The sequence below is a fragment of the Cucumis sativus genome, chromosome 1 (genome assembly GCF_000004075.3).
Source record: "Cucumis sativus cultivar 9930 chromosome 1, Cucumber_9930_V3, whole genome shotgun sequence".
NCBI classification, from domain to species: Eukaryota; Viridiplantae; Streptophyta; class Magnoliopsida; order Cucurbitales; family Cucurbitaceae; genus Cucumis; species Cucumis sativus.
In genome coordinates, this window is record NC_026655.2 from 27,974,273 (window position 1) to 28,028,850 (window position 54,578).

A 54,578-nucleotide genomic window follows, 5' to 3' on the forward strand; every position below is an offset into this window, starting at 1 on the left:
ATTTTAATATTACTTTTGAAGTGTTATATTACAATATATATTAAATTTAGTTCATTTTACCTAAATTCTGTTATTGTAGTAGTGGTTGTGTCCCTTGCACAACCTCATGGTTGTTAGTTCAAAGTAGTTTTTCTTTCAAATATCTCAATATTTAGTTTTCTTATTAAATACACATTTTTTCATTTATTATTTCTTAATCAAAATTATACATATCTATTTTTTAAAATTTTTTATTTTTTAAAAAAACACATATATTAACAAAAATATGTTAGAAAAAATACATTAAACAAAATTCTACTCCATTTTTATTTAATAAACAATACTTTTTATTATCTAATCTAACTCTTACCTTTTAAAATTTGTATTTTATCTATGTTTAGCTACCTATTTTTATCCTACATATTTTTTTTATTCTTTAAAGAATAATAACAGTAATAATGGCTAATGTTTTAATTTTTAAAAAAGTAAACATTTTGTAATAATATAAAATCTTATAATAATCAATTTTTTAATATAAAAAACTTTTATAAAAAATTTGAAAATAAAACCTATCATTTCAAGAGGAAAAACAAATCAATTTATATTAGACAAAATCTCATTTTAATATTGAATAATAATATTGAGTTTGTCTTCATTTATAACTTGAGTCATGACAGCTATTAACTTTGTTTTATGAGCTAAAAATTGATGAGTTTTTTTTGTAGATTTGGCTTCATATTCTGAGAATATATAAAAACCATTTTTTTCACTATATTCTTTTAGGCGATTGTTGTATTGAACTTTTTCTACCATATAATTCGATGTGTGCGAAAAAAGTGAAAGATATCATTGGTTTATGTGATTAAGTAATTCCAATAGAAAATGCAGGCGATATGAAAATAATTTGAAGAACGTAGAATTTGATCAAGAGCATTTGGAAAAATATTGTTGAAGAATAACTTGAAACTTTTTAAAATTGGATATGGTATAATAGACTCATTTAGGCCAAAAGTATCTCACCAATCATTAAACCATAATGAAAATTTTTGAATACAAGTTTTGTCAAAGATAATGAACAAAAAATGATTAAAATTATTTAGCCAAAATAAACTATTTTTTGAAATGAAAATTTGATATAACTATTTTTTGGACTATTTTGAATATGAAATTTGGGTTATAGGATCACGATAAGAGAAGTTTGAGTTTTATTGTGGTAAGATAAGAAGTATGGTATTGAATTGTTCTTGATGGGAAAGTTTCGAATTTTTTGGGAATTTGATTTGGTAATGGCTTGAGCATTTGTAGTAGAAGGAGCATATGATTCCTCACTTTTGATTGTAGAGGGATTGATTATTACAGAACGGATAAAAGATCCAAAAATTTGAAATTTGTTGGATAATGGTAATTGTTGAGGCTTTTTCCGCTTCTAATCCTCAATTGATTGCGAGAATCCCACTTGAGTAAATTGATATACTCGTGAGTAAGAAGCTTTAGTTTGAGGGAGAGTAGCTTGTTGTTTTTTCTCATTCTCCTCTTCTTTTTTTATTCTCTCTTTTCATTGCTTTCTATTTTTCATTTTCGCTCTCTTTTTCTCTTTTGCCTTGTGGGAATTCTCTAGTGAGATAATCAATAAGAGAGTTGGTACTTGCTTTTATAATCTCTATTTTGAAATCAAAACAAGAAAGTATTGTTTGCCTAATGACAAAATTTTGTCTAAAAACTAAGTTTTTATCATATTCTGTAAAACATATGTTGTGGCTTTACAATCAACACATATTAAAAAGTTTTTATTTATTAAATCATTTTGAAATTTGTTTGTGCATCAAACAATTGATAGAAATTTCATTTTCAGCAGTTGAATAATTTTGTTGAGCTTCTAGTTAGATATCTAACTAATTGCTCTTGAGCATCGATGGACTGTTTGAGAATGCCACCATATCCTGTGTTCCATGCATCTACAACGAGTGATGCGTGTGGATTTATAATGTATAAACAAGGAAGACTTTTGACAAGGCCTTTAATGGTTTTAATAATGCATGTGTTCATGAGTCCATGGAGGATGTGTCTTTCTAAGTCGTTGGTATAATGGTTCACATGTTTGTCTCAGATTTGAAATAAAATTTAAACATCCTATACATTTTTGTAATTGATTTTTATTAGTAATATTGTCGGGAAATTTGTTAGCAAATTCAATTAATATTTGAATTGGTTTTATTTTTCCTTGGAAGATGTCATAGCCTAAAAATATAACATTTTGCTGAAATGATTTTATTTTTGATAGAAAAACGATCAAATCATTTTGTTTAATTATCTTATGAATTTTTCTAAAATGTTTAAAGAGTTGTTTTATGGGTTGATAAAATATCAAGACATCATCAATGTAAACAATTGTAAATTATTGGTATGAATTAAAAATGTCATTCATTATATTTTATAATTCAAATGGAGCATTTTTTAGACCAAATGACGTCACATTCCATTAATATTGTCTGAATGGAACATTAAATGTTGTTTTATATTTGTCATTTAAAAAAATTGAATTTGCCAAAATCTAGATTTCTTATCAAAATTTGAGAAAACTAAGACATTTAGTATTCGATTTATTATTATATAATTATGTATAATTTAGATCATATTTAAAGAATAAATATAAATATATATGATATAATGATTAAGGAAGATAAATGAGGTGGCTGATAACTAATGAAAAAATTCTTTAAGATTTTTGGAAATGTTAAGAATTTATGAATATAATTTATTTTTTTAAAATTAAATAAAGGTTAAAATTGGTCAAAAATACCATGATTTTCTAGTTTATATAATAATTAAAAATCTAAAACATTGATGAAATATCACGATAATTTAGGTATTCTCTAAATTTAAAAATAGAGAAAATAGAAAACCCAATTTATTTTCATTTATCTCTCTTCGGGTTCTTTTATCAATTGCGTCTCACAACTCGATTATGAGTATGGAGGATAGTAGGTAAATCTTAGTGGTAGTTCGAACAAAAAATCGAAGCTTCAAATTATTTACAGCTTTGGGTTTCTTGTTAATTAAGTGCAATTGAAGTAGAATTTCAATTCGATTTCGGTCGTATCTAATTTCTATTAAATATGTACGTTAAATAAACCAAATTTCTTACTATAAAAAAAAATATGTATGTGTTGTCTCCCATTGAAGGCTCAAAACTAAAATGAATAATACATAGTTAAATTTGAAATTAACTAAAAACCAAGACTATTTTTTTTCTTCATATTTGTATCATTGTGAATTTCTTAAAATTTTTAAATAATATTAATTGATGGATAATGTTGGTCATTTACCTCACCTTTTGTGTAAATTTGAAAATGGAAAATACTAATTTTAAGCTTAATTTGGCCGATATATATTTTGGCTATATTTGATCCAATTTTCTATCTGAAAAATTGTAACTATATAACCAAATCAAATTATAATTGGTCAAAATTTATCTTTTAATTTTAATTTTTTTATACAGCAATTTACAATAACAAAAAATACATAATTCATAATAATTGATATATTGTAAATGTAGTTATATAGATATCCATAACCAATCTTCCTGTAACTTTTCATGGTGTAACTTCATCCGATTGAATTATATAGTGTAACCCATACCATGACATGTTCTATAAACAGAGTATGTGGTGTATTTATAAGACACGCTACAATTGAGTTAAATTGTTATCTATTTTTTTGTGTTGTTTTATTTTTCTTATTTAGTTTTTTTTGTTCTTATTCTCTAACATCTTATATATTTTCACAATCAAACTAAAAAATTCAAATCCTATTAGGTAAAAAGATGTTTACAATTACCCATACTAATTAAGTAATTAATATATCTTAAAATTAAATAAGCCATAGGTGATCACACAGTAATGTCCAATAGGCAAAAATCACATTGTATTGCATCTAAATCTAGTGTCTACTACGTTGAGCCTGTTCATCGTCGCATTCTAGGGTTCGTAAGAAGTCGCTAATTTCAGTCCCAAAACCCTTCTAATCCCCTCCCCCACCTTTTTTTTTTAATCTATGAAATACAAGCCTCTTCTTTCATCGAACCCATCGTTCACACTCTTCCACTTCTCTCCTTGAACTTCTCTGCTTCTGCCGTCCCGTGTCATTCGAACCCACTTCCCCATTTCCTCTCTACAACCTTACCTTCATTCTTCAATTCAGCAATGAGCAGCTGGAAGAGTCTTCTTCTCCGAATTGGTGACAAGTCCCCGGAATATGCCACCTCCTCCGACTTCAAAGATCACATTGTCCGTCACTTTCTCTCACCCTTCTCCCATTTATACTCCAGTATTCGACTACTTGTCGTTGATTTCTATCTGGGTTTTACAGGAAACCTGCTTTGGTGCGGTTCGGCGGGAGCTGGATCACTATGGAGATGAAGTTCTACCTGTAATCATTTCCTCTACACATTCGTACTTTATTTGGGTGTTGTTTATATTTTGAGTTCTTGTTTGATTGAAACTGTACTGGTTGAATCATATATTAGTAGTATGTGCGAACTGAGTCTTTTTTGCTGGTTACTTTACTTTTTTAGGTGCATCCCTTTGTGGCAAGCGTGAGTTATGTCTAACTTACTCTATTCTTATGGTTTTTACGCTCTTTTTTGTTCATCGTGTTACAGTTCCTTCTGCAATGTGTTGAACAATTGCCTCACAAGACTCCTCTGTACGGGACATTGGTAAACTACATTACGCACTTTAGACCTCAGTGGATGTCTTTTCTTTTCATATATGAATTGCATCGAACAGATTATATTGCTAGGTAGCTTTCTCAGTTATTTGTTACATGTATGGTATATTTTTAAGGCTTATTTAATGAAATTTCTGAATGTTTTCCATAAGAAGAACATATTTAAGATTAACGCAATACCTTTCATTGTTCTATTGTCTTTTATGTTTTTGTGTATTGTTTTGTGCTGCGATTGGAGATTGTCTTTAGAGTTACGTACGATGGACAATTCTCTTTCTTCATTTGTTTTATATTTTAATTTTTTGTTCGACAAAATGGTGTGTTTCGAATAGCGAAAAATAACCTTATCAAAGTTGTATTTACTCGATGCTTGGAGCCCTTTTCTCCCCTTTTCCTAGATTGGTTTCTTACCTTGGATCTGTTTGATCCATGCCCCTATTTTAATTAAATACTCTCTTTGTTTATTATTTCATTTTCTTTATTGAAGTTCTTATTCTTTCATTTTTCTTAAAACAAGAAAGAATTAGTTTGACTTCTTTTTGTTGGGCTATCCTTTTGTATGTCTCTTGTTTCTTTTTGTGTATCCTTAATATCTTCTTTCATTCTTTATGAAAGTGTGGTTTTTATCTTAAAAGAAGTAAGAATTAGTTTGACTTCTGTTGTGGGGCTATCTTTTGTATGCTCTTGTTTCCTTTATAATCTCATTCCAATTGATAAATGATCTTTCCTGTTTAATATTTAGCAGATTTAACATTACTTTAAAAAATTTTCTGGCAGTACACTTATAATTTCTCAACGATAGTTTTAGTTTGCTTTAGCATATGTCTCTCTTATTGTATACAGATTGGACTAATGAATTTGGAAAATGAAGACTTCGTGAAGAAAGTTGTGGAAAAAACTCATGAAAGTTTTCAGGTTAGTGATTCTGCAGATAATCTGGTTTAGGCATTTTCATTTCATTGTGGTATTTTGGACCTCCTGCTCAATCTCTTCCTTTCAAATTCCTCCTATCAATGTCCACAATCACACACCTATGAGAATTCAATTGTATTGTCTCTCGACCATTGGTTTCTTGATTGCTTCAAGGGAAGAGGCGACAAAAAAGACATTGTCATTGTGTTAGTGGAGAAAGGCACCTTTTTATTTGCTCATTCTTATGTCTCTTGTGTGACCCTAGAATCCTAGATCTTTCTTGGAAGGTTTAGTCTAATGTCCTAGTTTGGAGAGTCCTTGCCTGTTCCATTTAGAGTTTGCCAGGAGCTTTTTTTGTTTGAAGGTAAATTTTAGACCAAGTGTTGAATGTTGATTGTTAATGAAGCCATTAAGGATTATAGGCAAAGAAGGGAGGAAAAATGATATTTACAATTAATAGGCTCTTGAGCCTTCAATTTGTGTCTAATGGGTTTTTAAACTTTCAAATTTGTGTTTAAATTCTTACCCTATTCAAATTCTTTTATAATCTATGGAGATCTGAAATATAAAATCAGAATGTTAGGTCAAGTATCTAGTGTCATTAAAAAAGATTATTACATAGGGCACAATTGAAAGTTTTGGGATCTATTGGATATTTTTAGATTTTTTTTTCTTTGGATAAGAAACTATTTAAATTTCAATTATTTCATCAGAGAATTTTGTTGATCTCACTTTTAGTTCTTTTTCAGGATGCCTTAAACTCTGGAGATTGCCACAAGATCCGAGTTTTGTTACGGTTTCTAACTGCATTGGTATACTTGATTTTGCTATTAACAATTTATGATTGAGATTATCATTTTTTAAAATTGGAAAACCTTAAATATTAGCCTTTTGTTTTTGTTATCTCGAGAAAATATTCTGACCTAAGCAATTTTGTGTTTGACGTAGATGAGCAGTAAAGTTCTACTATCCACATCTCTCGTAGTTGTTTTTGAAACATTACTCTCTTCAGCTGCCACAACAGTGGATGATGAGAAGGGAAATCCTGCATGGCAGGCACGTGCTGACTTTTACATAACTTGCATTCTTTCTTGTTTTCCCTGGGGAGGCGCTGAACTGGTTGAGGTACTGTTGTTTCATCTCTGGATAATTTCTTTACTTGGTGGGTCATCTTTCTCAACATTGTTCTTTCCTCTCATTCTTGTTATGAATTTGAGTTATATCCTAGATTAGAAAATTGGGAGTGGGTGTCTTTTGAACACTACCCTCTCATTCTTGTTACTAGCTGGAATAATATCCAAGCTTAAAACATTGGGCCTTGTTTTGATGTACTTTAATGGGTTCAGCTACTTTTTATGGCTTGCTTGGGTTGTGTGCGATCTTATGGGCTTTGTGGGGTGAGTTGAATGGTAAGGTTTTTGGAGGGGTGGAAAGTGACCTTAGTGAGGTTTGGTCTCTTGTTCACTTTCATGTTTCTTTGTGGGTTACGATTTCAAAGACGTTTTGTAACTATTCTATAGGCATTATGTTGCATAGCTAAAACCCCTTTTGTAGAGGCTAAGCGAGGTTCTTTTTTTTGGACTTGTTTTCTTTTCCATGTATTCTTTCTTTTTTCTCAATAGAACTCTTAATTGCTCATCTGTGTTGCAACATAAACTCCAAGTCCACTATTTTTTTTTTTGATAAAAACAACAACTTTCATTGAGAAAGAATGAAAGAATACAAGGGCATGCACAAAAAAAAAACCGACCCAACAAAGCACCCCACCTATAAAACTGGGTTCCAACTAATTAAAATGTTTCCTAAGGAATGGTTACAAAATGTTTTTGAAACCAAAGCCCAAAGGGACACATGAATCTTAATCAAACCTAAACCTCACTATGGCCCCTCTCTCTACCACGGGACAGCCGAGTTTACCAATTTATCATCCACAATCTTCCCTCTCTGTCAAACAAATAGTGAACAACAATTGTTTTTTGATAGTCCTTTCTCTGTTGGTGGAGCACTTTCTTTCAATGTAAGTTGTTATAAAAAAAAAAACTAAATGAATTTTTTTTCTTGATGTATAGTTATTAAAAGATATATATGTATATGTGTGTATATATATACACACATCTCAGTGGAAGTTGGTTTCATCATATATGTTTATAATGATGTATACCGTCTTTCTGTTCCCTATTATTCTTCTTTTTTCGCTTGTTTGGACTTCTTTATTTAGCTCATTGTATAATTCTCTTGTCCATTGAGCTCTTATTATTATTAATAAAGAAGCTTGTCTCCATTTCAAAAAAATAATGATGTATACCGTCTTTGAAACGACAACGGTTGAAGGTTTGGTGAAATCTCTGGGTTAAACCAAGTGGTCATTGTTAGACTTGGGGACTCTTCGATTTGAGATATTGAAGTCTTATTTGATAATGTTCTCACTCGTGTGTTTTGCATTTGATTCAGTTACTTCTTCTTTCATGGTTTTCTTGTAGAAAACATTTCCAATTTTCCTCCATTTTTTTTTTTCATTTTTCACTTTTTTTGGGATAAAGATCTTCTCCATTTCCCTCTCATTTTCAGAGTGTCAATGGGTCACAGATAACTAGTCTAATTTACCTTCTCATTAAGAATTTTCTTTGGATTTTTTTGTCAGTTTGGTGTCTTTGCAAATTTTGATAGAATTATTTAAATTCTTCTTCTTTTTTGCACTCCAACTTTGGTTCTCGAACTAGTTGATTGCTCTAAAAGAATTATTTATAGTCTACTATTTTTAGCATATTACAACACACTATGCATCTTATGAGAGAAAGCCCGTGTTGGCCAAATAGCCTTTACCATTGGTAACTTGTTTTTACATGCAGCAAGTTCCTGAAGAGCTTGAGCGGGTTATGGTTGGAGTAGAAGCATACTTAAGCATTCGAAGACAGACCTTGGACACTGGCTTATCCTTTTTTGAGGATGATGGTGAAGTTGAGAAAACTCTTAACGAGAAGGTAAATTTGACTAGTCATTATTTGTTATCATCATGCTAAGCTTACTACCAAAGAAAATTTGACACTAGTGGAATCCTTTTTCATAGCCAGGTTGGACTCCTTTTTTGTCAGGGTTTGTTTATTTGTCTGCTCTTGTATATTCTTTCATTTCTCCCAATAAAGCACAATTTCTTACAACGAACAAAAGAGATTATTCTAAGTTTTCGACTTATTTCATTGTATTTGATTTTGAAAAAGAACATGACTTTTCATTGATATAACGAAAAGAGTCTAAATTTTGAGTAGGCAAACTAATTATATTTGAAAACCGGTGGACTTTGGAAACTGTCAAAAAAATGTCTAAGCAACAGTAAATTTTGAGAAAAAACTTCCACCATGTCTGCTTTCCTGTCGGTATCTTCCTCGTCCTGCCCCATGAGGGTCCAGTGTAGATAAACTAGGGGCTTATATATATATACACAAAATAATTTATTTATTTAAAATTTAAATTAAAAAAATTGTCATGACATTAGCAGTATTTATTACATAACTCCTCTTTTGGTGTTTGTTTCAGGATTTTTTAGAAGATTTATGGGGTCGTATACAAATGTTAGCTACTGGTGGATGGAAAGTGGATAGTGGTGATTTTCTTTAACTTTGGGCCCAATTTAGTTATTTGCTCTGGTCCTTTCATATTGCACAATAATCCTATCTTAATAGAGGAAAAAGGGAAATTGTTCGGTATGTTGAAGTGGTCAAAGTCTGACATGATGGATTGGTATGATAAAATTGTGAGAACGGCATTTACATCAAGAATCCATATAGTTTCTTTCATATTTGATATTCCTATGAAATGCTTTGGTACTTCTCGGTCCCTTTTGTGGTGCATTTGGAAAGAAAGGAATAGTAGAATTTTTGAAGATAGCTATAATTCTTTTGATTCTTTTTGGAATGTGTTGCAACACACAGCTTCTTGGTGGAGTACGAATTACACCAAACACTTTTGTAATTATAGTCTTTCAACTTATTTCAACAATTGGAAGGCTATCATTTCTTAGTTTCTTAGTTTCTTCCGGGAAGGGCCCTCTTGTCCCTTGCCCTTAGGTTGTTCCTTTTTGTTATATGAATACACTTGTTTCTTATAAAAAAAAGAAAACAGTTCACCTTTTTGATATGTCTTATATATGTATAGAAAAGATAATCTATAACAGTTCAATATTTTCTTTTAATGAAACCTAGTTAGCCTAAACCTAGTTAGCTAGTTTGTTTATGTCTCCTCAGATTTCAAAGATATTAGAGGCAGAGAAGTGGGAATGTTAGGATTTACAGTTTGGTAGCAACAAATTGAGAAAGGGGAGAGGGTCAATGGGAAAGGGAAATGTTTTAATTTTAAATCATCAATTGATCCAAAAGCTTTTTGTGGTTGAAGGTAAATTTAATAGGATATCATTCAATGTTTAGTTATCTCTTCGGGGACATTTGATAAAATTGGAACAATACAAAGAAGATTAGCATGGCCTTTGCACAAGGATGTCACACAAATCATTCAATGTTTAGTTACTTGGGTCAATACTGTTAAGGTTACTATTAAAAGAAAAAAATGAATGTTATACGAATTGAAGGAATAGAGATACTACATGAGATTTTATGGTCTACTCTGCCTCTTGAGAGTTCAGCTACTCCCACATTTTGGTTTTTAAAGTTCAATGAATGTGGGAGTGGAGGTCAAATCCTTGACCAGAAGTTAACAGGTCCTTATCCACCAAGCTATATTTGGGTTGGAACCTCTAATCGTTCTATTAGCTAGAGGAATTTTTGTTTATGTTGATAATGATAACAATTGGGTTCCACATTGTAAAAGATTACTACTGCTTGTTGATGATTATTAACGATTGGCATGTCCTTATAATAATAATAATAATAAAGAACAATTGGCAGGCATTTTTGGTGTGTTTTCCGAAGGGGTTCTCTCTGCCCCTGGCATCTAGGCTTTATTTTCTTTCTCCTTTTGAATATATTCCCGTTGATGTTTCTCATCAAACGGGGAAAAGAAATAGAAACAAAATGAAGCTTGCGAGTTGCTAACCAATTGGAAGTTGGAAGCTTCTCATCTTTTTCTTTTCCCTCGTTCGTTTCGTCCATTATGAAGTAGATTTTGTATTTTTAGTAATTATTCTATCTTCTCTTCATGTGATAGTTCCAAGGCCTCACCTTCTATTTGAAGCTCAGCTAGTTGCTGGGAAGTCTCATGAATTTGGAGCCATCAAATGTCCAGAGCAACCTAATCCTCCTCCAACACTATCTGGCATTACGTATGGTAAACAGAAATATGATGCAGAGTTAAATTATCCTCAAAGGATACGTCGACTTAATATATTTCCATCTAGTAAATTTGAGGTACTATCTATTTTGTGGCATTAATCTATTTTGTGACATTATTCTATTTTGTGACATTAATCTCTTTTGTGACATTAATCTCTTAATCAAAACTTTTGGTCACAATTGCCAGTTCAATATGATCTCTTGCATTGAGTAATCATGAAAGACTTTGGATAATGAACACCAGGATGTAGCATTCGAATGGGCAAACTCAAAATGATCAAGCCAACTTGAAGTCTTATCATGGAAGATCCACTGATTTCTTTCAAACCACAACTCTGCTGATAAAGCCTTCAGGACATCGACCCCAAGAGTTAACTCTCGAATAATGCTTGAATTACATAGAGATATAAAAGAACAACCCCCAAAGGAACCACACGAAGACCAAAAACAGACTTACAGAGTACACCAAAAAACAACAAACTAAACAGAAAAATTAACAAGACAACTCAAATTTCAATTCAAAGCCAATCTAAAGAAACTTCAACGGTTGCAGACCAATTAACCAATGCGTAGCTTCCAAGAACACTTCACAAAGCCTTTGAGGACATCAACCCCGAGAGTTAACTCTCCTCCCAACAAAAATCTTAGGACTTAAAATCAAATTGATTCAAAGAAGCTTGCCATACAGACAACCAAACCAATCTAAAGACCTGAACTGAACTTCATCTAAGTAGGAATGCAAAAGGGACAGTTGAGAGAACAAAATGCAACCGTGCCAAAAGCGAGCCTTCTTCAAATAAAACAGAGCATTTAGGACAGCCCCACAATGATCACTTTGTCCTACTCCTACCATTTCTTGGTCAGCTTCAAACGGAAATAATCTAAGACTTCAAACCAACATATTCAAAGATTATAACAAGGAGAACGGTCAACCCAAAATTAAATCACTCGTCAACTATGAACCTTAAATGTGCTGAAATTTCAGAATGAGGCAAAAGTGAATGGCAAGAAAGAAATCAAATTCTCATCCTCATGAAATGGGGCATTCAAACTCCTCCCAAGTTATCAATTTGCTCAGGTGATTCTTGAACCAATACATCCTCAGGACAAACAGTATCCTCACTGTTTACACCAAAAGGAGAACCAATGTTGGATTAATAACTTTTTTTCTTGCATGAAGTTGATGAAGAGCTAGGAGTACCTCTTAGAAAATGAACCTCCGAGTTAGGATGAAAACAGAGTATTTAAATTTCTGAGAAGATGGAAAGATAAAGGTTGACTTCTTGGTGGAAGATGGCAGTGGAGCCTGCACACATTTCAATTAGGCTTCTAAAAAATCTGGGTTGGTCTCTGAAACAGATGATTTAGGGATAGAACCCCTTTTTCTTGTGAAATGCTTGGGATATGGCTTGAGAAGTCTCAAAAACTTCTGATGCTTGGGAAACAGCCTTAGAAGACTTGAAAACTTGTTTTTGTCATAATTTCTGGAGTTACCAGCTTGCTTTTATGCGGGAGAACAATTCCAGACCGTGGTTTGAGAAAGGATCTCTTTTTTCTAGCAAATTGTTTGGGGAAAGGCTTCACCAAGTGTTCATGCCTTTTGGAAACTGAGGGGATTATCTGAGTTGCATATGTAGAGTTTAGATGCTTCCACCTTTTGGGTGAGGAAAGAAAATGAGGTAGTAGATTTGATTTTTGATTCTCTTTTAGCGATTTCAAGACTGTTAGCTCATAACTCTTGGTCGGACATTGATGAGACTCTAGAGGTTTATTTGCAATCCGAGGTTTCTATTAACCCATTTATGGTTAGATAAAACGGTTTTGCATTTGAAGGACAATTTTTCTGATTTGGATTTTGATGGGAATGAAGACTAATTGATGATTTTCACCTAAAAATTGAGAAATTGCCTCAAGGAGAAAATTTTCATCCAAAATTTATTGGGGGGTATGGTGGCTAGGTTTCTGTGAAGAATTTACCTCTGCCTTGCTGGAAACATATTCTTGTTTTAAAGCAATTGGTCAACATTTTGGAGGTTTGGTTAACATTTCTTCTTAGACACTTTTCTTGATTCTACGTGTTCTATAACTGAAGTTGAGAAAAATATTTGTGGATTCATCCATACTGAAGTTGATATAACAGATCAAAAGTCTGACAGTTTTACTCTTTGTTTTGGGGATGTACTTCCTTATGATCCACCTCGCACTGATCATGAAAATTTTGTCTTCTTTCAAATTTTCAAATGCAGTGGGTCTTAAGAGAATAGCCGAAGCAATGATTGATGAAGGCTTTAGCATCTTTGCTCTTCAAGGGTGTAACTTTGTCATTCCGAAAGGCTTAAGCATCCCTTCTGTGCTCTTCAAGGGTGTAACTTTGTCGTTTCAAACTCTTCTTATGAGAATGTTCATTTTCAAAATTCAGTTAGTTTCTTTTTACGAGTTGACCTTCAGGCTAATCACTCTTCTTCAGAATGTGGTCAGTCTTCACAGCCTTGTATCACTCTACAATTTCTAACTCTATTTTGACTTTTTAGCTTAAACAAATCTTTTTCGATTGGATGAGAATGAATGAAAAAATACTAAGTCGGTCCATATCGAATCTGGAACTTTGATTCTTTCCAGAATTTTTGATACTTTATAATGCATATAAGATTAATCCATGGATCATACTGATCAAATCACTTCTGAAAAATTTGAATGGAAATGGAATTTATAGTAAAAATAAAAAACTCTACCGTTACTTTTATACGGGAAAAATTACTCACTCTGGTTTCTGATAAAGCTCAAAGATTATTTTGGTTCGGTATCATTTCATCACCAAAGCTACCTCAACGTCCTTCATATCCTTTTGTTCCTATACTTTTGCAAAGTTCATTCCTTTAGGATCAAATGTTGTGTTTACCAAAGTAATTTTGTTCTCTTCCATTGCTAAGGTAACTACTTCCACTCAATCTGTTCATGATGAGGATTTCAATATTGCATCCAAGGTTAGTATGAGCAGTGAGTAGATCTAAGAGCCGTTAGCTGATATTAAGACAGATGATGTTCCATTCTTCCTGTTGAAGACTCGTGCAAAAAGCTTTTGGTAATCTATTCTCAATTGATGATACAAAGGTTTCAGAAAATATTTTACACTCAGTAGCATCAACGAATAAGTATCCCCTCAATTTCTTTCAAATTTCATTCCTTACTTGAGGTATGTGGATTATAGATGAAAGATATCAAGCTCCAGACACTACAAATTAAGATTTAACTGAGCATTTGGGATATGCTTAAAAGGTTTTTTTGTTAATTTTCTTTAGTTCTTTGTCATCAGAAGTTATTCAGTTGCAGCATCCTTTGTAGCCTTTCAGTGGGTGCAATATTTTGGGCATTGGGTTCACTTTTTTCACTTCCAGTGGATTTTTGAAGATCGTTTTTGGTCAATGGTTCCCAGTTTGGTTGGGCACTTTAGAGGATTTTCCTTTTTTGTTTTGTTCACTTACAGTATATAAAGTTCCGTGAGGAGTTTCGCTCTGGAAGAATTCTTCAAGCCTTCCAAGATTTATCGCTTTCTTGGATTTTTACTTTGAGTTTGCCTAGAATTTTTCTGCATAAATCTTATCTTTTGTTTTAAAGGACTTGTCGTCTTATCTTGAGCATTAGTTTTTTTTTCCATCATTTCAATGAATAGTTTTGTTTTCTTTTGAAAAAAAGTACCAAGATTTGTTGGGCTTGTTCTTTTAACGCCACTGTATATTAATTTTTTTTTCAACGAAGTTTGGTTCCTCACAAAAAAAAAGACGTTTTTATCTTTCTTTTTCTTTTTCTTTTAGATTTTTAATACATTTTTTGGTTGGTTTATGATTACATGACATATACTATTTTGTACGTGGTCCTCAATTAAATCTGTTTTTCTTGGACCTTTGTTGATGCAGGATGTACAACCTATTGATCGCTTTGTCGTGGAGGAATATCTTTTAGATGTGCTTCTGTTCTTCAATGGCTGGTTCGTTAATTCCTCCAAATCTGATGAGTAAATGCGTGATTAATCAGTTTGGTTCATGGAGGGATATTTTCAAGAACATTTTTTTTATATCTGTAATTTAAGAATGAACAGAAGAGCATGAAATTTCTTCCTTCAGTTGATTGTTGATTATTTAGTTTGGATCATAGAGAAACCACCATGCGTTGGCCTAGTGGTAAAAAGATCAATAACTAACTAAGAGGTCATGGGTTCAATCCATGGTGGCCACCTACCTAAGAATTAATTTTATATGAGTTTCCTTGACACCCAAGTGTTGTAGAATCTGATAGGTTTTATTTTAAAAAACTTTTGGATCATGAAGAGATATTCTAAGAACGTTGTTTTTGATATTATGATCAGTTGGCCTGTAAAGGGAAGTTAAAGTACCATGCATTAGCACACTTTTCAAAGATGAGCTGTCGGTTGTTGTCAAAGTAGCTATCTGTGAAAACAACTTGATGGAAAATAAAATAAAGTCCTATCGAGTTACTGAATTACTGTCAAAATTCTTAATTGTAGATGCGAAAGATTCTTAGGGAAGGGCTCTATTAATTGCTTTTTCATGGTTTAGTTGAGAAGAAACAAACAGTAGGACCATTTAAGATAAATTAGTTTATCTGCAATTCATTTTATTGTCTAAAGAGGTTTAAAATGTTCCTAACTATGGTTTTCACAGATCGTATGCCCTGTTCTCATAGGCTTTATTGCCTCACTTTGATTGTATTCTGCTCTACACTATTCAATTATTCTCTTATTTCTTATATTAAAAACGTCAAAGATAATCACATATTCATTTAATCCCAAGCCTCCTAAGGGAGTGGCAGGTCCCTCAAATTTCTTTACCTCTAAGCGACTCATCTACTTGTAAATTCTTTTACTACTCAATTAGTTCTATTATAAGAACAAAGTGTAGAGTTCTTTTAGTATTTTTATGGAATGACATGTTATTGAAAAATATATAATATTTGCATTTTGATAAGACAACATTTTACAATGGTTTTTCTCTCTTGTTTCTTGCAAAGCTAGTCGAAAGGAATGTGCATCTTTCATGGTTGGCCTTCCTGTGCCTTTTAGATATGAGTATCTTATGGCAGAGACAATTTTCTCGCAGGTATGCGACTATCATTCTCGTGTCTTTTTTCTTTTTTCTGAAAGGGAACAACACTTTTCATTGATAAAATGAAAAGAGACTCATTCTTGTTAATTATGAAAATAATTGTTCCTTTCCTTGTTTTTCAATTTTATGAGAGAACGGAGTGTTCAGAAGGCAAGAGCTTAAAAGGCAAAACTAAAGATCTCTTATTGTATTAAGAGGAAGGGAAAAATTTTGAATTGTGCAGATATATTGCACTGAGAGGAAGAGCCAAAAGTAATTAGATCATGAGTTTCACGGAGGTTTCTTCAAGTGTCTTTGAAGATCTTCTAAGTTTGTCTATTTAAAATTCTTTTGGGGAATAACACAAAAACTATTTCCAAAAACTTGATTTCTTCCTCCTATAACATTCACAAAGTATGTGGATGAAGAAGTTTGTAAGGCTTCTGGGGAAAAATTATTTTAAGGATGAAGTTTGGTTGAGGTATAGCCATATGAGCAAGATCGACCCTAACTCCCATCATTGTCCAAAGCGTTTATTTACTTTTATCAAGATCATTCTTGTGATGTGCTTTTTTATCTTTTTATTTACTGTGCCATTTCTTGGTGACGATTGTCCAATCTCTTCTATACATATTATTGTGCTTCCGTTTTGGTTAATTAGGAATTTAGTAATTGCCATGGATGTTTCATCTTCTTTTGTAAATCTAACACATCAATTAATTTTTTTCTCTTATAAAAAAATGTTTGGGATTCTAAAGTTTCTGGCTGAGTTTGATAGGTAGCTTCAACTGTAGTCTTCTCCCTAAACCCATAAGCAAACTTGAGCTCTTTTAGTTTAGAGTTTTTTTTTTCATTTTTTGTTTTCTCATCTCTCTTTATATTGAGTTTTATGATTTTTTATAAGTGTTAAGACTCATAGTTGCTTCCTCCAAAAAAAAAAAAAAAAATCTATTTGCAGCTACTCCTGCTACCTCAACCTCCATTCAAACCTATTTATTATACGCTGGTCATTATTGACCTTTGCAAGGTACGCGCTTTTGTTATTGTAAATGTGTTTTTGTTTCCTTTTCTTTTCGGTAGTATATGTATGGATGATTCCTTTTTCAATTTGTTCTTCATTTTTACCAAAAAAAAAGTCTTATTCTAAAAATATGACTATGAGGTATATTTAGGCTCTTCCTGGGGCCTTTCCTGCAGTTGTAGCTGGTGCAGTTCGGGCCCTATTTGAGAAAATTGCCGATTTAGACATGGAGTGCCGCATACGATTGATACTTTGGTTTTCACACCATTTGTAAGTTTGAACTTTGCAAACACTAAAGAACTCATTATCATGCGTGCTTGGATTAACTTTCTTGTGCTAGATGTGTTAGGGGCTTATGAATTTTGGAATGATCATATTGTTATAACATTATCTTGTTTCTTTTCCTTCAATTTGGAGTTCAGTTTATTCTCACCTTATTTTAGGCTTGTTGTCTTTTCGAGAATCAGTGGATACTTCTACCTTTCAAAATTTTTAATTATGTAACAAGCCTGAATTAAAAGAACCCAAGCAAATTTTAGAAAACTACTTTCATCCAAAATAACAAGACCAAGATCATAATTGCAAAAAAAAACCTGGTGATGGAGGACTAAAGGAAGACATTAATCCTAACCTCCTCCCAAACCTCCTTGCCAGTTTCTCAACCTCCCTGAAAGTTCTATTGTTCTTTTGCAACTGAATACACCACAAAACAACAAAGAAGCCTGCCTGCGCAAGATTGTGCCCATTCCCTTAAGAGGGAGATTCAAAAGCACCTCATCCAACAACAAACACAAACACCCATCCCTGCCTCGAGCACCACACACTAAACAAGATTCTCCAATGGCCCCAAAAGAATTGAGCAAACTGATAATCTCATAATAAATGACTGAGGTCCTCCTCATGGCTCCTACAAAGAATGCACCACTAAACGAAATGGTGGAAGAATGCCTTTGGACATGATCCAAGGTATCCATTTTCCCATTTAAAACCTGCCACACGAAAACCTTAACCTCATTTTGAATTTTAACTAGCATTAGAGAAGTAGTTTGAATAACCACCCCAGTGTTATGAGGAAGCATCCCTTAAATTTAATTAAAAGCATTTTACAAATCCTAAATTGTTATGGCCAAGTATGACTAGATAGATAGTCATATAAAAGTATAAAAAAATTCAACACCACAGTTGACACTTAAACAAAACTTCTAAAAAGATATCTTTAACATCACTACGAGTGGTATTAATAGAATTAACTTATTCGATAATTTTTTTAATGTCTCAATAATAAAGGTTTGATTCTCATTAGATTGCTGGAGGCAGCTCTTCTCCTTTTAATCTTCATTAAATGTTGTTTTTATTCCATTAATTAATATCCAGATTTAGTGGGTTTTGTCTTAAATTTTTTGTTATTATGAGCAAGTTTTAATTTTTTTTGCTTTGTTTCACTTTATGTACTTTGAGCATTAATCTCATTTCAGTAAATCAATGAAAATCTTGTTTCCGTTTTTTAATAAGGGTAATAGTTCAAATTGTCACAGCTCAAAATATTATTCCTTTAGACATTTGCATTGTAGCGGGCGTAGCGATTTTAAGCCTTGTGTTTTTCCAAAGGCATAAGTCTCAAGGCTAAAAGTTAAGAGTAGACATACATCTCAAGGCTAAAAGTTGAGAGTTTTGCCTCGAGACGAGTCTCAATCTATAAGCCTCAATGACTTCAGTTTGTTTTGAGGTTCTATGGTGTTGGCCAAAATCCTCTCAGGGTTTTGACTGAAAGCCAAAGCTAGAGTGCTTAGGATAAATCTGGCAAGGCCTATTCGTTGGATTCTTTGGCAAGAGAAATTCTGGAGTGTTATAAGATAAGTTGAGCTCTCCTTTCTTTTTGCAACCATGTACAGTTTACGACCTCTACTTGGAGTGCCCAACATAGGTTGTTTTGTAACTACTCGATGGTCACCATCAACTTAGATTGGAAGGCCTTTATGAAATCCTTCCTTTGGGAGGCCGGAGTTGGATGCCTTATCCCCTTGTACCTTGGTCTGTTTTTTTTTTTTTTTGTTTTGAAACGGAGACAAGCTTATTTATTAATAGAAAATTCAAAGTACAATAGAATTATACAATGAGAATAATAGTGACACCTAAAAATAGAGGATCGGGAGGTCACCAAGACATCTCAATTAGGTTGACACCCTCTTAGCGCCATCATCATATCCCATAGAAACAACAAGAGAACATATAGGTACCAAATAAACCAGAAGGCAAACAACCATAGAAAAACAAAGAAATCAAAACAGAGATTAAAAATAGAACCCAGGGGAAATAACAGTGTCAAAACAGGCCACCAACTACCAAAAGAAAAGTATGGAGGAGATAAAATTCCTAAAGGCCCCCAAACATGTAAAATCCTATAGTTAACAAAACTTGAAATGATTTCCTCTAAAAGAAGTGAAAAATGTAAAGATGCAGAGTCTTGAGTATTCTGTGGATTGCATAAGATTATCCCCCATTAAAGTGGTTGGTGGATGAAAGCTGTCCAGTTTAGACATATACATATATCCTGAATAGAATAATCTTTGAATTCTGCATTCAAAGAGCACCAGGCGGCTGTGTTCCTTTTTGTCGTGTCCAAAGTGTCCACCCAGCTCCTTTCCTTGTGAAAATGCACTGATTGGTCTCAGACCATATTTCTGCCAATAGAGCTTTTGCCATGTTTACCCAAATTAGTCTCAGCTTCTTTGGCAACAAAGGGCCCCTCAACAACTGGAAAACATTGGAGCTTAAAGATCCATCGAAAGCCCAAACCACGTTAAAAATAGGGAAAATACTTCTCCAGCAATTGAAGGAATAGGGGCATAAAATAAATAAATGTAGTAAATCCTTTAAGCATAGAGGGCACATCGAAGGCAGCAAACACTTGTAGGGGATTTTTCTTTGCACGATCAAGGAGTAGTTTAGGAGACTGAATGTCATAGTCCAAATTAATATGTTGACTCTCCTTGGTCTGGTGGTCTTCCAAAGAGTTTTATATATATCTTTGTCCAGCAGGTTAATGACCATCCTCTACTATCTTCCAATTTTGTTTCTCTTAGAAGAGAGGAGGAGCAGCAAAGATTGGAAGTCCAGGATTTCATCATTTTTCAGAGGTCTACGAAACACTATAGACATTGAATCTGGGTGCACCTTGGTCTGTATTTTGGATATTTTATTTCTAGCTTTAGTTGGGATATGTTGTTTTGGTGTTAAGGGAGTGTCATCCTGGTTGAAATGTCCGGGTGCATCTTTTGATTCCCTCACTTACTACTCTCTAGGCTTTTTTATTACGCTCATTGTATAACTCTCTTGTACTTAAGTTATTATTAATAAAGTAGTTTGTCTCTGTTTTTTAAGAAAAGAATCTGTGGCCATGTCCCAATGAAAAGCAACTGAACTGTTAGGAAGCATGGCTAGATTTTATTTTATGGCTATTTCTATTTTTATTTTTATTATTAATAAACCAGAAATATCAATGAACCCGGTTATTGAAATTGCTTAGGATACCCTTTTTTAGTTTAGCTTCTAGAATCTACCTCTTAGATCAAAATCCCTCTTACTAACTGGAATAAAAAAATTAGTAGATCTGTTCCGCCCACAGTGGGAATGGGCCTAGGGTTTCACTTATAATCGATAATCTGATATCGAGTCGATTTCATGATTATAAGTTCATTCCATACCAGGCCAGACTGGAATAGGGCTAGTCCGCCCAAAATGCCAAGCTTAAAAGGGGCCAATACCTCAACCTTCATCCATATTCTTGAGATTGACCCAAAGCCTTCTTCGAATATTCCCAGAATTGCTCTGAGTATGCCAATCAAAAGCTTCACTGCCATGAATACTTCTTATCACTTGTCTCCACAGTGCGGTATCCTTCTTTGTGTATCTCCACCCCCATTTAGCAAGGGGAGCTGTATTTTGAGTGTTGATACCATCCAATCCCAGTCCCCCATCAAGCTGAGAAGGTGTGACCGTTCTGCACCAGATGGTTTATTTTGCTACCAGTGTGCCCCTCCCAAAAGAAATTTCTCATTAGCTTTCCTAGAGTAGAAGCTGGATTTTCTGGAATGGCAAATATAGACAAGTAATATGTTGGAAGGCTGGCCAAGACCAAATTACATAAGGTATGTCTTCCACCTCTTGAGATGTTGAACCTTTTCCATCTATCCAATTTTTTGTGTACCCTGTCAATCACTGATTTCCAAAAGTCTTTCTGCCTTGGATAGCCTCCCAAAGGAAGACCTAAATACAGAAAAGGAAGCTTTTCCGCTTTGCATCCTAATTTTCCTGCCATTTGGAGTAATTCTTCATCCCCCACATTAACTCCACTGAGTGTAGACTTGTCCCAATTAACTCTCTTGCCAGAGCACCATTCAAACTAATTAATAGCTTCCTTTAACTTGATGGTCTGTTTTGTGTGGAGTTTTGCCCCTTGCATAACATTATGTTGTTTTTCATCATCTCTCTCTCACACACACACCCACTCTCACACAAAAGACTGGTTATAAGATTGAGGAAATTGTGGTGGACTTTTTGTTTTGAGACATGGAGAGATTTCTGGAGGCTTGTCCTTTGCTATCTTTTGAGTTGTGTGGATAGGGAGAAATATCAAAACGTTTTAGAGGGGCTAGAATGAGGCATACATTGAAAAGAACCTAAAACTTGACGACCTCATCATATATTTTCTATACCTGACAACCACATTTAAAGCTTGTTGATTGAAATTCACAAAAGTTAAAATTGCTGTTTCAACCATTAAACAAGGAACAAGTGTTCAACCTCAAATATGAAGCTTTGCTAGTAAAAACCCATCTTTTTGTCACTAAATGTGAGATTTTTTTTTCCCATTTCTTTCTTGCTTCGTTCTCATGCAATGCATTAATTCTACTACTTTGACATGCCATTTTTATAGAATTCAATTAAATATTTGATAGTTCTGTCCGTGGGTTCTGCTTGCCTGTCCATCTAATGGTGAAATACTTAGTTTGAGTCTCAGACTTCCCATAAGCATCTTGACATGGCATGGAATGATGGAAGTTTTGTGTCTTGAATCTTGAACACTTGTGAGAAATTCACTACATGATTCATTGTCCATAATTTGTACTTTGAGCATTAATCTCATTTCACTTCAGCATTGAAGAGGCTTAAACATTTTTCTGAAGCGATCTACTTCACCATTGTATGCTCAATATGTACGGTACTGTTGTGGATGGTTGCATCATACTGAAATTATGATCTCCTTTTAAAGTTGGAGTTTGCGGATATTTACACTATTTCTGCCACTATTTTGGCAGATCAAACTTTCAATTTATATGGCCATGGGAAGAATGGGCTTACGTACTAGAACTTCCAAAATGGGCCCCACAAAGAGTGTTTGTGAAGGAGGTTCTGGATCGAGAGGTCCGTCTATCATATTGGGATAAAGTGAAGCAGGTATTTATCATGCTAGAAACTGCTGACATTTTTTACAGATACTTCTATTATTCAGATATCTGTACTGCCATGTTTGTAAAATTAATAGTCCTTCATAGACAATTAGGAATATATGATTTATTGGAGAACATGAGAAGAATAGTGAATGACAGAGAAACCACCAAATTGTGACTATAGTCCTGTGGGATGTTCCAACCTAATATTTATACATGCCTGAGAAATCAGAATTATGGAGTAAATATGAGCTAATCCTTACTGAGTTTTTACTTTGTTTCTGACTTTTCAAATATATTGTGCTTGTCCGTATGTAGAGCATTGAGAATGCACCTGGTTTAGAAGAGTTGCTACCTCCCAAGGGTGGACCAAGCTTCAAATTTTCCACAGAAGATGATGGAGAAAAAAGTGAACAACATGCACTTTCTGCTGAATTATACAATATGGTGAAAGGACGAGCTCCAGCACGTGAACTAATTTCATGGTTGGATGAAAGTGTCATTCCAAAGCATGGTTTAGATGTTTCTCTCGTTGTGGTCGTGCAAACTCTTCTGGATATTGGGTCAAAGAGTTTCACTCATTTGATAACAGTCTTGGAGAGATATGGACAAGTTATTTCAAGAATATGCCATGATCAGGATAAGCAGGTCTTGCTTATATCTGAAGTGGGTTCTTACTGGAAGAATAATACTCAAATGACGGCAATAGCAATTGATAGAATGATGGGTTATAGGTTAATTTCCAATTTGTCCATCGTTAAATGGATCTTTTCTCCAGAAAATCTTCAGCTATATCATACATCAGATCGTCCATGGGAGGTACATTTTACATTTTTTTGGCTACTTAACGGAAGAGACATTGTTATTTCTTTTGAATTTGACATCAATCACATGATCTACTTTAGGTGTTTCCTTCTTGATTTCTGGCCTAAGTGATAGTAGCTATTGCATTATGATATCACTTTTGTGATTAACTTTTTTAGAACTCAAGGATACAGATGTACAACCTATAGAATAGAACAGATCCTGTTCAAGTAATTTCATCATATTTGTGATTAATCACATTGTTTAGATATAACTTGAAGGTAAAAAGGAAAAATAAAGTCATGGGAATTTCATCCTGCCTTATAAACAAAGTTGAAAAATAATTCACAATGTTTTAACAGATATATCTGGTTAAAAGAAAATTACTGTCAGTTGTGGTCATCTCTTTGTGAGGAGCATGATTGGAAGGAATCTACACTGTTTACCGTTTCTTGGAATAATCTCTGTGTGTGCTTTTTTCCTTCAATAAACAAATTACGAATGAGCAGGGATATGCGTGTCTTAATATATTCATCTCTTTCAAATTTAATTATTTTTTTCCATTTTATACTTCTTCATAGATTGATGTGTTATGGCTTATTTATTATACTTCCTATAATTTATTTTCTTTGTTTCCTAAAGCTCATTCTCATTTCACGTTGGAAAATAATCCATTGGTAACTTGTGTTTCCAGGTTTGCTGCCTGTGCCACTTGTTTCTATTTAACCCATGTTTTTCCCTTTTTGAATTATTTTCTCTAAATTTTTGTTTCAATTCCTTCAATCTTCAATACAAGTTTGAAGGTTTTCTTGGATTCCGTGACATAAATATCCACTGTATTTTTTGAGACTTTTAAAGTACAAAACCTGTTATGGACATGATTATACATTCTTACCGAAGTATATCTACTTTGTTCATGGGCAGTTGCACCTAAATTTTACCGATAATTTTATTAAACAACTTCAAGTTCCTCCTCGCATGGAAATAAGTTGCAACTAATTTTTCTCTTATCATCTCATGTACAGATATTAAGGAATGCATTGTGCAAGACATATAATCGTATTTCTGATCTTAGAAAAGAAATATCCTCCCTGAAGAAAGATGTTGTTGCAGCTGAAGAAGCTGCTGCTAGGACACAGGAAGAATTGAGTGCTGCTGAATCAAAGCTCTCACTTGTGGATGGTGAACCTGTTTTGGGAGAGAATCCTGTGAGATTAAAGCGATTGAAATCTTATGCTGGAAGAGCAAAAGAGCAGGAGATATCAATACGGGACTCTTTAGAAGCCAAAGAAGCTCTTCTTGCTCGAGCTCTCGAGGAGAATGAGGTATTAATTACAAAAGTAGAAATAATTGCTTCTCTTTTATTAAACTCTGTTGGTATTCTCGATTTTCTGTTGCTTCTACCGTTGAGTTATCACCTTTAACAGATTACGTCTTTGCGATTTTTAACTAATCTTTTCCACTTGCAGATATTATTTCTATCTTTGTACAAAAGCTTTTCCAGTATATTGACAGAACGCCTTCCAGCTAGCGCGCAAACTCTGCAAGATTTGAAGTCTACTAATCCTGCTGATGCAAATGCTATGGACGTTGAAGAACCATCAGCCATGGAGATGGACAATGTAGAGTCAAGACCTGAAAAAAGGTTTTCTACGTCAAGAGGACATGATCCAATGTTTTTTTGCCCAATTTTCAATCCATGATCGTTTCTATTTCCTTTAATCTCAATTATAAATTTACCGCGTTCTCTTTTTTTTTTTTTTTTTTTTTTTTTTTTATGCAGTCATTTGAATGGTAGAACAGAGCATGCCTACACTGTATGTGAAAATGAACAATGGTGTTTAACCACCTTGGGATATGTCAAGGCCTTCTCGAGGCAATATGCTTCCGAGGTATTTTTCGTTTCTTACTGTGCCGTGCTTCAGGACTGCCAATCATGAAAACTAAAAATGATTCAAAAGAAATTTATGATTGATATCTGAAACGATCAGAATAACATGCAGCAACCTGAACACTGTTTCTTACTCGAACCATTTTCATTGTGTGATGTTCTCAGATATGGCCACACATTGAGAAGTTGGATGCGGAAGTCTTGTTATCAGAAGATTCACACTCACTTTTCAGGAAAGCAGTCTACAGTGGCCTTCGTCGATCTTTGGACTCAACCTAACGACACAATCATATCTATTACAGTATCCAACATTTTCTATTTTTTCCCTTCAATCCTTCTTCCTTTTTCTTTTTGTAGATTAGGTGGATAGATCACTCAGTTATGTTATGTAACATTTGGATAAACGAAACATACATATTAGGCTGGCCAATCGCCGTAGATGCCAGTTTAATTGTACTTGTTGAGTTATGTTCATGGATGCCTGTATCATAATATCTATATCCTAATTGTTCTTGTTCTACAACTATATATTAAGTTATCCTCCAAGCAAAGAGTCATCAAGTGGTAAAATTGTTAGCAACCTTCGGAGTTATTTATGGGATCGTGTAGATTTTGACAGTGATGGAACGATGGAAGGCTGCATAGCAGTGGGTTGTCCTGTGGACTCAAACTTAATCGTTACCAACTAAAATTTGAGGCTAAATTGCACTTAAAAGCATTTTTTTTTTAAAAAGAGAATAGTAAGATTTTCTATTAAGTTTAGTTCTGCTGGTTACAACGAAGAAAGTGAGATTTTTGGCACATGTATCTAATGATTCACATATTTAGGTGAGACGTGTTTATGAAGCCTAAGTATTAATGAGCACGAACATTAATTAGGCTATGTTTATCCTACTGGAAACATAATAAACTGGTTTCATTTGACTACATTTGACGTTGTTTACCAATGTTATGCAATCAAAGTGAGAGTAAGGTTCACTTTGAAGTGTTTGATCAAATCCTTTAGTTGGATCCAAGAGAGGGTGCTCAATTGATCAAACCTTTAGTTGGATCCAAGAAAGGGTGCTCAATTAGTTTGTTGTCGACAATTATGTGAGAATGTTGTTAGTCATATATATGAATAAATGGTAGTGATAAAGGCAAGAAGACAGATAATGTTTTCTAAATATTCAAGTAAACAAGACAAAATAATTAAATTACAATTACGTATGAAGTCCAGTATCAATAATCCATTTATTGAATCTTATTATTATTACATTAGTTTCATTATGGATCGGTTAATATGACCTTAATGGTTAAAAGTTTAATAATCTTTAAACTAATCAAAAACTTAGGTTTCAATCTCCACCTTTACATGTATTATATTAAAAAAAAAATAAAAAAAATTAAGGTTCTAAATTAAACTCCGACGTAATATTCTACAAATAACCTAACTTTGGATATGGATTTAAAGTACACAAGTTAATTGATAAGTTAAACTTGGAGGGTTAAATTATTATTCTCATAAAAGTAAAAAACAAAAGGTGTTCTATAATCCATTTTAAACGGTAGATATATGATTCAAATTAAAGACAAAAAGAATCAATATGGATAATTGTGTAAGAAGAATCCCTTTTTCTTTGAGTGCCCAAAATATGCGAAAAAGGGTTCATAACATAGAGACAATTTATGACCAATATTAGACCAAATAATGTTAAGAAGAAATTGAGTAAAACATAATTGAATTAACAAAAAAGAACTCTGCATTCAAAAGAAAACTCAAAATGTGTAAAAGATAATTATGTTGTTGAGTAATCATGAACATTCCCTATGAAAGTTAGGGATCATAAATATAAATATGTTGTGATCTTTGTGTTTATTATTGGTTGAACATTCCTGATAAATACATAAAATTTTCAATTTGATTTTATTGGAATGGACAACCAATCTACATAACCTAAACATTGTAAGACAAAATGTATCTTTTTCTTTTTGGCAGTGTGATATTCATAATTACAATGTACATTAGACATTTTGGTTTCAAAAGAAAATGATTCATAAGAAAAAACAAATCCATGCGAATAAGTTTGTGGATATTCGAAAGACTTTTTATCTATATATATATATATATTTCAAAATTTCAAGAAACCATACTATCACTACTACAAATTTGTTCTTATTTGATGTGCGAAGCATGCCAAAAAATGTCTACATTGATGATCTTTGCCCATCAAGTACGCAAAAATCAAGAAAACCCAACCATAAAAAAAAATTAATTTTCTTGATGGTCAAAACATGTCATCAAAAACTTTTTCTCGATGGTATTGGCCATCAAGAAATAAGACTTCGATATTTTTTGCATCAAGAAAACTGAAAAGCCCTTCAAGAAAATTGTTTTCTTGATGGCAAAAATGAAAACCTATTTTTCTAATTTAGATTTCCTTTTTCTCTCCATCTTCGTGACCTTAATTTCCTCCTAAATGATTCTTGTACTAAAAATTGTAACATTGAAATAGACCTCTTGTTCATAGGTACATATAGATGTCAGTTGAGCTAAGCTCATGTTGGCTAGTTTTTACGTCTTCTACAAATTTTAAAAACCACAAATTACAAACTTTCAATTCAACCCAAATTTTAATTTAACTCATTAAAGTTGAACACAAAAACTAATTTAATTTTGATAAAGTCACTTATTTTAATCTAATTATAATTATAATATATAACTTTTAAAAAAGTAATATTGTATTATTGATGAATAGAAAGTAATAATTGAAAAAAAAAATAGTAAAAAGTTAAGAATATTAATGATGCATATCGAGCCTGTTAAGGAGGGTTCAAATTTTGTGTTTCGTAAAAAATAGATTTTTTTTTTATGGACAATGTCCATCAAGATATCATTTTTCTTGATGAGTCTTGTGCATGATCTTATCATAAACACAAAATTATAACTTTTTTCTTGATGAACATATCATTTTTCTTGATGGACCTGCCTATGATATTTTGTTGGTCTTGTCCATCAAGAAACCCTAGACCCATCAAGAAAATTCTAAATCCATTAAGAAAGCAAAAACAAATATATTATTTTTCTTCCAATGATGACCATTGAAAAAAAAAATCATTTTTTGATGGGTCTGTCTATCAAGAAAACCTAATTAACTTAATAGACATTGTTAGTCAACTAATATATTATCCTTAATATTTATTGTTCATTGTGAAATAGTTTTCTTTACGTTTGTGGACCATCAGCCAACCGAAAGAAACTTTTCCTATCAAGAAAATAAAAAATCTACATTTTTTTACGTTTTTTTCGTATTTTTTCAACAAAATAAGGAGACTTTTCTTGATGTATATAACCATCAAGATAAACATTATATCAAGAAAAATAATATGCGTCAATAAATACCAACTTTGTAGTAGTGTATTTTTTCTCTTTTGACATATTCCAATTATAAAGATTGAGAAGCTAAATGTTTGTGTTGGGATATCTTTATCAAGTGATTTTGAAAGGGTTAATATCACTTTTGTTATTTTCAAAATGATTAAAAAACACTTTATTCTTTAAAAAGTAATGTCAAAGTAAAGATAATTTAGCAATAATTGACATGCTCACTTTGGTTTCAACTAGTATAGTATTTATATCGTCAACCTTTAAATCAAATGTTTGATTCCCTCTCTTAATATTTTTTCAACAAAGAAACCATTTATCAGAAAAACTTTAGTACAATATGGATTGGACTTAAAAGCTTTGAATCATTAAACAAAATTAGCAAAGATAAGCATATAACACCATCTTGCCCAGAAAAAAAATGTGTCTAACAATCATCCCGTGAAAGAAGAATTTAAGAAGGAAGAAAGAAGAAAGAAGAAAGAAGAAAGAAGAAAGAAGAAAGAAGAAGAAACTTAAACTGAAAGAGGTCCACAAACAACTCAACTGATAAAAGGTTAGTCAGTTTGTCAACTGTAAAGAATGTATAAAGACTTAAGAACACTACTATCTCATTTCCCTTTACTAAAAGAAGAATAATAAACAATGCTACTTTGTTGACTTGAGTTTAGTTCCATTGGTTATAACAAACAAAATGATACCCATGTCTATGAATTTCAATTATTAGCAAACATGGACACAACTAAGTGGTTAAAAGTTTAAATTCATAACTTTACCTCCATGTATCATTAGTCTCGGTAGAAAAATAGTTTGAAAGATTGTAAGCTCAAACACTTTTCTTTACTTTATATATGTTACTCACTATCTTCAATATTTCAAATGTAGTTTGATTAAGACAAATTATATTCAATACCCATTTCTAGTGCATACAATTAGATATGAATTTAATGGGGAAGAGAGTAGTCAACAAAAATAATCTCACTGAAGAAAAATTCAAGCTTTCAATGAGATAGAAACAAAGTTTCCTTCACGTTAGATCTCCTAAAACAAAAGGTTAACATATCATACATTTTAAGTATGGTTATGTAAGATTACACCAAAATGATTCCATCCACATCCATTAATAGATTTTTTTGGTAAAATTATCCAATAATTGACTTACTATGTGAGTCATTTCTATGAATTTCAATCATTAGCAAGCAAGCATGAAAATAAGTAAGTGGTTAAAAGTTAAAACTAGTTTACATAACCAAAAGATCAAATCTTCATAGATTCACCTCCACATGTCATTAGTCTAAATAGAAAGTTCAAGCTCTTACTTGCGTTACCAACTATCTTTGATATTTTAAATAATATTTAGCAAAACAAATGACATAAAATATCATTTTTAGTGCATACAATTGGATAGGAGCTAAAAAAAAAGATATAAACTCAAATAAGCAAGGGAGCAAGGGAGTAGTCAACAAAAAGACATCCCAAGGAAGAAAAATTCATGGAAACAGTTTTTTCCCCATTCATGAAACATATCACAATACATTTTAAATATGGTTTTGTAAGATCACAGCAAAAAGATGGATCTTGTAAATAACATAACATCGAAGTTGGTTTGGATTGACAAATCTTGACTGCACACTGGCGATTTTGATCTGACCCACCTTCTCTCTTCACGCATCCGTTTTGGTTTAGATTGGTTGGTTGCTTTATTCCCCTTCTTGGGTCCAATAACAAAATTGCAAAGTTCTTTGGAATCGAAAGGAATATAAATTTTTTTATTTTGATTTTGTGTCAGTTCACGTTGCTCTTTGGTTCTTTCTTTCTTGCTTTCCTTCTTTCTTTCTTTGAGAGCACTTGTTGAGGGCACGACCCACTTTCCTTCAAAAGACTTTATATTTGTTCAACTGACACAAAACCCATTTCTGTATGCATGTTTTGAGCATTTTTAGCGAGGAAAATTCCCTTCTTTCCTCTTTTCTCTCGTACCAAAAAGCCAATTTTCTGTAATTCTTGGTTGTTTGAAGTGGGTTTTCCCACTAGATCACAGGTCCAGCTCTTCATTGGGTGTTCTGTCACACCCATGATGGAGTTTGTGGGCAGAGCTGTGAAGAAAGAGTTCAAAGGCCGTGGAATTCATTCGGGTGTTGTGAAATCATTCGATAGCTCTTCGGGATTCTTCGAGGTTGAGTTCGAAGGTGGTGATTCTGAAGAATTGGATTTGTCTGAGGTGTCTTTGCTTTTGGAGGGTCAATCTCAACCAGTGGAGAAGAGGTCTTGCCGAGGCCGTAAGCCCAAGAAGCGTCGAAGAATTGAGAGCAAATGTGAAATTGGCGGTGCGTCGGCTAATGCTGGGGGGAGTTTGGTGCTAGATAAAGGGAATCCTGATGAAACCCTAGAAATGGGCTTTGAGGTTAGTGTTGTTTGTGTTAAGGATTTAAATGAGAGTTTTAATTTGAATGATGAAGTCAAGAAAAACCAACTGATAGTTGATGGGGTTAGTGCGGATTTGAATGGGAGTCTCGAGGGAAATAAGATTTTGGATATGAATGTTACTCTTAGCGGTGGGGTTGAAGATATTTTAGAAAAGAGAGGCAAGTCTGAGAAGGATTTTGAAGGAAATGGGCCGGGCAATAGGAATCTTTTTAGAAATGGAGATTCCAGAGATGGCTTTGATTTGAATGCGAGGTCTAGTTCAAATGAGTGGTTGAATTTAAATGACAGCAGTGATCATCATGCCAGTCCTAGTAAAAATGCTAACTTAGAGAGAAGGGGCTCCATTGATTTGAATCTGTATGTCAATGCTGACTTTGACGAGAATCTTACTGGGGGCGATGTAAGTTGTTCGCAGGTTGAAACAAAGAAAAGGGAATGGGATTTTGACTTGAATTTAGAGGTTAGTGATGTGCATGTGGATACTAACAATAATGGTGGAGAAGAAATTGCTTCTTCTGGGATGGGTGAAGCAATAATAGACAAAGTTTGTGATGAAGCGGTAATAGACCAAGTTTGTGATGAAGCAGCAATGGACCAAGTTTATGATAACGTTCAAGGAATTCAAGACAAAACTATGGAATCTGAGAACGAAGATGGAAATTTGCAAGAAGTTCACATAGATATCAAGGAAGAATTGCCAAAAGAAAGCTATAGTTCCGGTGGAGATGTGACTGTTGAAGCTTCTCTCAGGGTTTCGGATCTTAACTGTGTTAATGATGGTAATTTGGTCAATATTGATGTGAAGGATGTGAGCTCTGAGGTTGGTCCTCAAATAATTGATGGTTGCCAAGGCAATTCTGAAGGTCAATACAAACAGCGTGGCAGGAAAAAGAAAAGAAAGGTTTTGGATGGTGTTAATACACCTGATACAGTTTTGAGGAGAAGTACCCGTAGAGGGATCATTCAGAAAACTGTCCCAATTGCATCATCTGATATATCTTCCCCTGTAGCTAGTGTGGTAACTGAGGAAAAACAGGTAGCTTATGATGGATCTGACATGCCTGTTGGCCTTCCTTTTAAGCTGCAGTTACCACCCTCTTCGAAAAACTTGAATCTTGATGATATTTCCATCCTTGACCTGTTCTCTATTTATGCCTGTTTGAGATCATTCAGTACGCTATTGTTTCTTAGCCCATTTGAGTTGGATGATTTTGTGGCAGCGCTTAAGTGCAAATCTCCGACTATATTATTTGATAATATACATCTGTCTGTTTTGCAAACTCTAAGAAAGCATTTGGAGGATCTCTCTACTGAAGGTTCAGAATCTGCTTTGAGTTGTCTAAGGTTAAAAATATTCCATTGTATCACTTTTTATTTGTTTATATGGTTATAATTTATATCCATGCATTCCTTTTTCTTAGATTATATATTTACTTGTATGCATATTTAATTATTTGCTATATTTTCTGTTTTGAAATTTGTGATCAGGAGTCTTAACTGGGATATGCTAGACTTGATTACGTGGCCTATTTTTATGGTTGAGTATCTATTGATTCATGGTTCAGGTTTGAAACCTGGTGTTGATCTATGTCGCTTGAAATTGTTAAAAAATGATTACTACAAACTACCTACAGGCATTAAGATTGAAATTCTTCGCTGTCTATGTGATGATATGATTGAAGTGGAAGCCATTAGGTCAGAAATTAACAGAAGGTCTTTGGCAGCTGAGCCAGAGATTATTCGTGATAGAAGCCTGAAGTCAGAAGTCTACAAAAAGAAGAAGATTTCAGCAAATGCTTCCATTAATTCTTGTCAGTCAGAGGACACTATGGATGACACCGCAGACTGGAATAGTGACGAATGCTGTCTGTGCAAAATGGATGGTAGCTTAATATGCTGTGATGGCTGTCCTGCTGCATATCACTTGAAGTGTGTAGGAATAGCCAATGATCTCTTGCCAGAGGGTGACTGGTTTTGTCCTGAGTGTGCCATTGACAGGCACAAGTCCTGGATGAAAACACAAAAATCACTTCGGGGAGCTGAATTTTTAGGAGTGGATCCTCATGGTCGTACATACTTTAGTAGCTGTGGCTTCCTCTTGGTGTAAGATTGATAATTTATTCCTCTGATATGATGTGATTTTCTTCTTCTTTTGCATTCTTCAGATATGATGATAATTTGACCAGTAGTGCAGAGCTGCATGTTTCTAAAACCTTTTTAATTCCTACTTTTTCAAAGTTGCATACTTATGTTACTTTATTTTCTGCTTTTTGCCATTGTACCTTCATTGATTTAGAGATAGGAAATACCTCTAGCGATTAGGTAGCCTGTTGCCACATTGAATTCCCAATGTTCCATCCTCCCTTTTTGCATAGATTGTCCTCCTTTGCATCAATTCTTTTATGCAATTTTAATCATGAAACTCCATACGCAAGGGGAATGAATAAAGGCCTGTTAATTTGTATGCTAATAATTTTAGTCAACTGGCTTATTTACTTCATACGTTTCTGAAACTTCTGAAATTTCTTTTTGAATTTTTGAATGATTTTTTTCCAACCTTTTATTTGGAAGAACCAAGGATAAAATCTGGCAGTTTAAAGCTAATTGAATTTATGATAATACATGGGTGCTTGCAGGTCTGATTCATGTGACACTGAGTCCTCTGTCAGTTACTACCACAGGAATGATCTGGATGTTGTTATTGAAGCTCTTAGGTCATCATATTCATCGTACAGTGACATACTAATGACTATTTGCAAGCACTGGGATATTACTTTCACCTTAAACGGAAAAATTAATAAATCTGACTCTCTGCATTGTACAAGTAAATATTATAGTAACTTTTGCCATGAAGGTGCAAAGTCAGCAAACCTGTTTGAAGCGGAGACTATACTCGAAGGTTCTACTGTGAATAAATCAGCTCTAGATAGTCAGCTAAACTCTAGCATTCAGGATATTCAAACGCAACAGACTACTGTTTCAAACGGTTATGAGTTTACAAATCAGGCTAAAGGATCAGGGAAGTTCTCTTCTGGGGAAGATTCTTCTTTATTACATCCCTGCCTAGATGGGATGCAAGAGAGCAATACAAGATGTGGAGGTCTTGAACATTCCTTATCCATGAGCATTATAAACGGGGATGCACTTGAAGATGAAAGTGACGATGGTTACTCTAACTTCTATAGTTTTGCTCAAACAGCATCTTCAGTGGCTGATGAGTTCATGCGTAAATCATCTGAGAAAGATAAAATTAAAGAAAAATCTACCATGTCAGAAGAAGAAATAATTGCAGCGCAGATGAAGGTAATTTTGAAGAAAACAAGCAATTTCGGTTGGCCGTTTATTCAAAATATTAATGTAGCTACGCAGAAAGAAAAATGTGGATGGTGCTTTCCTTGTAAAGCTTCCAGTGATGAATTGGACTGCTTGTTTAAGACAAACAATGCTTGGATTGAGGAGGGGTTGGCAATTGATGTTCCTGGTCTTCAACTTAAAAGGAAAGGAAAAGGCCACCTTAGAGATGTTATATGTCAAGTTTTGTCGATTGAGAATCGTTTGCAAGGGTTACTCTTGGGTCCATGGCTGAATTCTCATCATTCTAAGCTTTGGCGTGAAGGTCTTTTGGCCTTTGATTTTAATTCTGTGAAACATCTATTATTATTGGTAAGCTTGCTTGTTACTATCTTCCACTTACTTTTCTTTTTTTAATAAATAAACAAGAAACAAACCTTTTTTAGTTATCTTCTTTTTTTTTAGTACAAGTTGGGGTGGGGGAATTTGAACCCGGGACCTCTTGATCCTCGATACAACAATCTTAGTTGATCCTGTTGGCTTTTTACTTCATACGTTTGGCTTGTTATTATAATATGGCTTCTTAGACTATATCTTTCTAGGAAATTGTACTTTTATAGATGAGTACAGGTGACAAGGATGTTGATAGGTGTTTGGGGTTTTTCCTGATATAATGAAATGTTTCTTTTTCCGAAAAGGACAAGAAGATGATCTTGCTTCCTCCTAAAATGTCAAACTAAAATTTACCATCTTTGGTCACAAATGCTCTTCAAGTTTGATTTGTTAAAATAATGCAAATTTCTGAACTCGTCACTCTTCCTCACAGTTTGTCGATTGTTATCTGTATTGCCTCCAATTTTAAGTTCCTATCAGTGCTAATTCTTTTTTTTTTTTTGTTATAAAATTTACAGATAGAATCAAATTTGCGGCATCCTGCTATATCAGCTGAATGGTTTAAGTTTGTCGACTCTGTTAACACCTTGGGTTCAGCTTCTCTTTTCGTTACCAGTTCATTACGTGCCACTAGACATGGAATTAGTAGAAAAAGGGGTAGGTTTTCAGATATCGAGTCAAATGGCTCTTCAAATGGTTCTAGTGGATTAAGCATGTTCTGGTGGAGGGGTGGCCAGCTTTCTCGTCGCATTTTTAACTGGAAGGTCTTACCTCGCTCTTTGATTTCAAAGGCTGCACGACAAGGTTTGTAAAATTTTGATCTTTTCTTAAAGCTGAGTTGACATCATTTGCAATGAAGTCAACTGAATAGTAATTCTGAATTCTTTTGAAGTTTAAAATTCTGCAGCTGGCTGTACAAAGATACCTGGAATTGCATATCCTGAGGGTTCAGAATGTGCGAGAAGGAGCAGATGTATTGCCTGGCGAGCTGCTGTAGAAGCATCAACAAGTGTGGAGCAGCTTGCATTCCAGGTTTTAAACTTGCATCTATGTATTTGGATAGTAACGTAAATGGGAAGTAAAAAAGTTTATTATTCCTCTAATTATTGAACCAAATACAAGGTCTTCTTATATAGAGAAAGACCAACAACAAATAAGGAAAAAATATAGACATAAATAAAAATAATATTACAAGTGAATAGGAAATTCAACAAGTTCCTTTGTCTTGGTATGACTTCTGTTTTCTCTGCCTCCCTATTGTTTGTATCCACATAAAGTTGACTTCCTTGTAGTGTAGCAACTTCCAGTGGCAAGAGGAAGGGTTTCCAATTCAAAACTTGGGTACTTCATACTTGTCTTTCCTTTTATTGAGGGAGGAGGAAGACTTTATGAATTTCTTCTTTTTGAGACGAAGACAAGCTTCTTTATTAATAGCAAACTAAAGGTAAAAGAGAATTATATGATGAGGGTAATGAGAAGCCTAGAGAGTGAGAGAAAAGAGAGGATCAGTAGTAGGTTCACCTTGACATCTCAACTAAGTTGACACCCCCCTAGCACCACCATCATATCCCAAAGGTACAAACCAGCCAAACTAGAAAAAATTTAAAATGAAAAAGAAACATAAAAGAAAAGAAACCAAACTAAACTGACTACGCTGGAAATCTAAAACTTGTATCCTCTGCTAAGCTGAATGGTGGATGAATGCAGTCCAGTTGAGACAAATATCCTGAATTGAATAATCTCTGAATTCAGCTCTCAAGGAACACAATGATTCTGCGTTCCTTTTTGACATGTCCAAGATGTCAAACCAACTCATTTCTTTATCATGAAAAATTCACTGATTTCTTTCAAACCAAATCACAACCAGCAACGCTTTAGCCATATTAACCCAAATTAGGGATGGTTTCTCTGATAACAGGGCCCCTCAGCAGCTGAAGCATATTGGAGCTTAGGGATCCATCAAATACCCAACTTTGAACAAAGAAAAAAAAAATGCTATTCCAGCATTTAGAGTAGGGGCAAAAAATGAATAAAGTGTAATAAATCCTCATTGTCCTTTAAACAGAGAGGACATACCGATGGCAGCAAGCACTTATTGGGAAGCTGCCTTTGCATAATTTTGGAGCAATTAAGAAAGCCGATCATCATAATCCAAGCTAGGATATTTATTCTCCTTGGACTGCTGGTTTTTCAAAGAGCTTTATAGCAAGCCTTTTCCATTGGGGAGGATGGAGAGAGATGAGCCGAAAGGGAGTTGACTGAGAAGTGACCCGAGGCATCTAAGGACCAAAACCACCTATCGTTCAATTCTGTCATTCTTCTTGAGGATAGGAGTAATAAGGATTGGAACTCTTGGATTTCTTCACCTTTTAGCAATCTTTGAAACACTATAGACCAAGCATTTGTGTCACAATCCCAATGGGTAGCAACTGAACTGGTGGGCAGCAAGGCTATTCTGATAAGCTTTGGGAATTGAGTTTGTAGAGGGAAACTCCAGTCCATGAATCTGCCCAGAATGTCACCCTTCTTCCATTACCAAGCTTGAACGGTGCCAATATTTCCACTCTCTTGAGATGCTGACCCAAGAGCTTCTTAAACTATTTCCTGATTTGCTTTGAGTAAGCCAATCAAATGCTTCTTAAACTACAGATGTATCTTAATACATTGATATTCCTCAATGATTACAATATGAAAATATGAAATGAATCACAGATGATCAAACAGCCAAACCACACCTACTAACTACTGAAGTAAATCCACAATCAGAATATTTACAATGAACAATAACCAAAACAGTAACAATAGAAATTAAGAACAACTCTAGAACCTGGGCCCTCTGCTTTCCTTTCCCGTGCAAGGAGGAATGCAACATCTCTTCTTCTCCAGAAAATACTCGATACCCCCTCCCTTCTCTTTCCTCCCTTTTATTCTGTTATGCTAGCAAACTAATGGGGACCACTCTTCATTATTCTCTCCTATACTTCCACGTGTGGCTTTACTACTATTTTTATTTCTTCTACTGTATTTAAACAAAATTGGAGGCCTAGCAGAATGCTTCTGATCACTTGCCTCCACAGGGCAGTATATTCCAACATGTACCTCCACCCCCATTTAGCTAGGAGAGCTGTATTTTTTATTTCTGATACCTCCCAAGCCCAGCCCCCCATCCAACAGGGAAGGTGTGACCTTTTTCCAAGCCACCAAGTGGTTTATTCTGCTGCCTGAGTTCCCTTCCCAAAAGAAATTCTGCATTAGCTTTTTGAGAGTAGAAACTAAATTTTCTGGAGTGGCAGAGATAGACAAGTAGTAGGTCGGAAGGTTGGCCAAAACTGAGTTGCATAAGGTTTGTCTTCCACCTCTTGATAAATTAAACCTTTTCCATCTATCCAATTTTTTGTGTACTTGTCAATCACAGGTTGCCAAAAATTTTTCTGCCTTGGATAACCTCCCTACGGATGGCCTATCACAGAAATGGGAGCTTTTCCACTTTACAACATAATTTTCCCGCCATATGAAGTAGCTCATCATCCCCCATATTGAATCCACGAAGCGCTGACTTGTCCCAATTTACTTTTTGACCCGAGCACAATTCAAACAGATTGATAGCTTCTTTTAGCTTGAGCTGCATTGCTTCATCATCTTTACAAAAAGGGATAGTATCATCGGCGTACTGTAGAATGGGGATGTGTACACTATCTTTACCGACCATGAAACGCTCAAAATGGCCATTATCATGCAGCTTGTTGATGATGGCTCCTAGAACTTTGCTGACAAGCAGAAAAAGGAAAGGAGAAAGTGGATCTCCTTGTCGAATGCCTCTCAGAGCCACTATCCTTCCTCTTGAGTTTCCGTTGATGAAAATGGAAAATCTAGGATTTTCAAAGCAACCCCACATCCATGAAAATGGATTTGTAATTCTGGCCAAACTACTCTTCTTTCTTTGTAACCCCACGGGCCATAAACATTGGTAATCCAACAACATTTCCTGCACACCATAACACCTTTTATTGAGGTGAAAACTGTCCTTTGATGATCTCAATCACAGTGACTTTGCTCATATTGACAGTGTGAGAATACCTCCTCATGCACCAACTGATTCCACAAACTACCATCCAATATCCTTGGAGCTCCAAGCTGATTTAATGAAACTGATTCCACAAACTACCATCCAATATTTCAATATTTGGTTTGTCCTCGTTAGTAAGCTTCAATCTCTAGACTTTATGAATTTTCTAATTCAAAATTGAGGTACTTCTAGTTCCCACTTTAGCACCTCGGCTCAAACGATGGGCCAATGATCAGAAGTAATTTTGGGGCTGAGGAGTTGTCTAGAATTAGGAAATATTTCCAACCAAACCTTGAAACCACATGTTCTCAAACCCAAAAGAGCACTGTCCCCAGTTAAGCTGACTCCAATCATTGACAGGCCTATGATTGGGAGAGCTTTACAAATATTTTACCTTTCAAATGGTGTTTCCATGTTGTGGATTATTCATTTTTAGAAAGATACAATATTTTTAGATTATCATATGTTGTGATCTTTGGACTAATTTACAAAGTATATAATCATACTTAAGAAATTAGAAACGAAGGACAGAATTTTGTTCTTCTACAAATAAGAAGAAACGATAGAGAAGGAATTTGATTAAAACAAGGATTACAAATGGAAATTTCCTTCATTGTTTTGAGGAATTCAACTTTCAGGCCCCATTATTGATGTAAGAGTTATTTTCCTTTGTTTTTATTCTCATTTTTTGCTACATTTAATTCAACAGAATGGTTTCTAATTTGAGTCCCGCAGAAACATTAGGGACCATTAATGTTGACTGTTGATTCACTCTTCTTGAAGGCTGGGAATACCATTCTAAGTAGTGCAGATTCAAAAGAAGGAATATGCACTGTTTTTTAAGGACTTTCGGCCAATCGACATGTCTACTCCAGTTTACAAAATTATTGCCAAAGTTTTAGCTGAAAGATTAAAGAAAGTAATGCCCTCTGTTATTTCTCCCTACCAAAGTGCATTATTGAAGGGAAACAAATCTTAGATCCTATACTCATTGCCAATGAAGCTGAGGAGGAGTATAGAATATAAACCTAAGAAAAAGAAAAGATGGACTTTTTTTTTCCTTCTCAAAAGGAAATGGAAGTTGAAATATGGAATAAGATCGTACATAGTCGACCATTATATACAGGAGGGTATGGAGGCTGGCTTATGATAAAAAACCTCCCCTTGGATTGTTGGAGTAAACAAACGTCTGAACTCATTAGTGCTTATTTGGGAGGACTGGAAAGTATAGCCACAGACGAATCTTCTTGACGTCTGTGAAAGCTAGAGTTCAAGTTCAGAAAAATTTATGCAGATTTATCCCATCGACAATTCCGATTACAGATGAATTGCATGTAAATTTTTATTCGAATTTTGGTGATATGAATCGTATCAATTGATCTGCCAAGCGAGACCAAAAGGTGCTTTATTTGTAAAGATTTTATGAATCCAATTGATATTGTACGTTTGACTCAAGTTACACAAGATGAAGAAATGGTGTTCAATTCTCTAAATCGTAATTTTGGAATTTCTGTTACCATCTCAAATTCTTCCAAGTTTATCAAGAAATCCATTAGTCTGCAACCCAAAAAAAAAAAAAAGAGTTCATTATGCAAACCAATTCGAATTCTTGCCAGAAACCTTCCCAGGCTTACAACTTCGGTTTCTTTCCACTGAAAGGAAATTTCAAACAAGGTTGATGATGTGAACATAGAGACAAAATCATTACGAAGAGATAAGATAGACAGATGTTTGTCTTTTGAGCCACCAAAAGTTAGGCGCTTCGAATTCCCTCCAATGGGGAATAAATAAATCGTCCAAGAAACAACCCTGGATATGCCTATAGAAGATATTCAACGGTCTGTTGCAATTTGCAGCCATTAATTATGTCGCTTCAGATGTTGCAATTTGCAGCCATTAATTATGTCGCTTCAGATGTTGCAAGGTCTCCTTCAGCCGAAAGATTTAATGCTATTAAATTGATTGATAAAGATTCCGATTCTTACATTAATGTTTTGACAGCTAATGATTATAACTCCAATCTCTCCAAAAATGGTAATTGCCAGAATTTCTTGTCAGACTTGGGCTCCCTCACTCCGATCCCCTGCTCCAAAGATTCTGAAAACACATCCTCTGCTCAAGCTTCTTTTCAGTTGCATTCCAAGAAACGTTCTTGCCTGCTGAAGCTGTTCCCTAAACATTTTATTAGAAAAAAAGACGTCCTTCCTCAACTCTTGGTCAACACTAGTTAACTCAGATTTGCTCGAAGAATGCTGTGTTAAGATTCAAATCCCTGGTTTTTTCACTGACAGTTTAGTTAAATCTCCACCCAAGTCTTGCGCCTTTCTTGACTCAGATTTTAAGATCCCTGGCTCAAACATAAATTTTGTGTGAGGTACCCTGAGCATACCATCAAGTTATTCTCACTTCAGCAAGCATGACTCTGATGAAGATTCAATTGCAAGCGCCAGTGGTGAAGAATTAGAGAGCTCAGAATCAGCAGGAAACAACGAGAGGAAGAGTTAATTGGATGATTATGGCCAAGTCATATTTCACCTTTTTTAGACAGAGGAAGTTCAGTTGATTGGCGAGGCAAAAGACTCATTCTTCACCCCTATTGATAAGGAAGAGATTCCTCAGAATCTGATTTCATTATCGAAGCTAGTGATATTACCTTTGGTTGAGAAATGGCTGCTTCCAGTGTTCTGTTTGGAGAAGTTTTTTCTTTTTGGGCAGTCTCAGTCAAGGAGGTTTTCTTTGGCAGGGCTATGGATAAGGTGGTGGATGTCTTCAATGCATTCTTTTGAATTTTTGGATTTTGGTTTCCTCATCATTTCATAGGGCTGGAGTTGTATGGTTGTTCTCTAGGGAGGCTTCTACCTTGGCAGATTGCTAGTCAATGCTGATAGAAGTTCATTTTCAAGCCTCATCTGGTTCCAAAGCTCCATGTCCCTCAATTTTCAAGTTTGTTCTTCGCCAGAAGTCTCGTTTTGGATTGTTTGTTCATTGGGTGTTTCTTTGGTCTGGTATCTTTTATTCTTTTGTTTTATTGTTGTTGTTCCGTGTTTCTGCTAATATTTTCATCTTTCCTTTGATCGTTTCTTTGTACTTTGAGTATTAGACTCATTTCATTATTTCAATGAAAAAGTCGTGTTTTTCGTTTTTTTTAAAGTGTGTTCTCTTTTAAAAAAAAAGGAAATAGAATTTTTAATTGATAAAATAAAAAGATAATAATGCTCAAAGTACAGGGAACTAAACTAAACTACCAAAAATACCAAACAAAACCTGAAGAAAATAAAAGGACGAAAGAGGAGAAATAAAATCAGTCCGGAGTTGAAACAAAGCGATCAATCCAAGTAAGAGAAATATTCAGTAAAAAATGCTGAACTCTCTCAAAAAACACTTTAACAGAAGAACTTAAAATGCCGACTAAGTGTGAGAACATGCACACATAGAAGAGATGCTGCAAGTCTATGTAATCAACCTAAAGAAGTGGGTAGGAAGCAGGGAATGAAGTACTCAAAAGATGCAACAACCTTTGACTATCTTCTACGTCTAGATTTTAATGTAGCTATAAAATAGCTAAAGTTAAAGCCTACTAAACAATCATTTTAACTGTCATAACTATGTCATTTACTAGGATCCTGAAAATGCTAGTTCCCAGAAAATAATCCTTTACAAATGACTAACACATTGTTGAAAATCTTGTGATAGATGGTTTTATCAGTTTATTCATTTTTTTGTTCAAGTTTGGTGACTTGTTCTCCCATTGCTTTCAGGTCAGAGAGTTTTATTCAAACATCCGGTGGTATGATGTTGAAAATACCCATCCTCTTCCCACGGTTGAAAAGGAATTAAGAAAATCAATCAGGCTTTTCAAGAAGGTAATTGTGCGCCGTAAGTCTGTTGAAGGGAACTTGGTAAAATATCTCCTTGACTTTGGAAAAAGAAGAGCTATTCCTGACATTGTTAAAAAACATGGGGTTAAGCTTGAGGATTCCAGTAACGAGAGAAAGAGATATTGGTTAAATGAGACTTTTGTTCCTTTGCATCTGGTGAAGAATTTTGAGGAGAAAAGAGTTGCTCGCAGAGCAAATGAGGTCAAACCCAAAATTGTGGAGTTGGGTATAGTGAAGTCCTCCCGGAAGAAGGGATTTGCATATTTGTTTTCAAGAGCAGATAAACTTGATTTATACCATTGTGGCCGCTGTAACAAAGTTGTGCCTGTCAGGTATTTTATACTTATTATTGCTTGTTTACTTGGATGTGTTTTATAGCGTGGTATTGCAATTTAATCACTTCTCTAGTTTCCTCATTCTGGAAACACAGGACTTTTCTGAAGTCTGTTATGGTTATTTCTAGAATATTTCTTTTATAATTTTTCATTGAATGAATAAAGTTGCAAAAGATCCAGCAAGAGGAAAACAGGCTCCAGACACTTCAGGCCAAAGAGCTACAAAACCGGTCCAATCAACACTATATGAAATAAATAATTTGAAAGAGAACATGAGAAGAATCAACAAAGTTTGTACAATTTCAAATGTTTTCCCACCATCTTTTAATATTCTGAATGATCTCTTACTTCTCCCCAAGCAATAAATCTATTGTTGAAGAGCTCGAATAAAATCATTCCAAATAACTTTTACCTCATATTAGCACCAAGCAATTGGGATAGAAGGCAAATTAGCATCTTTAGGGAGGCAGATGGAATTATACATCTCCTTTTTTCCTCTTTTGGTGTTAAAAAGGAAACAAGATTTTTCATGTCAAGGCATAAGTATTTGGAAATTGAACATCAAACTAAGAGGTCATGAGTTCAATCCATGGTAGCCACCTACCTAGAAATTAATTTTCTACGAGTTTCCTTGACACCCAAATGTTGTAGAGTCAAGCAGATTTTTTCGTGAGATTGGTCGAGGTGGGCGTAAGCTGGCCCGGACACTCACAGATATAAAATATATATATTTTTTCTTTGATTTAATGAAAAGACACTAACACTCAAAATGCAATGATATAAAGATAATACAATTAAACATCCGAAACAGATTTGTTATATAGTCCCTTCTGAGTCTTTTTGGCTTTTATTCAACTCAATGCTACTTGGTGGTTTACTAATTTCTTGCTAAATTCTTTTGTAATTATACCCTTCTAATGATTGATAACAATGAGTTTTGAAACGATCTATTTCATAATTTTGTGGCTATTTGGCAACTGCTCAAGAAAAAAACAGTTATAGCCTTCTAATGATTGATAACAATGGGAAGACTCTTCTTTACTAGGTTTGTTGGGGAGGGATAATCTTCACCCCTTAGCCTTAGGTTGTCCTTTTGTCTACTTTTTAATACAAGTATTTATTTTCTTAAACGATCATGGGTTGACCTAGTGGTAAAAAAGGAGATATATTCTCAATATCTAACTAAGAGGTCATGGGTTCAATCCATGGTGGCCACCTACCTAGAAATTAATTTCCTACGAGTTTCCTTCACATCCAAATATTGTAGGGTTAAGTGGGTTGTGCCGTGAGATTAGTTGAGGTGTGCGCAAGCTAGCCCAGACACTCATGGATATAAAAAGAAAGTATTAAAAGAAAGGATAAGAGCACTTGTGTTATATAGTCTTGTGAGACCTCAACTAATTAAAGAAAATTTTAAGGTATTCTAAATGAAAAGAGACGATCGATCTAGTTGTCAGAAAGCAATACTGAGTATATCTTTCACTATTTGATGATCAAAGTGGAATGGACTATGTATTTACTTTACCCGGCTTGAAATGGGCCCATCGTCTGTAGTAATACATTATTATTGGTTTCTTCTCATGAGCATCTCTTTTGTTTCATCTTATTCTTTTCTTTATAAGATTATGAGCTCCATTCATTATCACATTGTGATCTTGTTCAACTGCTAGATTGATTTCAAGGTTTGTGCACATAGTAGGCTTTTGAGAATGAATGTAGATGATGATGAATTGATTACTTATATGCTGTAAATATGGACAATACCTTTAATGTCATTCGTACTATTATTCAGAGACGTATGTTCTGACTCTTTGTTTACTTGGTTTTCATGTATCTATATTCTTTCACTTTACTGATTCTTTTTTCTTTGAACTGTATTGTAGGGAAGCTGTTAGTTGCAGATATTGTCAAGGTACATGGGGTTTTTTCTTTTCTTAACCATTTTGTTTTTCTGCATTGGGAACCACAAGTCATTGAGATGTTAATATCAGATTATATTACCAGGAGTTTTACCTTCTATTCTTCTCTACATTTAGCATTTCAAGTGAGGATTCGGTTCTCTGTAGGTAATCAATATAGTACTTAGAAATCTCAGATCTCCTGCGTAACTGAGGTTACCTGCTATTCCTAATTTGATAGGGAGATAATTATGGTTTTGTGTTCTACGTTTGACATCCCACATAGAACTTGCCACACAAAAAACCTTACCTTCATAGAAGTTCTAACCTTCCGCAAAGAAGTTTGGGGGAGGGAATGGGCAGAACATTCTTACTTGAATAATTGATGGGAAGGAACAAAGAACATTGTGGTTTGAGCTATTGGGATACAAATTATGATATACAGCACATACAAGTTATTTGTATATGCTGCATTGAGAAAGGTTGTTCATAAAATAATGGCTGGGAAATAGTGCTTGTTGTGGGTTGGTTTGTTATTTTTGTTTTCTTTCTTTCGCCTGACAAGTTCTAGTTCATCTCCCTCAGAAAAAGAATCCAGATAATTAGAAGAAAATGTACGTTTTCTTTGATGACTAGGGAGTCCATTGAAGTAAAGCATGATTATTGCTACGCTTGCTCATCTACAAGTTGAATGCCTAATTACTCACCAAAACTAAGAATACAGATCAAATTTGTTTGGAAAGTTAATCTTTTTGAATCTTTATTTTAAGTTTAATTCCTAATTATTCTTATTATGCTTTCAGGAATTTTTCACAAAAAGCATGTCAAGAAGTATGTGGAATCCGTTGCAGCAAAATGTACATATACCTGCCACAGTTGTTGGGATGGTATATCTGTGAAGTCTAATGGAAAAAGAGGGAAAAGTGGTGTAAAAGGAGGGAAGTTGCACATGGTGAAAGGTAAAAGACCTAGTGATCAACGTGCACTGCGATTGAAAAACAGAAAAAAAGCATTGAGGGCTGGAAAACAAGCACAGACACAAAACAATTCCAAAGTTCCGACAGGTATCCCTCTACGTCGTTCAGCAAGACAAGCTAAACACTCATCGCTTCAAAAGAAAAAGCAAGATAAAAAGGTTGGAGGAAGTGTCAAAAGGAAAAAGATGAAGTCCAGGAAGGGAACACCAAAAAAACGTAAAAGAGAGACTTCTTTGCAGAAGAAAAGGACTCTGGCGTGCCATAGCTTCTGGCTTAATGGTCTCTTCCTTTCTAGGAAGCCTGGTGACGAACGAGTGACACACTTCAGGGAGAAAAAGCTTCTTCTTCTAACTCCGAGGATTTCTGTGAACCATGATAAAGCAAAATGCAATCTTTGTTCTGAAACAGAACATGCATCTGGTTTGAATTATATTGCTTGTCAAAATTGTGGAGGTAATTGATTTTCTCCTTCCGCTCCTCTCTCATATTGGCTAATATTTTAACACGAATTTTCTTGCCTTTTACGGAAGTAGTGTGGAAGCATTGGACTAATATGTTTTACCTCTTTGTGTGTCATGCAGCGTGGTTTCATGGAGATGCTTTTGGACTTGATCAGACTAAAATAGATATATTGATTGGATTTAGGTGTCATATATGTCGGAAAAGGTTGCCTCCCGTCTGTCCCCATCAAATGAATCAGAAGCCTGATATTTTGGATGAGGTACAAAATAATACTGTGGTTTTTTGTTCTGTGGAACCCGTGCCCTGCCATTTATAGCTGTGGTACATGAGAGATTACTATGTTTCTTATGGGGAAAATAGAAAGATATACAAAGAAAGAAAAATGACCCAAGAAAAAAAAGTTACTGTATTCAGAGAAATGATTCTACAGTATCTAGTGTATTTACTGAAACGACTTAGGAACGTGAGATTTCAAAATTAGTTGATTCCAGTGATACAATGGCCGAAGCCTTATAAATCCAGATAGTTTCTGATTTCTACCAAATAAGAATTTTATTAATGTTTAAAAGTTGTGAATACAAGAAGACCTTTTAATTATAAATAGATCTAATAGATTAAGGATTTGACCATAATACACTGTCTACTACATCAGTTTTTGTCCTTTCCTGATTACTTCCTCCTCCCAAATGGCTGTAAATCAGTCTATAAAACGTTTCTTCTCCCATTTTTGGTCATTGCTGTGCCTGTTTTATCCTATTTCCTTTGACATATTTGAATTCTTTTACAACATTAAAATGAGAAAACTATCCTACCCCTTTGAACAACTTCAGTACAAATGCCCCTACTTGTGGATTTCCTGCGTTCAAATTATCGATAAAATAGTTCAAGTTTTTTCCCCACATTTTTCAATGAAACAATATCATTATTTTCTTTTCTTTTTACTTCTGCTTAGAACTTTTCCCTGCCTAGCTATGTAAACCAGAATAGATGTTTTTCTTTGGATTCTGTAGACTTTATCTTTTCCAGTATTGTGCATGGCCCCACGTGGCCGTTTCTTTATTTTTCGGTGTATTATGTATTCAGCCTTTTTCTATTTCTTTTTTAAGTGCACCTTGATAACCATTTATTATATCACAACCTCAGATATGTGATCTCATTTTGACCATTGATTGAAATTCACAGTGAAAGCAGAGGGCATTTTTTACATCAGTTATTTCTATGGTTAGTTTGTTACTTTTGGATATGCATAACTCGAAGGAATGTTAAATCGAAAGACATATACGATATATTGAGTTTTTTGGAGATTTGAATGAATCGATGCAAAATGATAATTTTGATGGGTGTACAACAAGGACTAGAGTGGTGTGTTTCATTGTATCACTTCAAGCCTCTACGAGCAAGAATCTAAATAAATATTTTTGCCTTTTCATTTTACAGGATTGGCGTTTCCTTTGCTAGACTCGTATCTTTTGTCTCAGTAGGATTACTACTGAGACTTTATTTTGTACTTTTATCTTTTGTTATCCTCTTCATATTCTTTAATTTTTCTTAATTAAAGCTATCTCTTTATAAAATTCAGCAGGATTTCTTCACTTTTCTGTTAATAACTAGATTTGTAGTGAAGTTCTGTTTCTTATAAAATATAATATATGTGTCTGACTTCCTGGATCCTGAGTATGGATAACCTGGTAAAGTGAAGATCTAATTTCATGTTCTTTTCAATATAGTGAGATAGTTCTTGTAGGCCTGCATGATTAGTGATAGAGAGTGTGCATTTAAGTTGCAATAAGATAAGTTATCTTCCTGGATAACAAAGAGAAGAATTAAACTCTTTTGTAAGAAATGAGATGAGAAGAAAGTGAAAACCTCTACATAGTAACCAGCAGGAAGATGCTATTCAGAAAGATGGGGCAGATGGTCATTCCGGTGCTAAATAGTTGAAATCTTAGGGGAGATGTATCAAAGCTGTGGGTTAAGTGGTATCTCTCCCGTAGGAGACCGATGTTATAAATATACATGTTTGATTAATTCAATCTGTATGGCGAGGCTAATAGCTTTTCATGGTTGCTTCTGTATCATATTTCTGTTCCTAATTTACATGCCAGAAAGGTAAAAAGAGAAAATGGAGTATGAGTAAGTTTTATTATTGTGCTTTCTCTTCTTCTCTCTTCTCCTCTCCATGGAGGAGAATGCAATGATTGAACAAATTCTTTTTCTGAGGTTTTAAACTCTTACTTCTTTCACCTTCATTTCAGTACTTGTTTTTTATATCAGACTATCTATTTGAACACGGAAGCCCCTACAGCACAACCTGTTCTTTTATATGTGTACGCTCCGAACAGAAATTCAAATTACATTTTCTAGTAGATCGATTATCTTAATGTACATGTTTTTTTTCCTTTCTTCAAATGACTTTGCTATTCTTATATTTATTCCTGAACTTCTAGATAAACAATAATGAGATTCCAATGTGAACTTTCTTATGTATTCCTTCCATAAATTGTCCTTTTGATTTACACAAAATGGTGCTGACTTCTCTTCTTGTCTTGTTTTAAATGCAGGTTCAGAACTAGCGACACTAAATTGGACCAATCTACTTCGTTAAAGATGAAGACCTTCATGGCCAACTTCCAGATACCACAAGTTCTCAACTCTCGTCGTGGTATTGTTTGAACTCACAACATGAGAACAAGAAAGTTTGCCGAATTGAACATGAGTGGTGGCATTGGAGTGACCTATTCATTTTTTAGGTAGCGATGACAGTATTATTGCAGTTATAAACTAACCAGTAACCACATGAATATAGGCATTGTATTAGGCTGTCCAAGTTATAAATAGCAATCCCGGTCAGCATTAACACTCTCGTAGGTAGTCGATTAGGCTTCTAACGCATGTATCGGAACTTGGAAATTGGTTCCTCATTGAACATGACTCTACTGATTTACAATACTGATGGCGTCTTTTTGTTAAGTCAATCTCAGGATTCGGAGGGGATTCATGGATACTGAAGATTGTAGGTAGAATAGATTTATAGAAAGATTGTAGTTACTGGCTGGCGAGCTGTATGTAACAATGGACTTCATTGTGAATCCACTGAAATTGTGCAAACTTCAGCCAATAAAATTTCAATGTCAAATTCGTTTTTCTGCTTCTGATTGCAATAAGATGGACATTGATTCATAGTCTTGTATAGTTCTTGCAGTAACTCCATTTGTGTCACTGCCTATGTGCTTTTACCAATCTTCTCTATGGAAGTTTATGATGAACCCTTCAGAAAAAATATCTTTGGGACCAAGATTATCTTGTCAAATGAGTTGAACATGTAATTTTTCCTTATTGTATGATCAATAATATCTTTATTTTAAATGTCCCAGGTAAAAGAAGGTTGCGTACTGAACCTGTCAATTTGAAGTCACAAGAATGACAGTTTTTTGTAATTCAGTAGCAGAAAAGTCTAATCTTTAAATGGTTGTTGGACTACAATTATAATATTTTTTCTTTTCTATTTAAAGCGATAAACCAACAAAAATATCGAATTTCGTGGAAGCTCGAGTATTTGGAGAAAAACCACGATTTTACTTTTCTTATTATTTTCAATAATTACAATAGGTACAAGTGGGGGAATAAATAGAATAATACACCGAGATAAAAAAAAGAAAGAAATTTGGGGCAATCTCCCTATGGGTCAAACTCACTAACTCTAACACTCCCCCTCAAGTTGGGACAGATATCAATAAGGCTCAACTTGTTAACACAAAAGTTGAAGTTTGGTCTAAAAAGCCAGTTGGTGAGAACATCATTAACCGTTGGCTCGAAGGAATGAATGGAATGCATATTCTCCTACTGTCGAGTCTTTCTTTCATGAATTGTTGATCAATTTCAACATGGTGATGCTAATGGTTGCTTTGTTATCAAAGAATAGCTTCATTAGTGTTCCCACATAAGGATCAAACAAGACTTTCTAGAGCCAAATTTTCTCACATATCTCCAAATTCGTAGCCTTACATTCGGCCTCAACACTGGTCATGGCCAAAACACTTTGCTTCTTACTTCTTCAAGTTATTAGATTGCCCTATACAAAGGTACTAGAGCTAGATTTTTTTGTCAACGACAAATCCTGCCTAGTCTGAATCAGTATAGACCTCAATCGTTTTTCTATGTCTTTTTTAATATCAATCATTTACCATGTATCATTTTCAAGTATCTGTTGACAACCTCCATGTGTTCCTTATAAGGAGCTTGCATAAACTAGTTGACAAAACTCACAACAAAAAAAACATTTGGACGAATATGAGACAAGTTAATTAATTTACCCATAAGACGCTTATATTTGTTCTTTATCAACTAGAACTTGATCAATTGAATTTCCTAGTTTATAATTGAATTTAATAGAGGTGTTAGCAGAACGACCTCAACATACTTGTCTCGGTCAGCTCCATTCCAATAAAATAATTTAGATTTCTATGAGATATGAAGATGCCTTTTTTTAGATCTGGCCACCTCCATTCCAATAAAATAATTTAGATTTCTTAAATCATTGATTTCAAATTCATCACCCATTCTATGTTTCAGTTGGTTAGTTTCTGCCTGATCATCTCTAGATAAAACGATGTCATCAACATACACAATTAAACCTGCAACCTTTCCAGTCTTGAAAACCTTTGTAAATAAAGTAGTATCAGAATGCCCCTGATTATACCCTTGGGACTTGAAAAAAGTAGTTAACCTACAAACCATGCTCTTGGTGACTGTTTCAGACCATATAGGGATTTCTAAAGTTTACAATCTGATGACCAAACTGGGCTTCAAATCCAGGTGGGAGACTCATGTAGACTTCCTTCACTAGGTCTCCAATTGGAAAACATTTTTAACATCCAACTAGTATATGGGTTAATCTTTGTTTACAACAACAGATAACAAAACTCTAACAGTATTTAATTTAGCAACTGGAGAAATTTTTTTTGAAGAGTTAACAATATAGGTTTGAGTAAACCTATTTGCAACTAACCTTGCCTTGTGTATGTCAAATGTTCCATCTGCTTTGTATTTGAGGGTGAACACCCATTTGTATCCCACAATTTATGTCTCTTGGTAGAGCACAAATCTCTGAAGTTTTATTCTTTTCAAGAGTCTTCATCTCTTCCATGACAACATTCTTCCATTCAAGACACTCTTAAGTAGCGTGAATATTTTTCAGTATTATGGTAGAATCAATGCTTGTTGAGAAAGCTCTGAACTATAAAGAGAGATTATCATAGGAAACATAGTTACAAATGAGATATTTTGTACAGACGTGATACCTTTTCTCAGTGCAATGGAAATGTCCAGAGAGGGACCATACTCGTTAAGTTTCCTTGAATGACCTTGTTCAACATCTTATTACTGGTTTATACTCTAATCTCGGTCTTATTACCATTGTCATTTTCTCCACATTTTCAGAAACAACAACATCAAACTTGTGATTTTCACATCTCTTATTATCAACACATGGTTCAATAAGGTTTTCCATACCTTGATCTCGAGGAGGTTCAGAGTCTTGGACTGGAGCTGGTTGACTAGTAGGGGACTCAATTTCCTTTATGAGATTCCTTATGTAGTATGTTTTCCAAAAAAACTTGGTTTGTGGTAGGACTTTGGGATGAGGATCAAAGTTAGAAGATACGGTACTAGAAGTAGGTTTGATAAACTTTAAGTTACAGTTAGACTCTTCACTCACACTCTCCCCTTAAAGATGGCTAACGGGAAAGAAGGGTTGGTTCTCACAGAAAGTAACATCCATAGTGATAAAGTATTTCTTGGAAGGCAGATGAAACCATTTATAACCAATAAAAAATTAGACTGGTAGAAGGGTAGAGCTCCTTAAGACAATCTAAGGGAGTCTGAAGGTGGCGGATACGAGAAGACATTCTATTGATTAAATAAGATGTTGTAAGAATAACATCTCTCCACAAGTATGAAGGAAAGGAAGTAGTTAGCACAAGAGAATGAGCTACTTCCAAAGATGATGGTTTTTTTTGCTTGGCCACCCCCTTTTGGTGAGGAGTGTAGGCACATGAACTTTGGTGAACAATCCTCTTGGAGGCTAGGAACTTACTAAGATTATGGTTTTGGAAGTCTTGATCAATATGACTCTGAAGAATTACAAAATTTTTATTGAATTATGTTTCAATGGTGTGATAAAAGTTTTGAAAAATAGAGGAAACCTCAAATTTATCTGTGATAAGGAAGATCCAGGTAAGACGGGTATGGTTATTAATGAAAGTTACAAACCACTGTTTCCCAGACGAGCTAGTGACCTTGGATGGATCGTAAATGGTTGTGAGGAAAATGAAACCTGGTGTTGTTTGGCCCGAATACAAACATCATAAGATAGAGAGGAGACATCAATTTTAGAAAATAGATGAAGAAACAAATATTTTCTATAATTAAAGTTCGAGTGGTCCAACCGAAAATGCCACAACATACAATCACATTCAAAAGTACTAAAATAGGAGGACAGTAAACTAGTCTTAAAAATACTACTATCGAAAGTATCATCGTCAAGGATGCATCCTTGCTATGTCAGACAATACCAATCATCCTTCCCAAGCTCAAGTCCTGAAAACAAACAGATTCAAGTAGGAAGATAGCTTTATAATGTAGCTCACAAGTGATTTGGGTGATAGATAACAAATTATAAGAAAGCTTTGACAATGCATAATAGTTTGGAGAGAGAGTCTTTCAAAGGAAACTATTTGTCCCTTGCCAGCAATCGAGGCTAAAGAACCATTAGCTATCTGAATTTTATCATTATTGGAAAAAGGGTATAAGAGACAAAGTGCTATGAGGAACCTGTCAAGTGATCTGTAGTCCCTCGAGTCTAAAATCTAGGGATTATTTCCATCAACACTAATAAGGCCAAGGGACTGTGGCATACTTGACTGAGTAATGGCTCCCAGAGTAGGAGGACAGTTCTGGCTTGTAGTAGGTCAGCCGACTGAGAGGTGTTGACAGCCTCACTCACATAGACACACCCTGAGTTCTGTTTTTCGTTGGAGGAACGTTTCTTACCTCCTAGGGGACGTTGTGGAGTTTCCAATACTGGTCCTTGGTCTGCCACTGTTTCTTGCAGTGTTCACTTACATGGATTGTTTTATTGCTATTATTCTCACTATCATGGGTTGAGGGTCGAGCACTAAAGGCAGCGGAGTTAGTGGTAGGGGTAGTCAGTATACTCATGGCATTCGTACGATCTTCTTCTAGACGAACTTCATAACACACTTCCATTAAGGAGGGAAGTGGTCTCTGTCCAAGTATATGACCACATACAATATCAAATTTGTATATCGTCATTCATCGTGTCTTAAATTGTCTCCTTGCACAAATCTATCTCTTGCCAGAGAGAAGGGAGAACTTTTTGAAATAGAAGGTCACAATCAGGGTCCGTTGCTTGCAATCGTGGACCTTTTTTCTCAGTATATAATTGAGGGGCATTATGATGATTCAAGTAAAGTTTCTAAGTTGTATCCTTTAAATCTTTTACAGTGGTCGAGTAAACTAGAGGCTTGACGATATGTGGTTCAATGCCATTAATCAACATAGATCGAATCAAGGAGTTCCCTCTTTCTAAAATCGTTCCAAGGAATCACCTGGTGGAGGATGGAGAATCTCTCCTGTCAAAAAGCTAAGTTGGTGGCGATCCTTAAGGAACATCTTGATCGATTGGGACCACGAAGAGTAATTCTGGCCATTTAGTTTCTCCCTTGAAAATTTCCTTGTAGATGGTGTTAGAGAGCCAATTATATAATTCGAGGACAAATTAGGGAGCAAAGTTACCACAGTTCTTCCAATACATTGGTAGATTGGTTGATTTATACAATGTCGAGGATTCACCAACTTCAAAAGCAAACTGAGTATACCCTCGATCAATCCCGAAACCATGAATATGCAAGTGTTGTAAGGCATGGGAAGACAGTTACACATGAGTAGATGGCAATTCGTAAACCGAGGACAGCAACGTCGCGTGAAGGTGCGAATCATCAAAAGGGTATAACAACTGGACTTGGGATGATAGAGGCTAGTTCGTGGAGGAATTTGATGGCAGCACGTGGGCAGACCGGCCTAGCAGCGGTAGGGCATGGGTGGTTAGTTGTGGCGAGTAAAAGCCATTCTTGACACTGGGTTGTGTGGACTGCTCCGAGGGCAGTCCTCGAAGTAGCTGCCAACATCATCTGAATATGAAGGAAGAGCTTTTCATGGTGACAACGATGATAACTTCGGTCAATGTCTGGCTTCACCTATACCGATGCCTAAGGTATCCTTGTTACCTCACTTTGGTACTA

At 34.6% G+C, this 54,578-nt stretch overlaps 2 protein-coding genes and 1 non-coding gene across 3 annotated transcripts; all 3 read left to right on the forward strand.

The window, feature by feature from the left end:
* The first annotated feature begins 3,933 nt into the window (after window positions 1-3,933).
* On the forward strand, window positions 3,934-25,736 carry LOC101216950 (nuclear cap-binding protein subunit 1). Its single transcript, XM_004139002.3, has 19 exons — window positions 3,934-4,265; window positions 4,348-4,407; window positions 4,640-4,696; window positions 5,551-5,622; window positions 6,369-6,431; window positions 6,568-6,744; window positions 8,469-8,600; window positions 9,154-9,220; window positions 10,777-10,976; window positions 14,816-14,886; window positions 15,931-16,015; window positions 16,959-17,027; window positions 17,173-17,291; window positions 22,340-22,478; window positions 22,790-23,290; window positions 24,301-24,600; window positions 24,745-24,920; window positions 25,059-25,167; window positions 25,332-25,736. The coding sequence occupies exons 1-19, from the start codon at window positions 4,182-4,184 to the stop codon at window positions 25,443-25,445; spliced, it is 2,595 nt and encodes an 864-aa protein (XP_004139050.1). The 5' UTR covers window positions 3,934-4,181; the 3' UTR covers window positions 25,446-25,736.
* Window positions 10,043-10,144, forward strand: LOC116401840. Its single transcript, XR_004214245.1, has one exon. It is a non-coding gene; the product is annotated as a U6 spliceosomal RNA (small nuclear RNA).
* A 4,327-nt stretch (window positions 25,737-30,063) lies between the features above and the next one.
* LOC101215194 (DDT domain-containing protein PTM) lies at window positions 30,064-49,437 on the forward strand. The gene is made up of 11 exons (XM_031888303.1): window positions 30,064-32,301; window positions 32,446-33,060; window positions 33,594-34,620; window positions 35,160-35,445; window positions 35,549-35,673; window positions 42,466-42,917; window positions 44,804-44,832; window positions 45,622-46,248; window positions 46,377-46,516; window positions 48,513-48,639; window positions 48,819-49,437. The coding sequence occupies exons 1-10, from the start codon at window positions 30,605-30,607 to the stop codon at window positions 48,636-48,638; spliced, it is 5,124 nt and encodes a 1,707-aa protein (XP_031744163.1). The 5' UTR covers window positions 30,064-30,604; the 3' UTR covers window position 48,639; window positions 48,819-49,437.
* Window positions 49,438-54,578: the final 5,141 nt, after the last annotated feature.

Excerpts from the sequence above, each read along its gene's own strand:
- LOC101216950 (XM_004139002.3), top strand. The coding sequence starts at position 4,182 with ATGAGCAGCTGGAAGAGTCTTCTTCTCCGAATTGGTGACAAGTCCCCG. Across the intron at positions 4,266-4,347 it reads CCGACTTCAAAGATCACATT|GAAACCTGCTTTGGTGCGGT; the intron begins GTCCGTCACTTT and ends TGGGTTTTACAG. Across the intron at positions 8,601-9,153 it reads AGAAAACTCTTAACGAGAAG|GATTTTTTAGAAGATTTATG; the intron begins GTAAATTTGACT and ends TGTTTGTTTCAG.
- LOC101215194 (XM_031888303.1), top strand. The coding sequence starts at position 30,605 with ATGATGGAGTTTGTGGGCAGAGCTGTGAAGAAAGAGTTCAAAGGCCGT. Across the intron at positions 33,061-33,593 it reads AGCTGTGGCTTCCTCTTGGT|GTCTGATTCATGTGACACTG; the intron begins GTAAGATTGATA and ends GGGTGCTTGCAG. Across the intron at positions 35,446-35,548 it reads TTCAAAGGCTGCACGACAAG|CTGGCTGTACAAAGATACCT; the intron begins GTTTGTAAAATT and ends AAAATTCTGCAG.